The sequence below is a fragment of the Schistocerca americana genome, chromosome 3 (assembly GCF_021461395.2).
Source record: "Schistocerca americana isolate TAMUIC-IGC-003095 chromosome 3, iqSchAmer2.1, whole genome shotgun sequence".
NCBI lineage: Eukaryota > Metazoa > Arthropoda > Insecta > Orthoptera > Acrididae > Schistocerca > Schistocerca americana.
This window is the reverse complement of record NC_060121.1, coordinates 352236458-352308546: the sequence shown is the minus strand read 5'-3', so window position 1 is coordinate 352308546 and position 72089 is coordinate 352236458.

Genomic DNA, 72089 nt, shown 5'->3' with positions numbered 1-72089 from the left:
TGTTACTTAACAGCAGGACTCTTTTTTCCTTCTGCCTGACTTGACCCCCGACCTAGCAATACAATTGTTACTACGAGTATGCTGCACTCTACTTTGCTCAAAAACTGTAGCTTCAGGTAACAAATCAAGCTGATTGCTCACTGGAATCTGAAAAGTGATTTCTGAGGTTTTCTCCTTCAGACTACCGACTTGTTACCTGTTCCCAGCTCACATCGTCTCTCTTTCCCTTCAACCTGTTTAATTCAAAGTGCACCGTTTCTAGTTCAGCCTGAAAGGCACAAATCTTTTTCCCCTGTTCCACGATTTTCTTGTCACGGCTACATAATCTATAACTCCATTGGCGAGCCTCATCTGGCACTGTTACAGCTCCCCGCTACAATCTCCCCAGTGAAACGCCAACCCACACACCTGACATTTCACACCCGTGCTCACTAACCTACGACAACATCCACAGTTGTCACACATGACGGCAGATCAAACAATACAAATTACACTACAAACAATTCCCCTACACCAATTAATAACTAACAGAAAGTAACTTAGCTTGCGGTGAGATGAGCAGACAACTTCTGGATGTCGGGCGAGTGTAGCAGCAGGCGAATGTAAACAGCGCGAGGTGAATTGCTGGCGTAGGTTATAGTGGCGGAAATCACGAAACGAGTAAGAAACTGAAGAGTCTCAATATTTTCTAACAACAAATTTGAACAGGTGCTATCACTGAATTATGTATAAATACTCTAATGGAAACAGAAACACCACTTAACGACTTTACTGCACAATATGGAAAATTAACTGTACGGAAGTACAGAAACACAGAAAACACGAACCGAATGCAAACTATACACTTAGGATACTCTTCAAAATAAAGCCACACAGACACTACCCGGTAATTATTGAACAATCACATAACTTACTGACGTCAATAACGAAAACAAACCCACGCCAAAGGCTTGCTCTTTAGAACAGTTATCTTTTCATGAAAACTACACAAGTAAAAGCGAAACTTCAATATATAGATCACATTAGATTTTTATTAACTTATTTAAGCTATAATATTGCCTTAATAAACTGTTTTTCTACGAGAAAACACCTATATCTACAAGCGCACTGAGTAAACACACACGCCTGCTTCAAAGAGCTTAGTTCTCCGATAGAAAGAAGGATCCTTTATTGTATGATTATATGATAGCGGAACAAACACTGGTAGCAGTTACTTCTGTAAAATATCTGGGAGTATGCGTACGGAACGATTTGAAGTGGAATGATCATATAAAACTAATTGTTGGTAAGGCGGGTACCAGGTTGAGATTCATTGGGAGAGTGCTTAGAAAATGTAGTCCATCAACAAAGGAGGTGGCTTACAAAACACTCGTTCGACCTATACTTGAGTATTGCTCATCAGTGTGGGATCCGTACCAGGTCGGGTTGACGGAGGAGATAGAGAAGATCCAAAGAAGAGCGGCGCGTTTCGTCACTGGGTTATTTGGTAACCGTGATAGCGTTACGGAGATGTTTAATAAACTCAAGTGGCAGACTCTGCAAGAGAGGCGCTCTGCATCGCGGTGTAGCTTGCTCGCCAGGTTTCGAGAGGATGCGTTTCTGGATGAGGTATCGAATATATTGCTTCCCCCTACTTATACTTCCCGAGGAGATCACGAATGTAAAATTAGAGAGATTAGAGCGCGCACGGGGGCTTTCAGACAGTCGTTCTTCCCGCGAACCATACGCGACTGGAACAGGAAAGGGAGGTAATGACAGTGGCACGTAAGGTGCCCTCCGCCATACACCGTTGGGTGGCTTGCGGAGTATCAATGTAGATGTAGATGTAGATGTAGTGCATAGCCACATGTTGTCTGTGCTTTCCTGGCATCCATCAGTACAGAGGATATTGCGCCGGCCAGCATGATCTCCAGATCTGACACCCACTGACCACCTGGTTATGGGTTGTCCAGACAGAGTTACACTATCCATCGCTAGCTACTACACTTGGTGTACTCTCTCAAAGACGTAATGACGTACACATATGTCATCCATGCACTGTTGGGCTGGATGACCAGACCGGTTAAAGCTATTACACTGGTTACCAGTGGTTTTGTAACATCAAACAAAATACCACTATTACAATTATACTGGTTATAATAAAACATAAATTACATAAAAAGTCATACCAAGTCAGTTTTTTTCTATTAACAGATCCATTGGTTTTAAACTACAGCGTGGGGTAAATAAAAATGCCCAGTAGAACAGAGTTCCATGGTGCAAAGAAACACAGCAGAGGAAAGAAAATACAGTACTAACCTGACTGTAGCAGATGTTGAAAATGATCTCAATTCATATCTTGGCACTTTTTAGTGCTGGTCCGCGAGTTGCTGAAAGCAAATATAAGCTGGACTGCTGTTCCGCTGCTGTTCTTGAAGACTATGAGGCCTGTTGCGATACACCTCAGCTTTGAGGCTCCTCATACAGAGTAATGGCACACTGAGAGATCAGGTCACCTGGGTAGCCAGCCAGGGAGGCGACCGGATTGATCTCTGATAAGAACCGTGTCAGATGGGAGAATGTGTTAGTGTGTTCCAAGGTTTGGCCGGCTGTATTGAGCAGTTCCTCCATCCTGTAGGGGTGTGAGTATATGCAAACGTTCACGTCCAATCGCATCCACTTGCCCGCGTCACTTTTATTTGGCTCACTCCGTACAATTCAGAATGGAAATTTTTATGTATGCAGTTAACAACACTGAGAGTAGTTCTAGATGGAAGTTAAAGTAGTTTTTACAGCTGTAGGTACAGCTAAATTTGGGTACTCAAACTTATGGTAGATGGAAGATGTGTCTGCTCTCATAAATAGTTTGGTTCTTAATATCTACATTTATTAGACTACTGCGTAAAAAACTCTCCGAATAAGTTGTATTTGTGGACGTTCTGTATTGAAATGACGAGATAGGCCATTTACAAAAGATGTAAGAAAGGGTATTTCATGCAAATGATTCAAATGACTCCGAGCACTATGCGACTTAACTTCTGAGGTCATCAGTTGCCTAGAACTTAGAACTAATTAAACCTAACTAACATAAGGACATCACACACATCAATGCCGGAGGCAGGATTCGAACCTGCGACCGTAGCGGTCGCTCGGTTCCAGACTGCAGCGCCTAGAACCGCACGGCCACTCCGGTCGGCGGTATTTCTTACATTTTGTGTGAGGAATACATGAGCAAAGGCAGTGGGCTCGCAAGTTTGTTGTGTAAGTTGCGACGTTAATGTGATACAGTGCGAAGGTAAGAGATGTTCAGTGCCAATTGCTGTGCCTATGTTTTGGTGAGTGCCAACTAACTATTTCGTTGACTGTTATTTTTACATGACGAACGCTGAAACACTGTTCTAGAAGAAAGGAATAAAAAGAGTGGTCCACTCTAATGTACCACATGCCGTTATAGCAGATCCGCAGCGAGAGGGCGTACCAAAACCAGTACCTCCATCATCACCCCAGGATGTAGCGGCGACAGTGATACAGTCGAGGATGTTCCTTCGATCTCACTTACGAACCTGAAAACTCCAAACATCCCCATTTAATCTAGCACCAGGAACTCCGCCGGTTAGTGTGTGACTATCGTCATTCTAAGCAGCAAGCTGAACGTACGAAATCACAAGAATGGAATCTGTTATATGACAACACTAACACAACTTCCAATTAAAAATAAAAAACTTTTCTGCATACTATAGGCAAGAAGGTAATTTCTGCTTATATTTTGATATTAAAGGGTTAATTAATGGGCCTGAAAAAGGTCATGGCCTTAGAGAGCGTTTCTTCATTGATTTACCAAAATATAACCTATAAGCAGTTTCACTTCACAATGGAAACCGAAAGTCATCCACCCCAGTTGCTCACTAAGTTTTAATGAGAGAGACATACGATAACCTACTGAAAATACTAAGTGGAATAAAGTATAATGAATTTCGTCGCAAATACGTGGGGACTGGAAATTTAATACTATATTAAGTGTAATGCAAAATGGTTACAGAAAGCAATGTTTTTTTTTATCAGACACTAGAGCAACAGAGCAACATTTTGGTAAGGAAGGCTGATGAAAGAGAATATATTATGCTCTGTTAGTTGAATCCAAGAATGTACATCTCCCTCCACTTTATATCAAACTCGGATCGATGATAACATCGTGAGACCTATGGGTAACAAAGATGAAGGTTTTCGTTATTTGGAAGAATTTCTTCCTAAAATGAGATAAGGTAAATTGAAGGAAAGTGATAAACTATTTCAATTTGAGAGTAAGGTGTACAAATTGGAAAAGGTGCATGGAGGGCAATTGTGAATGTAGTGAAAAACGTTTCTTAACAGAAACAAGAAGAAAAATTATAAACGTGTTGTTAAAAACCTTCTGGGGACATATAACGCCGTGGGATGTCCAATGTCTTTAAAACTACATTTCCGTCTTTCGCACTCGGACCATTTCAAGGAATGGCTAGCTAACGAAGAAGGTGAAAGGTTTTAGTAAGAAATTACAACAACTGGAACCAGATACCAGGGTCAATGGAATCTACCCATGATGGACAATTGCCACTAGTTTGCGAAGAAAGAAATTTCAACGTCATGTAAGAGAGAAGGAAAACTATTTAGTGCAACAAATATTTTTGTAGTATTTAAGTTGCTGTATTTAGTCACACACAAAAAAATTTTGTCTTGGAGTGGGTAAAACAGTTTCCTCTTTTGTGTTTGTAATAAGTTCAGGATGTTCATGTTTTCAGTTATGCTCGCAAGATGAAAGAAAACAAAATGAGGTGAAACTGGAACGGAAGAAGGCTTTAATGCCTCCCTATTACTGGATGACAGCATGAAACATCTGTACCATAACAGTCTGAATCTTTGCCTAAACCTGACAGATACAAGTGTCAGATAGATACAGGAAAAAAGAATAAGAAAGGAAGTAAGAAGAGACTTAGAGTACGGAACTAAGATATCGCAGTTGAGGAAAAGACACGAGTACATCAGATATATATTTATGGGGGGAAAGAATCTGCGAAACAAGAATACGAAAAGAGAATAAAAAGAGAGAAGAAATAAAATACAAACCATTGTCAGGAAGACAAATGAAGAGTTGTGGAATAATTTCGTGAGCAGAGCTGAACACAATATCCTTAGAAGACAATCTACAGCTCATAAAATGATAAAATATTTAAATACACCTGGAAAAGGGACAAAAAACCTAAATGTAATACCAGAATATGAATGGATTGCGCATTATAAGCCGCTCTGGTATAAAGAAAACCAAGCATTGGAGGAGAACCCATCCAAAATAGGTAGATCATAACGATCCTAGAGCTGAACGAGGCCCTGAATAATACGAAAAACAAGAAATCAACGGGACCTAACGGTATGAATACAGCGTCACTTAAACTTGACAGGTTAGTTCTAAAGATTAGAGATCATCATTTATACACAATATTCGTAGGAAAAGACGCCAATTCCCGAAACCATGGAAAGTTACAAGTGTCATATCAGTGTTTAAAAACGCTAAACGACATTAATTCAATAATTACCTTGGTAGAACATTAGCAGTCACAGCGTATGAGAATTAGCCAAAGTAATAAATCAACGTCTGCAAACCATTGTCGGAAATGTGTTTTCTGAAGAACAAAGTGGTTGCAGAATAGCGACATCCCGTATTGATAACGTTTTTATACTTCAGTAACTTGTAGAGAAACAAAGAGCGTTCAACAGAGAAACACATACCGATGAATGGGCTTAGAGAAGGCTTTCGACCATATAGATAGGGAAGTTTAATGGAACATAATACACAAGAAAGTATATCCTCATTAAATAATTAAGGTGACGCACATCCTATGTAGAAGTACAAAAATAAGAATAGAGACTAACCATGCTATATCAGAAGATATGCCAACAACCCAATGTGTCCGACAAGGGTGTAGCTTATCACCCACACTTTCTAATATGTACATTGACAATATGACTGAAACCTGGAAACAGCAAATTGATACAGGCTTAAGGTTATAACATAACATATTTTTAGATACAATGCTTTCTGCGGACGACCTTGTAGTTGTACAGGAGAGCGGAACTTCGCTTGGAGACGTATCTATAAACTGAACCAAATTCCTAAAGAATATAATATGAAAGTATCCATTCCAAATGGGAAAGTAACGGCTTTTAAAGGAACTAAACCGGTCAAGAGTGGGACCATAATGGGAACCAATACAACTGAACACGTCAGCCATTTAAGTTACCGGGAAAAATTATAAGCCAAGTGAATGATCTCGACATTGACAACAAACTACAAAAATATTAAATTATATGCGGAACAATCAATATACCATAGATAAATAAAATGAGAAAACACACACAAATGTAATTTTATATGGTAATGGCCGCTCCCATATTGCTATTTTGAAGTGAAACTTGGACAACTATTAAAAAGCGACAAAGTACAATCCAAGCAGCAGAAACGTAAGTTCTAAGAGGGCTGAAGGACTGTACAGGATTAGATAGACTAAGAAACGAAGACATAATAGCATAGCTTGGGCTATATGCTATAAATGAGAAGATCAACTCTAACTGTAAAAGCTGTCTAGAACCTCTAGAACACAATAACCACTTGTTATACAAAATCACGTCGTGATCCGAAGCAGATGTGGCCGTCGAAGCTAATAAAGGCCGCACAGAATAAGTTTTGACTCGACAGCTATAAAATGTGGCTCGACATTATTGCATCACTGTACCAGCAAGTGATACGTGCGACTGAAATCAAAGAGTGCAGAAGCAATTTTGTTTGAGCACTGTGCTTTGTAAAGACTTACATATCGCAATGAAACATGGCATTCCCGACCTGTGTTCATTACTGCGGATTAACTCTTCACTTTTCAACAATTTTAACTTAACAGCACTACAGAATCTCAGCGCGGCCATGTCTACACGCTGTCATTTGCTACGAGAGGGTTATCTTTAGAAGATACTAGGTAGCAGTCCTCAAGAGAACTTTCGCAAGGTGTGACAGATCTGCATAGCTCCAACGACAACCCTCGTGTTTATGGAACGTCTATTACAACCATGTATCTGGCCACACGGCTTGTTAACAGAAGAGGACTGTTGTAATATATGTTGCAGTCCTTTTTTTTTGCCGTTGTTATTGCTGCGTAGTAAGTGAGATTTCATTATTTGCTATCGGTTTCTTATGTTGCAGTCTTAATGGTAATAGTGTACCCGTCGAAAGTATAAGTGTTTTATAATTTTTTAGTATACATATGGTATCCATTCTATCAGAACGACTATTTCGAGTTGTCAAAATCATTCGACATACACTGGGTGGTCATAAACGTCCAGGAAAGCTTGTAAAGATGTTGCACGGTAGAAACAATCGTGAAAAAAATTTGATACGTAGCACCGTCTCCAATTTAATTAGCATTGACGTAAGGCAGTCAGATAGTTGCGCACGCAAATTCAAGTGGGGTACCAGTGACAGCGTTGTCAAAGGCCTTCTTCCTTCGGTTTCCTGAAACCGAGAAGACCGTATAGCAAAAGCTGGCGGTTAGGCGGTAGTAAGGATCAAGCCAACGGTTGAGCAGTCTCAAGCATTACCACCTACGGTATGAAATCAACCGACACTAATTGTATCATATTGCAGCGCCTGTGTTGTTCAGAAGTAGGATGTAGTGTTCCTTCCGACGTACATGCGCGCATGACCAAAGGAACTTTGCAGTGTACTTCTGAAGAATATAGTATTTATTCACCGGCCCTGGGTTTTCCATTAAAATGTCTCTCCTGTAAGGGAATATAAATAATGAATGTATGATTTCAGTCTGTAGAGACGTCGTTGACGACTTATGGAAGTTTGGATCTGACCTGAAGACGTGGTCGGATAGTCTAAGGGTTCGCGATAAGCGGGAAATCCGGGTTGGAGTCCTGGTCCGGCACAAATTTTCACTGTCGTCATTCCATCATACAGGTTATGGTTGTCCATACTAGCCAACTGATCTGTGGGCTGCTTGAATTTGCGTGCGTGACGATCTAATTGAATAGCTTCAATCGAAATTAAATCGGAAACGGCGCAACGTATCGGATGTTTTTCTTAACAGTTACAAGGGGCGTTCAGTAAGTAATGCAACACAATATTTCTCAGCCAATTTACGTTGGAAAATGAGGATTTTCATATTGGACAGTGTGGAAATTTCCGCTTCAGTCTCTATAGTTTCATAAAGTTCCGATAGGTTGGGTGTTTTAAGTACCCTTGAAAATGACGTCTGTTACTAAGGTGCGTTCGAATGAGAGAGCTAACTTTTAGTTTCTTTTGTTGGAAAACCAGAGCATCGTAGATATTCATAGGCGTTGGCAGAGTGTCTACGGAGACATGGCAGTGAACAAAACCACCGTGAGTTGTTGGTCGAGGTGCTTGTCATCAACGCAATTAGGTTGCGTAGGGTAAGAGGGTGTAAATCCAACCTAGAAATTTCTTGTGGCTCTAAAACGCTTATCCGAGGTCGGATCTTAACGTTATATACATTAAATTATAGATAATATAAAGGAGCAACTGTTTGCAAAATATTTTTGTTATACCACCAATACTTTTTGAGGTGTCCGTATTTTAAGAAACGTCTCTTTTTGCCATTTGCAAAAATGGTGGGGTAAATCCGACCTATTTGATTTTGCACGTTAATAGTTCTAAATGAACGGTTTTTTTTTGGAAGTACTTATAAGCAATTATGTTTTTTACATAAATGAACAAAATATATTAAAAAACAGTGTTTCGGGTATTAGAGTACTAAATGTACTGAAAGTTAAATGAATGTAAATTTTAATTAAAAAAGATTGCACGGCGGTGTAATAGCCATGTCGATCTCGGAATGTTAAAATCACGAGTGACAGCTCGTAAAGACATCCCCATTTGCATTGCAGCAACTGCTCAGCGAATATCGTTTTTATTGCGTTTTGTCGTTTTAGTTTGTAATTTCGTACAATTTTCCTAAAAATAAACAAAAATTCACTTTATTTCCATAAATAAATAATTTCATACATGCAAACGATAAAAATATGCGGTCGAATTTACCCCACCATTTAGCGGTCGGATTTACCCCACCATGTCATTTTTCGTTTAACACAAAGAGAAACCATTTGAACGAAATTTCCAACATAAACGATACATACACTGAACAGGTCACCAAATGCACTGCAGAATTACTTACTGTTTGTTTTGCGATCGTTTTATTTAATTAGGTAAATCTTGTGATACAATTTGCACAAAAATTAAATTGAAACAATCGAAAGCACACTTGTTGTCTTTTGAGTGTCGAAATGTCAAATGCGGCAAAGCTGTCAAGGTGACATTTTCGTTATTTTTAATGCTCTATTTGATAACACTAATGCGAAATTGCTCAGCTTTGCCGTTTCTCACAAATAGAGGGCGGTCTGGTTTACCCACCCTGTCGGATTTACCCACCTTACCCTATACCTGTCCGATATCCCGCGTGCCGACAAAACTTGAAGAACCTTCAGCGTGTTCATTGCCATAAAAATCCAAACGAACTTCCCTTTCTCCATGACAAGGCAAGGCTTCACATAAGTCCACGATCCCAAGAGGAGCTCACAAAACATTGGACGGTTCTTCCTCATCTATCTACAGTCTGGATCTCGCACTTCCCGACTTCTATCTGATTGGTCCAATGATGGACGCGCTCTGCGGGAAACAGTACTTGGCTGATGGAGAGGTTACTGATGCAGGAAGATTTTCGCTCCGACGTCGACCAGCAGAGTGGTTCCATGCGGGTACGGAGGTAGCCTAAGGTTGTCAAAATAAACACAGAATATGTTCGTTGAAAAATAGGATTTTGTCGGCGTAAGAATGGGGAATAACATGCTATATTGGAGTCAACATAAACAACCTGCTTTCGGAAAAAAATGTGTTGCATTATTTACTGACGACCCCCCGTATTTTTCAACACAACCTACTATACTACACCCTCAAGAGCTTTTCAGGCTGTTTCTGACCATCCTGTAGGTGACCAATGGCCGTAGGCAGTGCCTTTCACACACTCTCTCTTTTTCTGGCTATTTGTTTGTATTCGTATTTGATCTAATGTTACTTAATGGTGGAAATGACGTGAGTTACATGGGGGTGGGGGGGGGGGGGGGGGGGAGGGTGAGGGAGCTGGTTAAGTGAGCGTCTAAGTGTGTGTATGTACGTGTGGGTGGCTACATGAACGCCCATCAGAGATGGGCGAATGCTCTTGTAGAGAGAAAGTGGAAGCGAATGGCGTGCTACTGAAGGAGAAAGTAGCGAGATGGGGAGAGGCCGGACTGATGCAGTGGGAGAGTGAGAGGGGCGCCCCTTCGTCTGGAGCCGCCCTCACCTCCCCCAACCGCTCCCACCCGCCCCCACCACCTCCTGTCCTGAGTCCAGGTCGGCCAGCTAATGCCTGGTGCTCGTTCAAAGGGTCTGCGCCTCCATTTGCGAAATGGCTCACCCTTTGAGCATCTCACACGAATTTTGGCGCTTACGGAGCCTGAGAGGCAGACAGCACGCTCGAGACGATGTCGGCACAACACCTGGCTTACAGAAATCCTCCGTCAGATATAAGCCACGCAGGTATTCTCTCATGCTGCTTAATGCACAGATGCCAGTGAGATATTCCTTCTAGAAAAAGGAATGGGTAAAGAATGTTTTTCGCTTTCAGTGTTTTCCCTTTCAGATACCTCATTCCACGTTATGACCATCGCTGAAACGCCATATATATATATATATATATATATATATATATATATATATATATATATATATATATATATATATATATTCTCAAAAACATAAACTGACGAGAAACACTATCACAAAATATGTAATGAATCAGCCAGAATGACATCAGCCGAAAAGAGAAATAAAGTATCAAGAGTTTTTTCTTTGACAAAAATGGAGCAGCTACATAGTCGGCGTCGCTGGATTTACATCTCAGAAGCTGAAAGAAGCTGTGAAGGGCTGTTTATTGACTAGTTACTGACCTCTAGATCACCTACAACGCGGTCGGCCGCTGCCGATAGTAGTTGGTGGCAATATGAATTACAAAGAATAGTTACAAAACCAAACTCGTAAGTAAACATGTACTGTGCAGAAGAGTGTGGGTAATTTGGTAACCTAGCTGCTTTCACACCTCATATTCATGGGCTCAAGTGCCTTCTTCTCCCTCAACCATTTTTAATACCGCACTTCACTTTATTACCAAACCGTCGACTCCCTTCTACCTCAGGATACGGCCTATTAATCGATTCATTCTTTTAGCCAAGTATTACCATAAATTACCTTCTTCTCAATAGTTATACGATATAAACGCCCAGTCTTTTACATTCTTCTGTAGCGTCACCATTCCAATGCTTCTGTTCTCTTCTTCCCTCAACTTTTTGTCATGCACGTTTCACTTCCATACAAAACTAAACTCCAGAGAAATATCTTCAGAAAAGCCTTCCTAAAATTATCTTTATATTCGACGTTTTTAAACTCATTGTTCCGTAACATTCTCACCTGGTTCCATGTGCCATCTTTAGAACTGCAGTTTTTACGCTCTTCTTCACATTTGAGCGTATATCGCCAATATCAAGTATCTCATACAGCTGGAAAATTCTGTGTGTGCTTCAAACAGACTACTCTGACACAGAAAATTAATGAAGAACTGGACACATCTTTAAACCCATGAAGAATTAATGTGCTTGAACGAAATGACTTACATGCAGGTTTTATGGAACTTGCTGTGTATCCTGAAGTAGAGAACTGCATAATATTAAAAATGAGATTAATTGAAGGTATTAACAGAAACACGTTTAAAATGACGACATTAAGTCATTCAATTTAAACACAAATATGAAACGCATCTAACAAGCTGAGTTACTACGTATTACAAAGCCATTCTGCATGGATGCTACCAAGTAAACATGCTGGTTCTCAGAGTTACTTGAAAGTCTTGAGAACGTGTCCATTAGAAACTGACCAACGAGCTTCTAACTAAATGAACGCAGGGACTCTCATTCTGACAGACTGAGAAATGTATGCATCTACAGAAGTGTTGCTGGACGTGAGACAGAAAACTGCAATGATGTGACTGAATTCCGACCAAGAGTTGTCCTAAGCTGCCGGTGCCGCTAATAATTCTCGTTGTAAATTATCAGCGTAAGATAACTGCAGATTGTTACTGTCATGACTGTCTCTCTGAAGTACAGGCCGAAGGCCATTTGTCCGCCAGTACGAACTCTGGCCCCAATCAGTTGCCCGAGTGTATACATCAGCTCAAGGAGATTCGTTCCGTGCCAAGACCTGTGTCCAACTCTTTGATGCACACTGTACTCCATACCTGCATGAACTCTCAAATTTATACATGACTCCAACCCTGAATAAATTAGTTGCTTTTCTAGCCGAATCGTACAGCCCTCTCTTTCCCTTCTGTGGTATCGATAGCAACGATGGCATGGCATAGGTATAAGTTCGAAGGTTGACAACTACGGCAGACACCGACGACAGCGCACTCTAGCCGGAGCGGGAGAGCTCTACGAGCTCCGCTCCAGATTCTGCCCATTTGATCAAGAGCAGACGGCCTGGAAACATCGCTTCAACCTCAGCTTGCTATTGAGACTATGTACTACTTACGATGGGAATACAGTTTTGCACCTACGGGCTCACCAGTTGTAAAGTTACGTTTGTCATTGACTAATAATTAAATGTACTTTCACGTAAAAAGCTGTGCTGAGAATCTTACCTCCCCTGCTTCTGCTTTCTTCCTAAATTCGGCCTACCCGTTCAGTTTACAGGAGCAGACCCACGCGACGCCTTCCAGGCAGGGTACAAAACCTTCCGTCAAACAAGATATGATCGCCAATTTCTTTATAAGAGCACACAGCCTACCAATGGCGTGACTGATTCTTATGCAAATATCCCACCCACAAAAACATGTCTCGTTAAAACTCCAATCACTTTTCGATCCACCTCTCTTTTTCAAAAACGTTCTCTCAATGATTTACTGACAACAAGGCAAGTGTACCATCTTCGCTTATTTGCGCACAGTAGCTAGTCTGTATCAGAGTTCCTCAGAAAATAAAAGACTGTGCTTGAGGTTAGGCTCTCGTTTTGCGGCATACCGTGTTTCTTTAGGAATGTGCTACATTACTATCTGCTGGAAGCGCTTCAGCACATGGCAGGATGCTTCTTTCTGGCTGACAGAAGTTCCTACTCTCAGCACTGCTCAGCCTTTAAGCTGAAGATGAGTCAGAAAGGAACAACAGCACTGGTGCCCCGGGGTTCACCCAGCAATGCAACCTTCTTGGAGACAATACCTTACGCTACCTTCTTTGTGCGAATTCCAGAGCATCTGTTGGCTGCTTGGACCACTTTCCCGTTGGACATTGCCTTGCCTGTCCCAAAATCAGTGTGCACAAGCTAGACGTCAGTACATACAGTCACTGAAGTCAAATTAACTTTTATAAGCCGTTTTTCAAATGTTCTGTCTCCTCGTTATCGTCGTAGTAGAGCGTAATTTTCCTATTAAGTGAACAGGGACGTGCCAAATGGTTTGATGCTTTCCCCAAAAAGTGGAATTGTTTTGTCAGGACTGGTTCTCCCAACGCTTTCAACAGTTGTGGAATAATATCGTCTCCCCCAGGGTACTTGTTATTGACTTAGGTTTTTCACAGCACTTCAGATTATTTTCGTAAAATTAAATCTTCATCCTCATCTTCATGTACTACTTCTTCCCATTCTATAATACTGTCTTTTAGTTCGTTCCCGTTGCATTACCCTTCTACACCTCTGTCCGCCTCTCAGGTTTCCCGTTTTCCCTGTAGACTAGTGTCTCCAAAAGTCTCTTTAATTATCCTATAGGCGCTGTTGACAGTTTCCCCAGTCAGTGGTCCTTCTACAGCCTCCAATTTTTTCTCTAAACACTCCTGTTTAAAAATGTTGGTTTCAGTCAGTCTGATATTTTAGAGACATGTTTTCCCTTTTGCATGCTCATTTTCTACAGACTTAAATTTGTCCAACTGAATACAATGTATCCTGTGTTATCCAAGACGTGTTACTAGGCTTTGTCTTCTTCTTTATTTAATTTTCTGCTCCTTTTACTATTCCCTCTGTCAAAACTACCCGTTCGTCTTCTGTTATAATTCTTTCCCCGCTTTCTATCAATCGTTGCCTAATATTTCCTTTCATAGTGTCAACAACATTCATTCTTTCAGTTTATTCGGGCTCCAACTCCTTCACTTACTATCTTCCTCCAGTTTCTTCAATTTGATTTGGTTGGGTTGGATTGATTTGGGGGATGGAATCAAACAACTAGGTCATCGAACCCATCGGATTAGGGAAGGATGAGGATGGAAGTTGGTCGTGTCCTTTTTAAGGAACAATCTCGGCATTTGCCTAAAGCGATTTAGGGAAACCACGAAAAGCCTAAACCAGGATGGCCGAACGCAGGTTTGAACTGTCTTCCTTCCGAATGCGTATCCAGCGTCTAACCACTGCACCACCTTGCCGCTGACAACCAATAATTTATGGTTCCCTGGAAATGTATTACCCATTGAAATGTCTGTCTTACCAATATGTAATCTACTGAAAGCCTCCAGGTGTCTCCAGGACTCTACCACTTACACGAACTATTCGTGATCCGCAAACCAGGTATTAGGATATATTAAATCATGTTCTTTGCTCACTTCTAGCAGGTGGCTCCCCCTTTCATTCCTTTCCACCTGTTCATGTCTCATAGTTTTTCCAACCTTTCCTCTTTCTACTATCTAATCTTAATCCCTCATCACATTTTTCCGTTTTCCTTAACTACTTTAATTATTGATTTTATCTTGTCATACATTCTTCCAGTCTATTTACCACCTGCGTATCTAGGAGGCAGCTTTGTATGGAATTGAAACGTTGGTCATAAAAACTTGACAAGGAGAGAATGGAAGCATTTTAGCAAGGAGTGCCACGGTATAATACTGTTAGACAGATAGATTATATATAAGGTACCGAATGGAAGAGGGGGAAAGGAAATCTATGATACACCTTGACACATCTTACAACATCAAAGAATCGTCCGATCTGTAATTAAAAAAATGGCTGTGGGGCATGGGAGTTCGGGGGGCGAGGGGGAGGGGGGGCAGGGGTTCGTGAAATTTGTACAGAAAGTCCGGTTCCAATGGAAGTCAGTTGCAGTAGTTGCGAAGATATTAAGAGGCCTTCACAGGATAGGTGAAAGTGAACAGTAGCAAATGAATTTCCGAACTGAAGACCACAACAGGAACAGGTAGCTGTTGTCTAATGATTATCTTGTAATCCGAAAACTAATACACGAAATAAATTAGCTGGTGAGAATAATCAGTTTTTCACTGACGAAATATTTTATAATTCCAATGCCGCTCTGTCGCATAGTTAGGGGAAGTCGAATTTAGCAGCCGTAGCACCACATTTTTCGCTAGTGTTGGAACTCCTTTGCGAATGGAACTCAACCCGTCATTCTTAACGGGGCAAAATCGATAGATGTAAAGATAATTTTAGGAGAAACCCAGCAAAATGGGAAAGACCTGCAGTGAGACTGACTATTGTTGCTGGGAGGGGCAGCTGATCTTGAACATGAATAAATTTAAGTTGTTGTAAGTAGACAGGCGAAGAGACCCACTGAAATTCGATTACACTTTTGGAAATAGTGACCAAGACAAGAAAACTAGAGAGATTAGGCCTCGCTTGGAAGTTCACCGGGCATTTGTCTTTACACGAAACATTTGTGAATGGAATTGCGAAAGGAGAGAGGGAGGGTGGATCTGTGAGTGTGACTAGGGTAACTGGCGCCCGGGGTAAACTTTGACCTTGCGCTACATCACACCTCTCCTACCAAATTCCGAACTGCCTGTTAGTTTCTACGTGTGTCAGTAAAGCAAACTGACAATGTAAATGCATTTCATTAATTGTACAGTAGTTTGGGTGTGTGTAATTTTAAGCGTTGAACTTCGCATTCCAAACTCCGGACAAAACCAATCATGAAACCATACGTATATCAATAGTAACAAATATTGTTATGACTTGGTTACTACAAACAGTTAATTAGTTGCTGTCATCTCTGGTAATAGAAAGCCACGTTTGTTCAGATAGAAAACAAGGTGAAATCGATACATATAACCTTTGACGATAAGTAGCAAACAAAGAAAACTCGGAATTTGAAAATTAACATTTCTTTCTCGTTGGTTAGTAACTGTGTCGTTTTTAACATAAAAAATTGCGAAATCTTGCTGCAACTAAATTTTATTTTTACGTTATACTGCAACAAAAGGTAAACTGTAGTCAAGAATAAGGCTCGTTTAATTTTGACTTTTCAGATTAATGAAAAATATTCATCTTATTTTCAGCATCTGAAAATCTCTCCAAATCTTTATTTTGACATAATAAACCTGTAAATGGACGAAATTTACGTATTGGTTTCAACAAGAAACAAGGAACATTGTTCAAACCTCCACAGTATTTCTGGTCGGAGATGACCAACTGAAATAAAATAAAAGGAAATAAAAATTTCTCCTTTGCTGCTCCAAATCACTCAGTTAAAATTATACTAGTTCGGTTAGTCTCTTTCTAAATTAAGCTAAACGTGGTTACAGTGAGAACATTGTTTGATAAAGGGTCTGCATCTAATTTTCCGCAGATACTTTCGTCATCGTAGGCATTAATGATCTGCAAAAACTCTTCAAGTTTTCATAGTTAGACAGAATTGCGGCTTGATAACAATGTGCGCCACTCTTAAACCTCTGCATGCAGCTTTTCACTAGAGTAATAACACTTGCAGATTTGCTTAAATTGTTGCAGTTACTTCTCATGTCCTCATTGAAACAAATCCTCGTTCTTCTTTCGTCGGCTCAGCTGGCATATTCATCTAGTATCTGAAAACCAGAAACAACTGCCTCTGTACCTGCGAGACGTGAGTGAACCGAACTGTTTTTCAGCACAGTCCAGTCCGAAAACTCTGTTGATTTCCTGTGATACATCTTCGCTTCGTTCAGATTCTGGCGTCTTCCGGTATTCTCCCTCATTTCCTTCTTCTGTAAACCATCTCTTTCTCCTCCTCCGCTTCTCCTTCTTCACCGAGAAGCCTTCCCTTTTATTTTGCCCTTCCACATTCTTTCACCTGTCACAGCATTCCCACTCCACAGCAACGGCGCACAGGGTACGTGTCTCAGTTGCCATACCCTGGTTACGCCACTGAGAGAAAATAGTGGTAGTATGAGAAACCGAAGGAGAAGGGGATCCTCTCCAAGCCCGCACTAAAATGGTCACCAACATAAAAAAAATTGCTACTGTAACATCTGCGAAAAACTTTAATGTGCTTATCGAGGAGTTACAGGTTGCAGATCTGTGATGTGTCCGTATGTCTGGGTGAAATCATCCACTGATAGGTCCCATCCAACAGATAGTAAACTGAAAACGATTGAAGGATAGCGGTTTTGAGAACAGAGGAGGGGAAAAAGTGTCACAGCAAGCGTTATAGGAAAAAACGTTTGCAGCAGTCTGTGCGAGTACTAGGACTACTAGAATGTATGTTCCAGTATCCTAACTTCACGCCTGGGAGTTGTTGAATGTTAGTAGGGAAGTGTTAATATTGTCCTGGACCAGCGCACATGTAACATTCCCAAGTCGTAATCAGAGAGGGATATTCAATATATTCAATCATAAAATGGACCTCTCGCTTCTGTTTTCGCTGGTTAGTAGGCCGTGTGAGCTGGCGGTGCCAGTCAGGTTTACTGTGATGCAAGTGGTCCATGCCACTGATTTAATTGTTTGTTTAGTTTGAAAGTACGCTAAGTGTTTTGTTGAAAATAAAACGGTCACGGTTGCAAAGCTATTTTTACTTAAAAATGTTCCGCCATGGTTAGGCCCATCAGATTATGTAATAAGGAAAAAGGAGACTAATTAAATAACTATCTGGATAGGATAGTTATTTTTAAGTTAATTACAAGGCACGGTTCTAAGCTGCGCCAATAATTTAATTAAAACTGTAAACAACTGTCTAAGTTGACCGCCCGGCTACCAAAACTTTGTGTCAGCCACACACATAAAACCGCATGGGTGAAAATCCGGTCGTCAGATAAACTGAAACAAAGAGTGGGGACCTACACGGAAAAATTTCGGAAATCAACCCACAGCCACAACGGAAACGAGGTCTGACCAACTGATAAAGGAAACCAACGAAGAACTACGAATACCTCTGAACTGTTACAGCAAGTAGAGCACAGCACAGAGCCAGGCGTACGTCATATTGGCCTGCATGGCAAACAGGTGGGCAATCTAACCGGCAGCAGCACTAGACTTACTAAACGGTGGATAGTCGCATATAGCCACGCTAACACAACGAAAGCTCAACAAAAGGCGCTAGTCTCTTAATTGGAGACTAGGCTAATATGGAACTCATGAACCTATACTTGATAATAAGTATTAAATTAGATCGAAATTAAAAGTAATATGCGGTGAAAATTAAAATTGTTGAACAGGTAATATGGCCCATCCATATCACGTGCATTAATGTTATGCTTACTACGTCAAAAGTATTATAGTATTCGACGGTAAAGTCAAAGATTAGCAGTACGATACGAATAAACCATATGAAAGCAGTGTACATGAGTAATTAAATAAATAAGCCAAACGTAAAACTTCTACAAATCTGTAGAGGGGCAGAATGCTATGGCACTGCACTATTAAATGCACGCTCAAAAAACCACACAGTTAAATAGAATGTTCATATAGGTCTACATAAAACCTTAACATTTGAGTACCTAAGAAGTGGTCATGGGATTAAAATGCGTTGTACACCATACGAAAGGAAGATAAATGGAAGATCCAGAACCAACGGATCACACTAAACCACTTACGTAGGTGGTTCACTTTCTATAAGGAAAAGTGTTACTGATGACATTACTCCAGATTTAGGATGAAGGGGTCGTTCGCGGGCCTTGAATCCTAGTATAGTGTGTGGCGAGGTTTCTGAGTACCTCCACGAGAGTATTCTGAAGTATGTCTGCGATTTGTATGTGGGTGTGTATCCGGGAGCTTTGCTTAGAATTTGTAATACCCTTTTCTGTAGACCTGTGATCAGCAAGCGACGCCGACGTGTCGGAGCTGCTTTACGTTGGACCGAAGCTTCGCATGTCATCAGTGGTGTAATTAGTGCCATATCCATCGATCTCGACGTCATGCTGTCCAGTGTGCTTCATCTATTAGGATACTGTTGTTCACCCTCTCGTATGTTTTCTTGGTGACGTCTCGTATGTGGTTTCCCAAGGAGTGTTCCCGATCCAACCAAACACTTAGGTATCTGACTTTCTCATGGAAACGTATTGGGTGTGCGTGTAGAGTATTTTGTCTACAGTGTTGGTGTTTGTGCTGTTGTTTCGGTTTGCATGTAAAGATAATTGCCTCCAACTTGTCAACGTTCACTTTGATACGCCATCTCTCCAACCACGGTCGACAGTCTTCAGTGCTGTCTGTAATCTTGAATTAATATTTGATGATCTTTCATTCTAGGGGGATCACAGTCACGTAAATGTTTTTAAAAGAAATGTCCATCTTTCGACTGTTAATTGTTCATTTATTTCACACTATCATAGTTTCGGCTTCATAGCTTTTCTCAAGTGCATGTGAACTGTAAATTAATAAAGCGGACATGCCATACAAAGCAAGGCATAAGAACAAGAAGTTATTACGTATGTGAAAACATTACTTACATCTTACAATATGTCTAAGCTGTCTGTCACAAGTCATTGCCGAATTTTTTTCCCCTTTATTGTATTTCAACTACCCATCTGGGGCGGGCTGGCAGCAGCATATACGCTGCTCTTCAGCCAAAAGACATTAATTATGCAGTAGAAGACATTTAAAATTACAAAGGAGAAGATATGGCGTACATAAATATAAAAATGGGGAACATAATGGAAGAAAACAAAGAAAAAGGGGGCGACTGTAAAACAGAGATAAAAACCTTAAAAAGTATTGTGCACAGAAAACCTCACACTGCGACAATTAAAAGAACACAAGGCGAACTATAGCTGGAGCATAAAAGTAGTGATGGACAGGGTAGCACATAACGATCACTGACAATAACACTATGTATAAATCCAGCACACAATTAAAATCACAACTCTGGATGCACAGGAGAACAGCACCAAATACGACACTGATCTTGTACACTGATAACGATGAGCAAACACATGATCTGCCAGAGACATGGAGATGAGGGAGAAGGGAAAAAGAGAGGGAGGGGTAGAGAGGGAGGGAGATGAGCGGGGGTGCATTGAAGAGGGCTGGGGAGGGAAGGACGTGGGAGGGACACAGTTGTGGAGTGGGTGCAGGGACTCATGGGTGGAATGGAGGAAATCTAAGGAAGGGTATATGTCACAGTGAAGTTCAACAGAATCCTGCCTTGGGCATGGGTGTGTGTGATGTCCTTAGGTTACTTAGGTTTAAGTAGTTCTAAGTTCTAGGGGACTGATGACCTCAGAAGTTAAGTCTCATAGTGCTCAGAGCCATTTTTTGAAGTTCAACATCTGGGAGGGAAAGGTGCTGGAAATTGGCCTGATGAAGGAGATGGAGGGCATCGAGGTGGAGACGGAGGTATACAGTGATAGAGGCGCGGAAACAGGCGGGGAGTGGGGGTGGAGAAGAAGGAGGAAACCAGGAGGTGGGGGGATCAAGCCTGTGGACAGTGTAAAGGATATTGAGATGTTGAAGCAAAAGGTGGAGGTGGGGGAAGGGGATGAGGTATACAGGAGCTGTGAGGGGGAAGGAAGGTGGATATGGAAGGCAAGGCGGAGCACAAGCTGTTTGAGGATTTGGAGGCCTTGTAAAAGCAGAGGGTGAAGGGGAGGTGGAGATCCAGGCTATGCTGGCATAACACAAGACAGGAGAGGGCTTTGTGGATGTGGAGGATGGGGGAAGGATGCAATCCTCCTGTCTGGCCAGACAGGTGTTTCAGGAGGTGGAGGTGGGACTGGGCTTTCTGCTGGAGGGTCAGGAGGTGAGAGGTCCAAGTGAGGTGACGATCAACGGTGAGGCCAAGATATTGCATGGTGGGGGCCAGCTGGATGGGACATCCATAAATGGTGAGGTAGGAATCTTGGAGACGGAAGGAGTGGGTGGTGTGGCCTACAATGATTGCCTGGGTTTTGGAGGGGTTGAGACAAATGAACCACTGTAGCATAGAGAGCCACAAAGGCAGTGTCATCAGCATATTGGGTTGGTTTGGGCATATCAGTGGTGTACAGGAGATGGCAGAGAGGGGAGGGGACAGAGCTCTGGGGGAAGCCAGCAGTGGGATAAAAGATACAGGAATTGAATTGGTTTTGTAGATGGTGACATAGGAAAGACAGCATGAGAGGAAGGAAGCGACCAGATGGACAAAATTGATAAGAAGGGTGTAGGTTTGGAGTTTAAAGAGTAGACCAGGATGCATTACACGGTGAAAGACATTTGGGAGGTCAAGGGAAACAAAAATGGCAGAGTGACGGGAGTTAAGCTGGAGGGACAGAAAGTGGCTTAGGCAAGGTAGCTGGTCTTTGGCAGAAGAGGTCAGTCGGAAGCCACACTGGGTGAGGGGGAGAAGGTGGTTTGAGTAAGGTTTAAATGGCTCTGAGCACTATGAGACTTAACTTCTGAGGTCATCAGTCGCCTAGAACTTAGAACTAATTGAACCTAACTAACATAAGGACATCACACACATCCATGCCCGAGGCAGGATTCGAACCTGTGACTGTAGTGGTCGATCGGTTCCAGACTATAGCGCCTAGAACAACACGGCCACTCCAGCCAGTGTTTGAGTAAGGTGCTGATGGATACGATGGGAGAGGACTGATTTGAAGACCTTACTGAAGATGGAGGTGCGGCAGATGGGCAATAGGAAGAGGTGATGGAAGGGCATTTGTTGGGTTTGAGGAATAAGAGAACACGGGATGTCGTCCACAGGTCAGGGTAGAAGCTGGTAGAGAGGTTGACGTTAAAGAGATTGGCAAGGACAGTTAGGAAGGAGAGGGGGCTTTCTCTAAGGTGGTGGTAGGGGAAACAGTCGTCACCAGGGACAGTGTTGTGTTTGGACTGGAGGGTAAGTTTAATGTCTTTTGCTGTGATTGGAGTGTTGATGTCTGAGGGTGGCAACTGCCCTAAATGCTGGAGACTAGGAGCAAGTGGACCTACCAAGATATTGGCGCATTCTGTGACAGTAGGGAAAACAAAATAATCGAAGTGGGGATCATTAGGGATGGAGAAGACCTCGGAAAGGTGGGAAGCAAAATGGTTGGCCTTACTGAAGTTGTCACTGAGGGGGGTGGGGGGGTTGTGGCCAAATGGGAATATGCTTAAGGTGGCCAATGGTGACACCACCCTGTGCTCGAGGACCAGTTGCATCAGTGAGATGGAGGATATAGGGAGAGGTGCAGAGAGTATGGTGGGGCTGGAGAAAGGTTTAGTTCAGGAGGAAGGTGTCGACCCGGTGGTGGGAGAGGGTGTTCATGAATTGGTATTTGCTGGTGCTGAAGGAAGGATGTTTTGGAATAGGATGCGACTTTTGTGCCATGCCATGATGGGAAGAAGGGGGGTGAAGAGAGGGAAGAGGCTTAAACTAGAGGCGGGTGAAGGTCAGGTGGGCTTGGTTGTGGGAATAAGTGGCGAAGGTGTTCAGGTGAAAGATAGAGCAGGTGGCAAGGAAAATCTGTTAGAGGGTGTGGGGGCACTGACAAGGGTGAATGATTTGAAGGATTATGGTGAGGAATCGGATGATGTCTTGAGTGATGGGGGGTGGACAGAGGGAATAGTTCGGGCCTACAGGGGAATCAATGGGACAGACGGGGACAGTAAGCTCAAGGGCAGCAAGATGCGGTTTAGCTTTAAATTTGTGGGACTACATGGGTTTGGGACCACTGCAGGTGTTACAGGAAGGAGGGGCAGCGAGGGTGGGGCAGCTTTTAAGAAAATGGGAGGCTTTGCAATGGAGAGAAGTGGGAGGATTTTTGCAGTTATGGGTCAGGTGAGTGTTGTACATGAGGCATCACTGGCAGCAGTAGGGTTGTGGAGAGGATTTGGAGGCTTCAAAAGGGTGGCGATAGTGGAAAATCAGGACACTGTGGGTGAGAGGGTGGTCAATGGACGGGGAAGACTCCAAAAAGACTCGCATGAGATAGGTGGGATCGGAGGCATTGTGGACACAGTGGGCAGAGCGGATTTCCAGGTCTGAGTGTGAGTTCAGTTCCACCAATAACTCGCCCTCCATGAACACAGGGCTGAGCTTGGTAATCACGGCAGCATAGGTGGGGTGACAACAGGGAGGCTGGAGTTGATGCAGAGAGGAAGAGGAAAGGAAGGGTGTTAGGGATGCATGGAGGCCAAAGATAATGTGCAGGAGTTTGCGGAGGAGATCCACGTGAAAGGAGGGGGAGAGGGAGTTGATGAGGACTGAGTCCCTCTAAGGAATTAGCTGGGAGATGGGAGCACCAAGTAGATACTTTCGTATCTCCATGTTGAGGGTATGGGCATCAAGGAACTTAGGGTTTGGGGTGGACAGGACAAAAGGTGTGGAGGGTGGGGGCTGGGGTATGGGTGTCAGGAGGAGGGGTGTTGTCCATGGAGAGAACAGAAGGAGTACGAGGAAGTGGTGCCTTTTTCTTGGAAGTGGCGAGAGCAGAGGCGGGAATGATGGGTTTCTGGGGTCATTTGGAGACTGTAGGCTGGGAGGTGGAGAGAGGGATGGGGAGGAGAGGGAGGTGGAAGGCGGCAGATCCTGTAGGCATGATGGAGGTGCCAGATGAAGTGACGGGGGGGGGGGGGGGTTGGTTTGAGAGAGGGGAAACCAACCACCTGAGGGTGGCAGTGGAGGGGTATATACGTGAGGTTGGGTGCAGGAGCGAGAGCTGTTGTGGGTGGGGACGCCAGGGGAAGGGTGTAGATGTGGGGTTACACAGCAGGGGACGAGATGAGGGAATGGGTGAGTAAGGGGATGGGAGGCAATGTACACTACTGGCCATTAAAATGGCTACACCACGAAGGTGACGTGCTACAGACGTGAAATTTAACAGACAGGAAGAATATGCTGTGATATGCAAATGATTAGCTTTTCAAAGCATTCACACAAGGTTGGCGCCAGTGGAGACACCTACAACGTGCTGATAGGAGGAAAGTTTCCAACCGACTTCTCAGACACAAATAGCAGTTGACCGGCGTTGCCTGGTGAAACCTTGCTGTGATGCCTTGTGTAAGGAGGAGAAATGCGTACCATCACGTTTCCGACTTTTATAAAGGTCGGATTATGGCCTATCGCGATTGTGGTTTGTCGTATCGTGACACTGCTGCTTGCGTTGGTCGAGATCCAATGACTGTTAGCACAATATGGAATCGATGGGTTCAGGAGGGTAATACGGAACGTCGTGCTGGATCCCAACAGCCTCGTATCACTAGCAATCAAGACTACAGGCATCTTATCTGCATTACAGTGTGGGACTTGTTCAAAGTATTTTCATTGGGGGGGAATGCAGTGGGGAAGCCAGTGGTCATTTTAGGGAGATCCTCTCCTGGGAATGTAGAATCTGTAGTAGAAACAAGTTAATAGAGGAGCAGGAGTGTAAGATCTTTGCCCTTCAGGTGCAGTTACAATGCGCAAAGGAGGAAGTAGATAGGTTGAGGAGGGTGAAGGGTGGTGGGGAATGAGAACTGGCAGTTGGCAAGAAGGTAGCTAGGAAGAGGAGGTACTCAGACAGTATTACTTTGCATACATGCAATAGATACGACCAACTGTCAGAGTTGAGTGGAGAAGAGCCACGTGTAGCTGTAGATGTAGGTAACTTGCAGCAGTCCTCAGCAATTAGGAGGCCTAGGTTAGTTGCAAAGTCTAGCAGAAAGAAGGTTCTGCTGCTAGCTAGTTCCCACGGTAGAGGTGTGGGCCAGCAGTTAGTGTTGGGGAGTGAGTACCAGGTCACCAGCATTGTGAAGCCTAGTGCAGGGTTGGCTCAGGTGACTGAAAGCATGGGGGAGCTATGTAAGAATTTTACGAAAGAGAATCAGGTAGTGATAGTGGGTGGAGCAGGGAACAGTCTCGATATGGACGGGGAATATGATGTCAGTGGTGACTTGGTTAAGATAGCTACTCAAACTGGTGGTACCAATGTGCATTTCGTGCAACTGTTTCAGCGTCATAATCGGTCTCACCTTAATGCGGCTGTTAGGCGCGTTAATGTGGGGCTGTGGAGGGCACTGATGGCGGAGGGCATGGATCACATCTCGGTGGTGCCCGTTGGGCCTATCAGTAGATTGGGTTTCACTAGGCGTGGCCTGCACCTCAATAGGTATGGGAAGGGGAGGCTGGCTAAGCTTATAGGTGACAGTGTAGTGGGTGGTGGTGGTGGTAGTAGTATCGCTTATGGAAAAATTCCTACAGTAGTTGGTGTTAGAGCTGCACCTTTTTTAGACTGAAGTCAGCTGATAGGTATACCTGCTTAACGGAAGTGCCTCTAACTAAGGGCTCACCTCCAGAGGATGTAATGTTTCCAAGTAGAGAAGGAATTAGCATATTTCATCAAAATATAAGAGGTATTAGAGATAAAGTTAGTGAACTGCTAATAGATGTTAACTCTGAAATTATTGGTATTTCAGAGCACCACTTAAATAATTTGATAATTCAGAGGCTTCCTTTACCAGGCTACAGATTAGCTGGCTATTTCTCAAGGAGTTCCTTGTGGGGTGGGGGAGTCGCTCTGTACGTAAAAAACAGAATTTCATTTGAGTCCATAGACGTATTTAATTACAAACTACGTAGGAAAGTTAATCCAACAGCAATAGAGAGTTTTTCAAAACTTGTCAAGGAACAAGAGTGGCAAGATGTTTATAGTGCCGATAATATAGATGAGAAATACAATGCTTTCCATAACACATTTCTCATGCTCTTTGAGAGTTGTTTTCCATTAGAACATTCTAAACGGGATACTAGCAGTAATGGACAGCCCAGTTGGCTGACTAGTAGGATAAGGATATCGTGTAGAACAAAGCGGGAATTATATCAAAATGTTAGAAGTAGTCACAATCAAGCTACAGTAGCCCATTACAAACAGTATTGTAACGCGCTTAAAATGCTATTAGCAAGGCAAAAAGTATGTGGTATGCAAATACACTCCAGGAAATTGAAATAAGAACACCGTGAATTCATTGTCCCAGGAAGGGGAAACTTTATTGACACATTCCTGGGGTCAGATACATCACATGATCACACTGACAGAACCACAGGCACGTAGACACAGGCAACAGAGCATGCACAATGTCGGCACTAGTAAAGTGTATATCCACCTTTCGCAGCAATGCAGGCTGCTATTCTCCCATGGAGACGATCGTAGAGATGCTGGATGTAGTCCTGTGGAACGGCTTGCCATGCCATTTCCACCTGGCGCCTCAGTTGGACCAGCGTTCGTGCTCGACGTGCAGACCGTGTGAGACGACGCTTCATCCAGTCCCAAACATGCTCAATGGGGGACAGATCCGGCGATCTTGCTGGCCAGGGTAGTTGACTTACACCTTCTAGAGCACGTTGGGTGGCACGGGATACATGCGGACGTGCATTGTCCTGTTGGAACAGCAAGTTCCCTTGCCGGTCTAGGAATGGTAGAACGATGGGTTCGATGACGGTTTGGATGTACCGTGCACTATTCAGTGTTCCCTCGACGATCACCAGTGGTGTACGGCTAGTGTAGGAGATCGCTCCCCACACCATGATGCCGGGTGTTGGCCCTGTGTGCCTCGGTCGTATGCAGTCCTGATTGTGGCGCTCACCTGCACGGCGCCAAACACGCATACGACCACCATTGGCACCAAGGCAGAAGCGACCCTCATCGGTGAAGACGACACGTCTCCATTCGTCCCTCCATTCACGCCTGTCGCGACACCACTGGAGGCGGGCTGCACGATGTTGGGGCGTGAGCGGAAGACGGCCTAACGGTGTGCGGGACCGTAGCCCAGCTTCATGGAGACGGTTGCGAATGGTCCTCGCCGATACCCCAGGAGCAACAGTGTCCCTAATTTGCTGGGAAGTGGCGGTGCGGTCCCCTACGGCACTGCGTAGGATCCTACGATCTTGGCGTGCATCCGTGCGTCGCTGCGGTCCGGTCACAGGTTGACGGGCACGTGCACCTTCCGCCGACCACTGGCGACAACATCGATGTACTGTGGAGACCTCACGCCCCACGTGTTGAGCAATTCGGTGGTACGTCCACCCGGCCTCCCGCATGCCCACTATACGCCCTCGCTCAAAGTCCGTCAACTGCACATACGGTTCACGCCCACGCTGTCGCGGCATGCTACCAGTGTTAAAGACTGCGATGGAGTTCCGTATGCCACGGCAAACTGGCTGACACTGACGGCGGCGGTGCACAAATGCTGCGCAGCTAGCGCCATTCGACGGCCAACACCGCGGTTCCTGGTGTGTCCGCTGTGCCGTGCGTGTGATCATTGCTTGTACAGCCCTCTCGCAGTGTCCGGAGAAAGTATGGTGGGTCTGACACACCGGTGTCAATGTGTTCTTTTTTCCATTTCCAGGAGTGTAGAATAGCTAATTCACAAGATAAAATTAAAGCCATATGGTCAGTTGTGAAGGTAGTGTCTGGTCAGCAGCACAAGTTTGACGATATAAAGTCAGTTTGCTAATAATATTTCTGTTACATGTACATGTACAGTGTTAAACAACCATTTTCTGAGCATTGCTGGTGAATTAAATAAAAATTTAGTATCTACAGGAAATCATATAAATTTCTTAGCAACTGCCTTTCCGAGACTGACGTCTGAAATACTCCTCTGTGATACAGACAAGAGGGAGATTGAGACAATAATCAAATCACTGAAGACTAAGGACTCTCATGGTTATGATGGAGTGTATAGTAGAATATTAAAGTACTGTGCTGCACATGTTAGCCCTGTATTTAGCCATATTTGTAATTTTTCCTTTATGAATGGTCAGTTTCCTGAGCGATTAAAGTACTCACTAGTAAAGCCGCTTTATAAAAAGGGGAAAGGGATAATGTAGATGATTTTAGACCTATTTCTATGCCATCAGTATTTGCAAAAATTATCGAAAAGGCTGTGTATGTAAGGTTAATGGATCATTTTATATCATACGATTTGCTATCAAATGTACAGTTCGGCTTTAGAAGTCGTTTGACAACTGAAAATGCTATATTCTGTTTTCTCTGTGAGGTACTGTATGGGCTAAACAAAAAGTTTCTAACGCTTGGAGTATTTTTTGATTTAACTAAGGCATTTGACTCTGTTGATCACACAATATTGCTCCAGAAGTTGGACCATTACGGAATAAGGGGAGTAGCTCACAATTGGTTCACCTCTTACTTTAGCAACAGGCAGCAAAAGGTCATTATTAACAATGTTGATAACGGCTGTGATGTGGGATCTGAGTGGGGTACTGTCAAGTGGGGGGTCCCCCAGGGATCAGTGTTGGGGCTGCTCCTGTTCCTTATTTATATAAATGATATGCCCTCTAGTATTATGGGTAACTCTAAAATATATCTGTTTGCTGATGACACTAGCTTGCTAGTAAAGGATGTTGTGTGCAACATTGACTCGGTTTCAAGTAGAGCAGTACATGACCTCAGTTCATGGCTTGTAGAAAATAAACTAACGTTAAATCACAGTAAGACTCAGTTTTTACAGTTCCTAACACACAATTCTACAAAATCTGACGTTTTAATCTCACAGAACAGACATATGATTCGTGAAACTGAACAGTTCAAATTCCTAGGTGTTCAGATAGATAGTAAGCTGTCGTGGAAAGCCCACGTTCAGGATCTTGTTCAAAGACTTAATACTGCCATTTTCACTATTCGAACGGTATCGAAAGTGAGTGATATTTCGACACTTAAATTAGTCTACTTTGCTTATTTTCATTCACTTATGTCGTATGGTGTTATGTTTTGGGGTAATTCTTCCCAGTCTAGAAGGATATTTTTGGCTCAGAAACAGGCGGTTATGCCAATAAGTGGTGTGAGTTCACGAACCTCTTGTCGACCTCTATTCACGAGTCTGGGTATTTTAACATTTGCCTCTCAATATGTATATTCCTTATTGTCGTTTCTTGTTACCAATATTAGTTTATTTCCAACAATAAGCAGGTTTCACTCGGTTATTACCCGGCAGAAATCAAACCTCCATTTGGATCGGACTTCCTTAACTCTTGTGCAAGAAGGTGTGCAGTATACTGCTGCATTCATTTTCAATAAGCTGCCACTCGAATTAAAAAATCTCAGCAGTAATCCACGCGCTTTCAAATCGAAACTGAAGAGTTTCCTCATGGGTCACTACTTCTATTCTGTCAAGTAGTTCCTTGAAAAATTAAGATGGTTCTCATTGTATTGCTGATAGCGTTTGCTTAAACTTATGGACTGTTTTTCTGGCCGGCCGAAGTGGCCGTGTGGTTAAAGGCGCTGCAGTCTGGAACCGCAAGACCGCTACGGTCGCAGGTTCGAATTCTGCCTCGGGCATGGATGTTTGTGATGTCCTTAGGTTAGTTAGGGTTAACTAGTTCTAAGTTCTAGGCGACTAATGACCTCAGCAGTTGAGTCCCATAGTGCTCAGAGCCATTTGAACCATTTGAACTGTTTTTCTTTCAGGTTCATGAACATTTATTTTTTTCTGTTTTTACTTTTTATGTTGTAAGTTCATGTACTGACGCGTTCCATGACCTAGGAGATTTGCTCCTCAATTTGGTCCTATTGAACTTGACATTTAAATAAATAAATAAATAAATGGCTGTAACGGATCGTGCAGCCGCGTCTCGATCCCTGAGTCAACAGATGGGGACATTTGCAAGACAACAACCATCTGCGACGACGTTTGCAGCAGCATGGACTATCAGCTAGGAGACCATGGCTGCGGTTACTTACAGACAGGAGTGCCTGCGATGGTGTACTCAACGACGAACATGGGTGCATGAATGGCAAAAAGTCATTTTTTCGGATGAATCCAGGTTCTGTTTACAGCATCATGATGGTCGCATCCGTGTTTAGCGACATCTCGGTGAACGCACATTGGAAGCGTGTGTTCGTCATAGCCATACTGACGTATCACCCGGCGTGGTGGTATGGGGTGCCATTGGTTACACGTCTCGGTCACCTCTTGTTCACATTGACGTCACTTTGAACAGTAGACGTTACATTTCAGATGTTTTACGACCCGTGGCTCTACGCTTCATTTGATCCTTACGAAACCCTACATTTCAGCAGGATAATGCACGACCGCATGTTGTAGGTCGTGTACGGGCATTTCTGGATACAGAAAATGTTCATCTACTGCCCTGGCTAGCACATTCTCCATATCTCTCACCAATTGGAAACGTCTGGTCAATGGTGGCCGAGCAACTGGCTCGTTGGTTAGAGTACAAAAACCTTTTAGTGTTAAAATTTGTGCATCATGGTCTGAAAGGCCATTCACCCCTTTACTAACAGAATGCCCATCTAGTAATGAAGAATGAATAAAAATATTGTCTATGACTGTGCTACTGTTCCCCTGCACCCTAGTTGGAAAAAACACAGTTTGCATCAGATCATATGAATTTAGGAGATCTACCAACATCCTTTTTCTTGCACAAGCATGTACAAAATTAATATTGAAGTCACCACATAGAACTACTTTCTGGTACTTCCTACAAATTGAATCAAGAACCCTGTCTAGCTTAAGCAAAAATCCTCTGAAGTCGGAGTTAGGGGACCTATAAACAACAGCAATTAGAAGTTTAGTTTCACTAAATTCAACTAATGCTGCACAACTTTCAAGTATGTGTTCAGTGCAGTGTCGTGATACGTCTATGGACTCAAATGAAATTCTGTTTTTTACGTACAGAGCCACTCCCCCACCCCACAAGGAACTCCTTGAGAAACAGCCAGCTAATCTGTAGCCTGGTAAAGGAAGCCTCTGAAAATGTTCAACTACTGCCCTGGCTAGCACATTCTCCATATCTCTCACCAATTGGAAACGTCTGGTCAATGGTGGCCGAGCAACTGGCTCGTCACAATAGGCCAATCATTACTCTTGATGAACTGTGGTATCGTGTTGAAACTGCATGGGCAGCTATACCTGTACACGCCATCCAAGCTCTGTTTGACTCAATGCCCAGACGTAACAAGGCCGTTATTTCGGCCAGAGGCGGTTGTTCTGGGTACTGATTTCCCAGGACCTACGCACCCAAATTGCTTGAAAATCTAATCACATGTCAGTTCTAGTATAATATATTTGTCCAATGAATACTCATTTATCATCTGCATTTCTTCTTGGTGTAGCAATTTTAATGGCCAGTAGTGAATAAGGAGGGAGGCCATGGGCGGCACTCCAGGAAACGGCAGTGGAAGAGGGTGATGGGGAGATGTAGATGTAGATGACAGTGGAGGTGGGTAGGCTCATGATGGACGGACAGCGACGGACGGACGGACAGACGGACAGCAGGCCGCGGCGACGATGGACGGACGGACGGCTGCGGTAAGCACCAGGCGGCATCGGCGTTATCGGCGAGCCCCAGACGGCGGCGAACAGAGAGGCAGCCGAAAAACTTATTTCTGCTCTTATAGCCCGGGTGTTGTATTACAGGATATGAGTACACATCGGAAATACATAATGTCGTTGACATTGTGCATAGGGCAAAACAGTTAACAAACAGCATGGCGTATTTAAGATCCAATATACCCCTGTGACCTGCATTCGTCGCTTTTGTTCATCAGCTGACGTTAATATACGTCAAAACAGAGATCTTAATAAAGCAGCACACTGTGTGAGTCACATGATGTTTGCATTACCAGACCTACTACCCGGAAAGGGAAAGTGGATATTTATTTAGCTAAATCAGTGTTCCCAATCCTTCTTAGACCATTGCCCCGAGCGCAATCAGACATTAGCTAGTAGCCCCGCCCTTCCCCCCCCCCCCCCCCCCTACACCATGCCATCTGTTGCCCACCCTTCCCCACATTATCACCAACTTTAGTGCCAAAGTAAACTGTGGGACACTTTTTTAAAAAAAATTTGTAAGCTGAATGACATTTGTGTGTGTGTGTGTGTGTGTGTGTGTTATAATGAATGGCAAAGGAATTCGCAGTTCATCGCAAGTGCTACGCACAAATCCTTCTCGGAAATGAAAGCTAACTATCCATAGTGAGGGTATACAAGCTGTAAAAAATGGTTCCCCATTATTATTTCTCCCCATTGCAGCACTTGCTTCACCTGCACACTGCAACCCTAGGTAAAATCAAGTATGTTCAGATGTGTCCACTACGCTTATTGCTCCTTAATTACTTCATTGCTGCACTCCTTACTTCTGAACTGGAGAAATTGGACGGCTTAAGATTGTTAATGCCTTGTGTCTAACAGCTCGAATAATAATAATAATAATACTTTGTAGAGCGCTATAGTAGCTCAAATGTAGTTACTGCTGCGTCGTTCTACCAATTAATCCATTATCTGTTTCGAAGCGAGTAATGAAACAATTTCTGGGCTGCTACGTGTTCTATCTACAACTTGGAGAAGACATTTTCGTTAGATATTTAGCGTTTGTTACGTATATGGCTCACTTATAATCAAAGATGTAAGGTACAAAGCACAACATATGTGCGTAGTGGGTGGACTGTGTGAGGAACCTGTAACCTTCATAGAATTAAAGTTACTAACTGAGAAAAAGTACTGACAACTCATACAGTCAATATTAGAATCTTATAAAATTGTGATATTAGTAATCGTCTCTTGAAAATAATTTAATTTCGTGACTGAAATAGAATCTAATCTTTTAGTTTCCATCCCTCAGAAAATTTCTTAGGAAGCGCTGAGCTAGGAGCTTTACATATCCTTGCAATACACGTTCGTAACAGCTTATTACAGGGCTACGTTGTGATACTCGATACTCAGAAAGTAAACATAACTATTTTACATGTACAATGATATTTTGAACTCAAAACGATCGCTTGTCTGTAGTATTATAAAATCATAATTTACTTATTCACGGAAAGTCGCATAAATTGTTTCACAACTGTGCGGAAAATTGCACGACCCCCGTGAACTGGGATGACTGTTAAAAAATGAAAGATCCTGAGCCAGATCTGCTGAAAGTCATTCACTACATATTTCTGAAATACGACAGTCCGCACAGTAGAACACGACCGTTCAGTAGCCAGCCATATGATGTATCGTCGATACGTTCTCATATCCTGTAATATGACAAGTGGTCTATAACAACAGAATTATGTTTCGTGGACGATGACGTGCCACAGACAGGTCGCATACATTTTAACGCATAAGTATTGTTTTCAAATACGTAATAACTTGTTGTTCCTATGCCCTGCGTCGTATGATATGTGCGCTTTATTAACTTCCGTTTCAAGATGCACGTACGAATAGCTAAAAAGCCGAAATCATGTTTGTACAAAATTAATGAACAATTAACAGTCAAATGGCTGAAATTTCTTTTAAAAAATAGTGTTTGGTGATTTCTAGCCATGCGCTGGAACGGCAGTGTGATCTTCAAACACTGTTCAACAAAAGTTTGGAATACTATCGTAAAATGTAGTCTATGATAGTAGATGTCTCATTGACCTCGGCTCTTTATGCACTGTCCAGTTAAAGCCCATATGCTAGACGTTGTTTACTACTGGCGTGCTTTGTGGCCGTTTCCCACCTATGTAAACCTAGCGTCGCCGCAGCAGTATACCACGAGCACTCCAGAATCGACAACAGCTTCATCCAGTTTGCCTTCAGCACTGCAGTAACATGCAACGTAGGTGCACACTTTGATAGAGTCAGGATAGTGGCTGTACTTTCAGCAGGTCATAAACAGCAAGTTGTTGACGATCGGTTTCATGTCACTCAAAGTGGTGTTTATAAGGTGTGGAGAAAGTACAGAGAGAGACGGGAAATGTGAACAATGGTCGTCCTCGTATGGCAACATAATTGCAGGAGCGTTTGCTCCATCTGTCTGTCACCTCACAAACGCCGGATATCCTCCGCCACAAATATTGGAAATGACTTCTCCAGGGCAACAGGGATTCGTTTCTCAGACCAAATCGTGCGATGAAGATTGCATCAGGGTAGTCTTTACTCGGTGGTCTTCATTCCAGAAGACCAATGAGAAGTTTTGCACTGAACCAACGGAACGAACACAGCCCAATAACCTGGCTCTTGCACATGAGCATCGGACCGTTACAGACGAGACTGAGATTAATTTCTGACCGGGCACTAGGCGTTTTAAGGTTTCGTGAAACAATAGACTACACCAGGAACGCCGATACCTTCAGGAAGTCAGTCCGTTTGCAGGTGCAAGTGTAGTGTTCTGGCCGGAAATAATGATGGGACGGCGGACACCCATCTACGACAACTTGACTGGTCCCCAATACCTCCAAGAGGTGCTACAAACGAGTTTAAGGCCCTACAGACTAGAAGTCGGTGACAACTTCATCCTAGCCGGTGACATTTCAATAGTCTATGACAACGCTAGATCGCACCGCACTCAGTCAGTGTCTCGGTAACTTCAGAGATGCTGCATCAACCGAAAGCATTGGCCAGCACAGTCCCCAGACATGAATGCAACTGAGGGTCCACGGAAACTGCTGAAGGTAGCCACCTGACAGCCTTCAGAATCTCACTGAGGCTGCCATTGTGGAGGGAGACTTCATATTCCTAGAGTTTATAGTCTCATCCAGAGCGTGCCTCGCAGAGTGGAAGAACCCATCCGTCTGAGGGGAGGACATACTCACTAGTAAAGATTGATTAATCATCATCGCGATGTAAAGATTTTCACTGTTTTTGTTTACAGTATGTACACTTAGGACACAGTCTGATTTGTTTTGTAACGATTTTTTGTAACTAACCAAAATCGTCTTTCTTTTCAGGAGAAATTGTGTTTATTTTTTTAATAAGGTTTTGCACAAGCCTCAATCGGTGTACTATGTCATTGTAGTAAACAAACTGCCTATTGGCTTCTGTCTCGGGTTCTTCGGCCAACGTTCATCTAATGATTTTTCTGACGTTTCGCCAGCACGAGTGGCTGGCATTGTCAAAGCTTCACTCTCCGTTGCCGGCGGTGAACTGGAGCCGAGCTCGCGGCCGCAGACCGTATGTACCTGGCGCGCAAGCGTCCGAGGGCTTCTCCGCGGTCATTTCCGGTGCGGTTCTCCTCTTGCTACCTGCGACGGTCGTTCGCTGTAGTACGGGAAGCCAGGATCCGTTTACCTTAAGGCTTTCCTCTTTGTTGTTGAACCTGTTTCCGTGTTTTTGTATTTCTACAGCTTCTCTGAACAAGCGCGTGTGCTAGTGCTTCTCTACAGCCAGAACTTACGTATCGGCGAATTTTATTACGTGGTCGGTCTCATTCAGTGCGTGCTCTGTCACGGCCGATTTCTCCGCCTGCCCCAACCTGCAATGTCGCCTATGCTCTTTGATCCTGGTGTTAATTGATCGTCCAGTAATTCCGACACAAAGTTTTCCGCATGTGCATGGTATACGGTATATTCCCGACGCACTGAATGAGACCGAGCACGTAATAAAATTCGCCGACACGGAAGTTCTGGCTATAGAGAAGCACTATCACACGCGCTTGTTCATAGAAACTGCAGAAATACAAAAACACACGAACAGTTTCAACAACAAAGAGGAAAGCCTTAAGGTAAACGGATCCTGGCTTCCCGTACTACAGCGAACGACCGTCGCAGGTAGCAAGAGGAGAACCGCACCGGAAATGACCGCGGAGAAGCCCTCGGACGCTGGCGCGCCAGGTACATATAGTCTGCGGCCGCGATCTCGGCTCCAGTTCACCACCGGCAATGGAGGGTGAAGCTTTGACAGTGCCAGCCACTCGTGCTGGCGAAACGTCAGAAAAATCATTAGATGAACGTCGGCCGAAGAACCCGAGACAGAAACCAATGGCAGTTTGTCGACAAGTGACCACGAAAGCCTTAACAATTTTGCATTGTAGTAAACTTTTGTTGAAATGTGTAGATGGTAACCATCTTGTAACGAGAAGAATCGTCAGCCACACAGGGTAAGGGGACTTGAGGAATGCATCTGTCTACTGAGGTACTTCCCCAAATCAATTATGTATCCCACCCTATCTTTATCTATCAAAGCCGACTGTAATGACCTTGGTGAAGATGGGACCAGAACGCTCTTGTGCCCTTTTCATGGGCGCTGCGCCTTCTGGGCCCTGCGGTAGCGGGGCCCCGCTGAAGGCGAGGCGGATCGATGGAGGGACCCAAACAACGGAGCCAGCGGGGCCCAGGACCAGCCGCGGATCGCGCTGCAGCCGGCAGCCGGGGCCCGTAAACCCAGTGGCAGTCTTCACTACGAGCCTTCTGAGCAAGGTTAAGAGGAAATCGAAACGCGTTTACAAGATTCGTTGCGATAAAAAAGCGTTCGACAATGTAAAATGGTGTCAAATGGCACAAATGTTCAGGAATATGGTGTAAGCTATAGACAAAAACGGCTAATATACGGTGGAGTAAGTTGGGGGTAGTTGAATCATGCAAATTTTTGGGCCCCAAATGGGTACTTGTTATTTTATTACACAAATTAGGCAGCGTTGCAGAACAGGTCATAGCTATAAGCATTGACTAATGCAGGCAAATTGCTTCAAAAACTACACTTTTTCATTGTAGATAACAAAATCTAAAATGTTGAAATATAGGGAAAATAAAAAAAGTTGTGGGGCTATTTGAACCGTAAATGGGACTATTTGAATCGTTGTCATCGGTCATACAGATGCACAGAATATGGGAGACTACATTTCAGTTACACTTCTTACATGTTACAGTGGTTATTACACGCATTTCCCACAGTGGAATTGCTTACGACCAGCAGCCCCCACACAAATTTCGTGAAACCACACCTGGCACTTATAACCCCTGACCCTTCACAGGTTTAGGGTCGTAATATTTGAGGCTGCAGTAGGTTTTCTTCCTCGGACTGAGCTTCCGGTGATGATGAAGATGAATCATCTTCTTCATTTGAAGATTTCTCTTTAACATCCAGAGCATTCCTGCAACGCTTGACCTTCTTCCTTTGAAAGTTTTCAAAATTTCCTCTTCCCTCACATAAAACTGAGATGAACTGATGAAATCAGATGGCAATCTGAATTTTTCTCTCTTCTCGCACGTGTAGTGCCGGTAGTTTCCTTTGGAGTTGAAAATACGGAAGAAAATGATGAAGTTGATGATAATGAGTTCTGACTTTCCAAATGAGTTGGAGGATTAGAAGGAGTTGCACGGCACGAGTTTACTTCAGATTCCACGGTAACAGAACTGGATACAACGTACAGGAATGTAGACGAAGGAAGGAAATTTTGTTGGAACTGAAGGGGAAAATTTCTGTACGCTCAAATCCCTTCACAGCACTTCCCACAGTAGTTCCACGCCCCCAGGCGACGTGGAATATTTTACCAAAAACGAATTTTGTAATGGAGGCTGACTGATTATTGTGTATAAAAGAGTTATTTATTGGTGGTAGTACGCGTTTATTGGCTTGGAAACAGCTCCGTCCAGCGGCTGCAGAGCGTGCGTAGTATGTGGTGGCAGACACATCAATTGAATGTGATTCGTCACACAATATTCCAGGCCTTCCAAAAGTAAAAGATATCTGCCTTTTCAACGGTGCTTGTTGAAGTGTAGGAGCCAACACAAAAACCAAACTTTTATGTAGCCCGAATGTGACATAGACACTTGAGTACCTGGATGGTTTCCCAGCATGTATTCTCGCATTCGCACGTTTGTTCCCTTTCAAAACTTGTCAGCGCAAAAGCTTCTCCTTTTACTATTTCCCCATAACTTTATCAGGCCTACTTTCATCGAAATTCCGCTTACTTCCACACTATATATGTTTTGTGATTTAATTTCCAAATCAAATTAATCTAAAACAGATTTCAAAACGTTGTAAAAATTTTTTACTGCTTCCCCATTTAATCCCATGGATCGAGCTTTAGAAAGTGCTTCAAGTTTCCTTAGAGAAATATTTTCATGAAAGAAGGGACCCAATCCTTACTAGTGTCTCTTGCTAATTACTGTAGCCAAAATCAGTACATGATTGAATTATCATTGTAAGTTATAATAATTAGGCTACACGAGTACTTGAATAAAGAAGAAATAATAAATGTTATACTCCGATCCAGAAAGCCCCCGAAAACTGATTCACATAGGCCCATTGCCTTATTACCTTTAAAATGTACAATTTGCTCAAATTTGCAACAGATGTTGCTAGTTGCTCTGTTGACCGACCTGATAGATACTATACAACTGGAAGCGGAATAATTTGTAGCTAACATTCATGTATCCTAACACTACAGCTTACTTCAAACTGACTTAATGTTGCATGGCGGATTTTTGTAAGCGGTACTGTCTTACCTCTTCTATTTCCTTCCGAAAGATTGCTGTCTGGGTTAAATATATTTGGAAAACGCTTTTCGCAGCTTGCGCAAGACTTGCCTAGCAAAGATTCTGTAACATTATGGCGTCCGAGCTTCGCACACGGGCTGAGTAGTAGAATATTTTCTTATTTCTATCCACACAGCCCCATTATTCAGAAAGCCTCACCTTATCCTAGGTATAAAAACCAAGATGGAAAAAGTAATACTGGAAATTCAAGAATGAGTTGCTTTGATTACAAAAGCTATAAGGCAGTTGTGTAGCCTTTGCCCCAACTGTCCAATCTATACCTCGATAAAACAATAACGGAAATAAAAGAAACGTTCAGCAATAGGACTAAATTTCGATCTTAAATTCAAAGTGAAGAAGAGCTGCAGGTCCTGTTCAGTGGAATGAAAAGACCCTGAGCATACACTATGAGTTCAGAGCAAGCAAAAAAATTGGCCAGGTGCGAGTTGGTCTCTCACTCTGACGGTTGCGTACTAACTTAAAGATGTGCATAGACTTCATCCACTCCGGGAATCGAGAATCTCGACGATTTTTGCCTCTTATCGTCATTGATAATGGCAAGACCTCGGCCCCGGGGATTCCAAAACTTTCGCGAATGTTTTAAATCGGTAAACAAATGACAAAGAAAATGTTTTTATTCATGTAATTGTAAATTAACAATTTTCTGATTTTTCCTTTTACTTGTACAGTGAAACGTTGTTTCTTGCAAAATTTCATGCTTGTAGGACAAAGGGAAGTACTCTACAGGTTTGGTGAAGAAGTTTGTGAGAATATGACATGGCATGTATGTACATATGTAGATGACGAAGTACGTCAAAAGAAGTACGTCAAAAGAAGTACGTCAAAAGAAGTACGTCAAAAGATGTACGTCAAAAGAAGTATGTCAAAAGCTGTACGTCCAAAGAAGTATGTCAAAAAAAGCGAGTATATGACATAAACTGTCGTATCTTTTGATTGTAACTTCATGATTCATGATTCTAGGTCAACGAGAAATATGGTGTAGATTTTGTGAGGGACTTTGCGAGTATCAAAAAATGTGACATAAATGGCTGCATCTTTTGATTGCACTGACTTAGAAGCTCCAATTTTCTGCACCAAGAGGACACCGATATAGTAGTATGAGACATAGAATTCAACGTGATACATCAATCCGTTCCTGAGAGAAAGGTGTTTTAACAGTCTGATAGACAGTCGCACAAGAATGTCATACTTGGCTTCTGTTTTTACCGACTGAGGTAGGAACCCTAAAAAGTCTGTAGTAATAAAGAATAGAAGAAAGGAGATTAGAGATAACTTAATATCATTAGGGACCACGAAATAAACGAAGTGACGGAATTCATCTACTTTGGTACGAAAATAACATACGATGGACGAATAATATTAGCATAAGCAAAGAGGGGATTCCTTATGAAAAGGAATCTGACTAGTATCGAACATCGGCCCCAGTTTGGGGAAGAAATTCCTGAGACTGTACGTTTCGATCATGGCACTGTATCAACGAGACTCATGTAGTATGGGAAATTAGGAAAAGAATATCGAAGTTTTTGAGTTGTGTTGAAAATTTTATGACTGACAAGATAATAAATGAGAAGGTTCTTCACACAATCGGCGAGAGGCAGAATATGTAGAAAACATTTACGAGAAGAAGGGATAGGATGATAGGACGTGTTATGGCTTTGAGGAATAACTTTCATTGTCCTGGAAGGAACTGCCGACAATAAGACCTGTAGGGACAAAATGGCTCTGAGCACTATGGGACTCAACTGCTGAGGTCATTAGTCCCCTAGAACTTAGAACTAGTTAAACCTAACGACATCACAAACATCCATGCCCGAGGCAGGATTCGAACCTGCGACCGTAGCGGTCTTGCGGTTCCAGACTGCAGCGCCTTTAACCGCACGGCCACTTTGGCCGGCCCTGTAGGGACAGATAGAGATTGGAATGTAGACAACAAGTAAGTGTTAACGTTGACCGCAGTCGGTATTCTGGGATAAAGAGATTGACACAGGACAGGGACTTGCGGCGGGCCGTATCAGAGGAGTCAGACTGATGGCACAAGAGATGAGTCCAAGGACATCTACATTCAGAACGTCGAGAACTTTTTTCACATAAATATTTTTAAAAAATTATGAAATCCGAAGAATTTATCTTGCATGGAACACAGTTTCTTCAAAACCACAATATTTCCCTCAATAATATTTCACACCTTCACAGTGCTGTGTATAACATTCGACAACATACGAGTAATTGTTGCTGAATGCAGGAATAATCTAACTCAATACTTACATGAGATATCCTTGCATTTTTTTTTTTATTAATTGTCCTGACAATGAGGGGCGTCCAACACGTAAGGCAACAACTTTTCTTCTCGGTCAATTTCGATTGAAAAAATGCAGGATTTGTCGTTGGACATCTTGGAACATTCCCGCTTCAGTCCAGATAGTTTCATGAAATTCCGATAGGTACGCCACACGTAGCCTCCAAAATGGCGTCTGTAATGAAGGTTCGTTCCAGCCAGAGAGCTGTCACTGAGTTTCTTTTGACGGAAAACCAGACCGTCGGAGATACTCATAGGCGCTTGCAGAATGTCTACGAAGACATGGAAATGAACAAAAGCATGATGAGTCTTGGGCGAGGCGTCTCTCATCATCGCAACAAAGTCGAGCAAACCTGTCAGATCTCCCGCGTATCGGCCGGCCGCACACAGCAGCGACGCCTACAGTATTGGAACATGCGGACACTCTCATTCGGGCTGATCGACGGATCGCAATGAAACACCTCGTTGCACAACTAGACGTCTCTGTTGGCAGTGCTGACACACTCGTCAACCAATTTCGGATCTCAAAGAAGTGTGCCCGATGGGTTCCTTGCACCTGACAGCAGGCCATAAAAAGCAACCAAAGACGGTCTGTGCAGAACTGTTTGGGTGTTACAAGGCCGATTGCGAAAATTGTTCGTCGAACATCGTCACAGGCGATGCAACATGAGTTCACCATTTCTAACCGGAAAAATACAATCCATGAAGTGGTGCCGCACCATCTCTCCTCCGAAGAAAAAGTTCGAAACCGCGCGCTCAGCCGGTAAAGTCACTTCGATCATCTTTTTGGAGGAGCTATTCTGTTTGATGCCATCCCTTATGGTGCAAAGATCAACTCTGAAGTGTATGGTGGAGCGTGTTCGTCGCCACAGAAAAGCATACGAATTTTTCCTTGTCCACAACAGCTCAAGGCTTCGCACTGTCTGCGCACCTGAGATGATATAACAGCACTTCACTGGACTGTTCTTCCGCATCTGATCTACAGCCCCGGTAGGCCCAACAAAGGATGTACTCAGCGGGAAGCAGTACGTGGTTGATGCTGCAAGATGTTGGCTCCGTCGTCGAGTAGTATAGTGGTACCATGAGGGCACGCAGGCCCTCCCAGTAAGGTGACGTAAGGCCCTCGCGTTGAACGGGCATTATGTTTGGTTTTGTAGCGAAAAGAATGGGGAATAATATGGTGTATTGGAATCCTGAATGAAAGCAACGACTTTCGGAGAAAAGACCCGTGTATTGTATTAGCTATTGGACGCCCATCGTACTTCTTGTACTCCTCGTCTTTCTTCTCCTTTTCAAGTCTCTTTGTAGACGAAGTTCTTCTAAACCTTCTATCCTGTAGTACCATAACTATCTACCGGGTTAAAGTCTGACGAATGATGTCGGAACAAGTTTGGGACGTGTTTAGTGAAGTCATATTCTTACAAGAAAGAAAATGTTATCCGTGTTATCATCTTGAAAATACTTGAAAGAAAATCTATTCCCCAACTTCTCTGAATACCTGTGCAAGATTTTCTTCGTAATCTTGGGTCCCCCACTTATTTTAATTCGTGGTCGATGAATGAAAGCCGGCAGTGGTGGCCGAGCGGTTCTAGGTGCTCCAGTCCGGAACCGCGCTGCTGCTACGATCGCAGGTTCGAATCCTGCCTCGGACATGGTTGTTTGTGATGCCCTTAGATTTAAGTAGTTCTAAGTCTAGGGGACTGATGACCTCAGAAGTTGAGTCCCATAGTGCTCAGAGCCATTTGAACCATTTTTTGATGAATGAAATGTCGCCCACTGACACCGTGCGGTTGTAGGCGCTTCAGTCCGGAATCGCGATGCTGCTACGGTCGCAGGTTCGAATCCTGCCTCGGGCATGGATGTGTGTGATGTCCTTAGGTTAGCCGGCAGCGGTGGTCTAGCAGATCTAGGCGCTCAGTCCGGAACCGCGGGACTACTACGGTCGCAGGTTCGAATCCTGCCTCGGGCATGGATGTGTGTGATGTTCTTAGGTTAGTTAGGTTTAAGTAGTTCTAAGTTCTAGGGGACTGATGACCTCAGATGTTAAGTCCCATAGTGCTTAGAGCCATTTGAACCATTTTTGAACCTTATGTTAGTTAGGTTTAAGTAGTTATAAGTTCTAGGGGACTGGTGACCTTAGATGTTAAGTCCCGTAGTATTTAGAGCCATTTGAACCATTTGAACTTACTATCAATTATGTTTCACTTTCATTTAGCTTATTTCACTGCCCTCTTTGAAGGTCAGATTTTATGCAGTGTTCCTGCTGAAGTCGTCGTGTAGTATCACCAACCGTAACTTTAGGTGTATTTAGCCAACAGGCAATATCGCTGTTAATACAACCCTTCGCATGACATATTGCCAGCGTTCAAACGTGGTGTTACGTCCTTTATGTCCCATTACGTCCCTGTAGACGTAGCAGCAGGGTGGAACAAGAAAACGGCCGTATGAGCCACGCACAGAACGCGTTTACACATTAATTGATGGAGCATACACGGCTCCTGTTAATAGACAGTGAAATGGGGCGTATCCGTCCTTCGCTTTTATGACGTTATGAATTCTGTTGGAAACACTTTCCACGAGAAGCCTGAATGTGTGCGCAGCAATGACAGGTTATTGTTCCTCAAGAACCAAAACCAGAGGAAATACTGATGTTCGAATCACTATTTCAGAGATATTAGTGTCTATAAACCATGCTGAAGATTAGATGGGTAGATCACATAAGAGGAGGTGTTGAATAGGATTGGGGAGAAGAGAAGTTTGTGGCACAACTTGACTAGAAGAAGGGATCGGTTGGTAGGACATGTTTTGAGGCATCAAGGGATCACAAATTTAGCATTGGAGGGCAGCGTGGAGGGTAAAAATCGTAGAGGGAGACCAAGAGAGGAATACACTAAGCAGATTCAGAAGGATGTAGGTTGCAGTAGGTACTGGGAGATGAAGAAGCTTGCACAGGATAGAGTAGCATGGAGAGCTGCATCAAACCAGTCTCAGGACTGAAGACCACAACAACAACAACAAACCATTATCTCATGATGCTGCTTCTTGCCTGGGTGCGCTGTCACGCTGATGCAATCGATGTCTCCGAACTGTTGCTCTGCATTACGTCGTGCACGACGCTACAAAACATGTTCATATCACTACGCATTACCTTTTTTCTTAAGAGCGGGAACTACACTCCAATCACGAAAACACCCGCGTACCGTAACACCACCTCCTTCGTAGTTCAGTGATATCGGCACTACAGGTGATGGCTCGAAGCGGTCTCCAGGCTTTCGCCAAACCCAAACTCTTCCATCGGACTGCCATAGAGCATACCATAATTCATCACCCCAGATCGTTCGTTTCTAGTCATTCACTGCCCAGTGACGTAGCATTTTTACATCACCTCAAGCGTCGCTTAATACTGACTGCAGAAATCTTTGGCTTATGAGGAGCTGCTGGACCATTATACTGAATTCCTTTTAACTCTCTACACCCAGTCGTAGTGCTAGCTGGACTGCTGGTAGCTTCTTGAAACCCACGATTGATTCCTTCCACTGACTTCTTTAGAACCATCCTCCGCAACGTCCGGTGGTCCGTACCCGTCACTATATGAGAGCTGCCTATTTTATGGTTTAGCTGTGGTTTTTAGCTGTGGTTCTTTCTTCGCGTTTCCCCTCGACAATCAAGTCAGCCACAGTTCACTTGGGTAGCCCTAGAAGCGTTAAAATGTCCTTAGAGGATTTGTTACTCGGTGACTGTTATAGGGTAAAGTCAAGCGCCGGCATGCCAGTCGGGAACAATAGACCAGACAGGGCACTGAGAGACGTCAACCAATTGTACGCTGATCGACCCCTTTCCAGGATGACAACGCGACAGCACAGGCCCCTATGCGGAGAAGACATAAGCACCGCGCCCGACTGGTCGCGGCCCAGTTGAAGAGTAGCTTGAGTAGCTAGTAAGGTCATCCAAAGACCAGTATCAGTTGCAATGCGATTTAGAAAAGATTGCTGTATGGTGTGGCAGGTGGCATTTGACGCTAAATAACGAAAAGTGTGAGGTGATCCACATGAGTTCCAAAAGAAATCCGTTAGAATTCGATTACTCGATAAATAGTACAATTCTCAAGGCTGTCAATACAACTAGGTACCTGGGAGTGAAAATTACTAACAACTTCAGTTGGAAAGACCACATAGATAATATTGTGGGGAAGGCGAGCCAAAAGTTGCGTTTCATTGGCAGGACACTTATAAAATGCCACAAGTCCGCTAAAGAGACAGCTTACACTACACTCGTTCGTCCTCTGTTAGAATATTGCTGCGCGGTGTGGGATCCTTACCATTTGGGATTGACGGAGGACATCGAAAGGGTGCCAAAAATGGCAACTCGTTTTGTATTATCGCATAATAGGGGAGAGAGTGTGGCAGATATGATACGCGAGTTTTTCGTCGCGGCGAGATCTATTTACGAAATTTCAGTCACCAACTTTCTCTTCCGAATGCGAAAATATTTTGTTTAGCCCAACCTACACGGGTAGGAATGATCATCAAAATAAAATAAGAGAAATCAGAGCTCGAACAGAAAGGTTTAGGTGTTCGTTATTCCCGCGCGCTGTTCGGGAGTGGAATGATAGAGAGATAGTATGATTGTGGTTCGATGAGCCCTCTGCCAAGCACTTAAATGTGAATTGCAGAGTAATCATGCAGATGTAGATGTAGAGTAGCATCAAGACTAGCGACTTGGATATAAGCTTCAACGCTCGTTACTTCGCTTGCATTTGTCTATACTGAAGACGATTGTTTATTTCGTATGTCGCCCTTTGCTTGCGACACTTCTGTGTATGAATTGTTTGTCTAGCGAAACGATAAGGCAGGGTACCTTGACCCCATATTTGACGATTAGGCTGAATTTAACAGTGACATAAAATGACTAGCCCACATTCGAAATCACTGAACTCTGACAGACCCATTCTGCATTTACTGCTTCTCTACGGACAACTAAGTGCTCTCCACAACCTTCTATATTGTTAGTTAACCTCTCGTGACACCTCGTTGTCAATTTGGCCTTACGTTTGGGTATCCGGATACTTTTGGCTTGATGGCGTAGTCATGATCTCACGCAACTGAATATTAATGAATCATTTCTTTACGACTGTTCTCTTTCAAATTAACCGCTTTCAGAATGGATTTATTAACATTTTGAAGTTGTTTAATAAAGCTTTGTTATACGTGTATAACGTCTATCTCTCTGCTCATTCGGATCATTTTTGTGAAGATGTTGGAAAAAAATGCGATCACTCAATTGGCACGGGAAATAATTGAAAACTACACCTGGCTGAATATTGGTGGCATCCTCTGTGTTGAGATATTTCGGCAAGACCGCGGGGGAAGGAGAACCCTTGTCGATGTCCTGGACGATAATGACCATCCACGTGTTGCGTGAGGAGCCCGCGGAAAGACTTAAAGACTCACGCTACTCGCGCACTCAGGTTCCCAGAAGCACTCCGGGGCTTTTAGATCTCAGGAGTGGTTTCCGAGGACGCTATCTTTGATATGTTCGCTGAATATACATTTTACACCAATAATAAAGGGTTCCCAGTAAATGCGTAGGTAATACCAATAGTAACCTGTTTCCTGTAAATGAGTAGGCAATTAAATAACTTTGGCCAGCAGAAGCTACACTGCATATATTTCACGGCGTCTCTGATTAACTTTAGTGATTGGATATCACTTGTGTCATTGTCTGTCCACGAGACTTCCACACTGCTAAACATCTCTAGGTCCACTGTTTCCGATGTGATAGTGAAGTGGAAACCATCCTGCACCTGATTGAATGTATGCCTGCGAAGTGGAAGCTGTCGTCAAGTCTAAGGGTGGTCCAGCACCATATTGAATTCCAGCATTACCGATCGAAGGCGTGTGTCCAGGTGTCCCGATACTTTTGATCACATAATGTAGGTCTACGACTTTGATTCCGCCTGTTTTGCAATAGATGGCAGCAGCGTCAAGTGGTGGTGCAGGTGATAGGCTTCCAGTGTCGTACAATTAGTTTATTTTATTTTATTTATTTTATTTATTGATTTATTGAACCTGGCAAGATTAGGGCCATCAGGCCCTCTCTTACATCTAACCAGGCATTCTACTTATTTTACATTCATATGTTTTAGTAGGCATGTTAAACTACATCTAGTACAAAAAGTGAAATAAACAATTTGAAAGGTACACCTGGAAAAATACATACATATAGAGTTTATATTCTTAGGTCACAAGTACTGTTATAATTAGATATTATTGAAGAGACAGATTTTAGATAGGAGTGCCGGCAGCAGGGAGTATGAGGGAGACTCATGGTGAAGGGAGGAGAAGAATAGAGACATGATGCAACATAATTAAGGAAGTATAAAGGAAAAGAAGATTGCGTGGCTAATAGAGAAAGATGAAGAGGAAGGCATCTCAGGAGCAAGATAGGAGACGCTAGCTTTGCTATTTGACAGATGAGGGGATTGTCGTTGTACATTAATTTTGTGGAGAACTTTGTGAGGATGATAGTAGGAAATGCTTCAACTTCTTCTTAAAAGCAGCAGGAGATCGAATTTTGCGCAAGGTAAGGGGCAGTTTGTTCCAGAGGCGGACAGCGGCAACTGAGAAGGAGTTTGCAAAAGTTTTTGTTTTGTGAGTGGGCACAGTTAGGATACCAAATACGAGTGACCTCGTGTTTCGATTATGATGACATGACAGGTTTTTAATCTCTGAAGCAAGGTACTGGGGTGCTTGCGCGATGAGGAGTCGGTGGAGTAGACATAGAGTGTGGTAGTCACGCAATTTGTCCAGCCGCAGCCACCCTAGCTCGGAGTATGAAGCACTAACATGATCATATCGGCGAATGTTGCAGGTGTAACGCACACAGGCATTCATGGTTAGCTCTAGCCGTCTTTTGTTTTCACTACTCATGCCTTGTGGAATCACATCACAATAGTTGCATTCGCTAACATAACGCCCTCAGAATATTAGTCGATTGGTGATTACATCATAAAATTATTGTCAACAAAATATGTCAGCTTACGCGCCCAGTTCGCGTTATTTCTGGAAAGTTTTAATTTTCCACTTTGAAAAAATCTGCAACTGCCGGTCATGAAATGGCCTATGGTGAGACACCTGCTAGTGAAAGAACGTGCATAAAATGGTTTCAGCGCTTCAAGAACTATGATTTTGGCACCGAAGGCCCTCATGACAGTGGAGGGGAGAAGGTTTTCGAAGCTACCGAAACCGACGGAAACAAACACAGGAGATCATTATCGAAAGCATTTGATGCGTCTGAGCCAAGCACTGAAATACAAATGTCCACAATATATTGTTAGATATGAAAAGGTGTTTTTGGAGCGTGATGGTGCTTAACCCCATGTCGCAAAACCAGTCAGAATATAGTTGGAAATATTGAAATGGGAAGTCCTACACCACCCGTCATATTCTCCAGACCTTGCTCCCTCTACCACCTTTTTCGTCCCATGGCACACGGTCTGGCTGACCAACACCTCCGGTCGTAATAACAAGTGCTAAATTGGATCGATTGAGAGATCACTCGAAAAGACACCCAGGTCTTCCTCCGCGGGAGTCGTATGCCATCCGAAATATGGGAGAAAGTAGTGGCCAACGATGGCCAGTATTTAGAATCGTAATTTTTTTGGAAATTTTTCACAATAAAGCCCCGGACGTCACAAAAAAAACTGAGGAAGCGAATCTCTAGACTTAACGCCATGTTTTTTTTTTTAGTAATTTAGTCTTGCTGGTAACGCCGAAGGTAAGCAACAATACAAACATGTGAAAATATGATCAAACTGCTAGGTGTTAAACAGTGTTGCACACGAACTGTGTGTGTCCCCGTACTCCAGATTTAGACTGATGTGCCTTACGTTAAAAAGTATGATCAAAAACTTAAAAAAAACAGATGGAATAAATTATTTTACGAAAACTAGCAGGTTGCTTACAACCTTGCGATGTACCGGTTCACCTCACAGCTTGTTGTTCCATTTAGTCGTATACATCCTTACAGCAGAGGCCCACTAAAATCGACATATGCAGTTTAATGTGGAAGATGCCGTTTTCGGTTCCCATGGTTCACATTCCTGTCTGCATCAGAGGACCAAATTTGCACAACGAAGTACTAAGGATAACGGTTGAGAAAAGAATTTTGTGGAGTGTTTGTGGCACATCTGCTAAGAAATCTATGAATGGTTATCCTAGCGCTGGAAAGAGCAATATAAGGGAAAAATACTCAGACAAAATAACAGTAGGCTATGTAAAACTCTAGAGGATATTAGGACGAGTAATTATGTAGGTATGAAAAGATTAACAGGTGAAAACAGAGAACAGCATCAAACAAGTCTCATGATTTAAAAAAATACGATGTGAGCTAGAAAGAAACCATTAATGAGCTCTAAACACGACTTACGTCTCTTCATCTATGTACATACGCCGTAAGCCACCGTACAGTGCATGTCGGAGGCTACCTGCTGGTCACACCCTTTCCTTTTACATACGCAGAAGCTGTGCCTATATACATCCGTACCAGCTCTGGTTTGTCTTATCTCCGCAATTCCTTATGCCGTCCGTCACAAATTCCAGTTCATTAAACTTTCTGAATAGTTTTTCGCGAAAGAACTTCTTCCTCCCTCCAGGAATTGCCGCTTGAGTTGACGGAGCATACCCCTAATACTCGCCTCATGATCTAACCTTCCATGACAAATCTAACATAAAGGATGTTGCCATGCTTCTGCCTCTACCTGGGATTCGAAAGTAAAATAACATAAAATAATGTTTTTAATGGCGACGATGTCAGGCCGGCAACGGAACGCTACACACAGGTAGCACTCAACATTTTACGTTTCACCTGTGTCGGAGACGTTTCCGTGCACGTCGCACTCTGTCCCTGAAAATATTGTTCGTCGAAAACACCTGTAAATGTCCCCCAATTAATTATGATGTAGGGCTTATTTCAAATTACGTTAATTGACACACGTAGGAATTAATGTATAATTAACAGTTATCATCCGACGTATGTACAGAGTGGTGATTCACAGGACTAATCGGGCTTCACTGATACATCAAAATTAAAATTGTCCAAGCTTCATCGAAGAAACTGAAGCACCGACTAATTATACTAACTCCCAGCAACTTTTAATGAAGCCCAGCATTACTCTCAGAGCTGTCCCTTCGAAAGTTGGAGTATCGCGAGTTGCTTATCTCGCACCAAAATACGGAGTTCCTCTGAAAGCTCAAGTGCTGAATTTAGCACGTCTCACAACACACACCCCAGCATCGCAACTAAACTGCTACCGAAACTGCCACCGAAACTGCCACGGGTGCCTTGCACAAACACATTTCGTACTGTTCTTTGTACCACATTCGCGGCTCTAAATTTATAACCTTTATTCCAACCTCTGGTCTCCGACAGTCACTGTCCTTATTCACCAAACTAGAAAAGTTCATATTAATTGAAAAACAAATGATAGCTACAAAATAAACTGTAAAATGACATACGCTCAAGTTTTGAACAAAATGAAGCCGAATAAGATATTTCTAACGTAAATATTCCATGAGCTACCACAGTTTGTAGCACTTCCATATAGTACGAATATTTAAAAAGTTAAAACACATCTTAATTTAGTCCTAACACAACAAGCAGGGCGTCCTCCCTGTGAGGAAAACCCCCTTCTTTCAAATTATGGGCTAAGAATTGTTGTTGTTCTTTTGAGTCTTGTAATTCATGATATTAATGATACACAATAGGCGTTTTGATGTTAATTTACACAAAAGCTTACACTTTTATATTTATTCTCGTAGCTGGGTCCAAATACTGGTGTACGCTGCTGTGTATCGTAATCTGTTAACAATGAAGCGCTTGAAAGGTGATTGATCAAAGAAGGTTCTTATTGACAAACTCCCCAGCTAAACAATATGTGAACAATGTCAGTGAATATATTTGTACTCCTAGATAACTCTCACTGAGGATTCCTCGCTGAGTGCCATATCAATTTGATTAACAGAGTTAATTCATTTGTAAGTATGGAAGCTATTGATGGTCTCCAAGCACTGAAAAAAAAACGCGAATAATCTTAGTGATAGCTATATGTTGACACTTTGCTTAGTGTGGCACGAGCTTTATTAAGAGAGTTCATTAATTTCTAATCTTGGTATTGAAGTTTGTGGTTTCTTCAGCTATATAACTGGAATTGTTGTTCGTGCTAGAGAGCTCCGATAACCAGTATTTCATCTCAACAACTTTACTTCTATTTGCCGCTTTTAGGTATTGAATATCTTTATTTTTGTGTAACATCATGTCTAGTGTTGATAAACATACAATGCAACTATACCATTTTTACAGTCTGTCCGAGGTCAGCACTGTCTTAAAGTTTGTCTAGCTCTCATTGTTCCCAACGACTGAGGTTTCCCATCCCCTAGCCAATGTGAGGCCATGTCCTGCGGCGACCCATCACCAAGCACGTGTACCAGTCTGTCTGCCGTCGCCATGCGGCACGCACCAACTCTCTTGTCTTAAATAAACAAATCACCACGTAACCGCCAGCTGTTATTCTGCTATCATGATTCTCGTACACGTCTATGTGTCGTCATTACACGGATCTCATCTTGCTTCATTACAATATCGACACGGGAAGTATACATAGACAAGAAGCTGTTTAGCAGATCATGTCACTGTCAATATGAGAGGGAATTATTTTACGAGGCATCAAACATAACATACGCCACATATAAATATACTGGAGGATTCTTAACATGAGCAACGTTTTACGATCGAATAAATTATAACAGATAAGTTCTCACTACTAATTAATGCTGATGAGATATTTAATTACTGTGATTCCAGTACAGAATTCTCTAGAACAATCTCAAAAATAAAAGAAACAAAGTTTTGTCTGGGCCACCAGAAGCCAATATACAGGATCTCGACGAAACTTGTTCATTGCTTGCTAAAATTCTCACGACACTTCTAGTTACTTGATGAAAATGTTAAGACACACCTTCAAATATAAATTATATACCTCATCTAACAGCAAATGGGATTTTCTTAACTAGCAGTTTTATTGCGCAATTATTTCGAAATATAATCGGACAACATTCTGCAAATAAAATGTAACAGAATAGACTATCTCATATTTACAGATAATAAAAGGGCGATATAAGAAATGAGGGAATTTTTAATTAGTGTAAACTTTTCGGTCCCTTAAATGATAAAATCGTTCATATGGAATCACTACTGACAAAACACAGCTGAACTGTTCACATAAGGTATATGGAATTACAATTTATTTGGCGGCGGAAGTTTTGAATGTGGAAGGTTCGAGGTATGTAAATGTCAGAAGCCAATTTTTTGGTGTTCAGACATAAAGATACTTAAAAATATAATAACACAAACAATTAATTATTGAATAGTAATCACTGATCAAAAGTCTATATTTGATAGTAATGTTACGCGTCAAAGGAAATTGTATTTTGGGTCAAAACACATCTCATTATTATTTATTCTCATTTAGTTCGTTTGGCCTACTAAGGACCACATGAAATAACTTATGTATTCTATCTTTCCTCGTTTCTTCCTTTCTAACATTTTTTTTCATTCTTTCTCTGTGATGTTCTCTTCTTTCAAATGGTTCAAATAGCTCGGAGCACTATGGCGCTTAACATCTGAGGTCATCAGTCCCCTAGACTTACAACTACTTAAACCTAACTAACATAAGGACAGCACACACGTTCATGCCCAAGGCAGGATTCGAACCTGCGACCGTAGCAGCAGCGCGGTTTCTCTTCTTTCTTCTGTCCATATTGTAACTGCACCTGTCTTTATCTTTGTTTTCTGCTGGAAGACCTTGAAATCCTTTATTTTGCTCTGAACCTTTCTCTTTCTCCTACTTCTTCCTGAAAGATTTCCATTTCTCTTTTGTCTGTTTGAACTTTCTTTATCCATGTCATTGATGTTTTGACATTTCTGTCAAAGAACTTAAAAATTCTTCCTATTATTCTGTTTTCAACTAGCCTTGAAGGAGTCAATAGAATACACCTTTTCTCTTCCTCTTCGTGTCTGATAATCGCTCTATTTTTTCGTGAGCTTCTTTGTCACTTCTTAATTTCCAGTTCCCATTCTCATATTTTGGTCCGAAAATTTTCCTGATTATTTTCCTTTTTTTCTTTTCTGTTTCACCTGATTGTTTGTCTGTATTTAACGAAAGGCATTCTGACGCATAAGGTAATTCTGATTTAATAAGAGTATTGTAGTGCTGAAGTTTTGCATTTACGTGACTAGATTTCTTGTTACACAAGTTTTTTGTTAGTTGAAGGCCACCTCTATTTTCCATTCTCTTGTTATGTTAGCTTCTTCGCCTAAAACATTTGGTTGTATTATTTCAACTAGATATTTACATTTTAGCCTTTTTTATTCCAACATAATCAGTTTCCATATATTTTACTGCCTTCTTCACATCTGTCATGTACTCTGTTTTTTCGAGAGATGTGTGTAGGCTTGCTATTGAAGCATTCTCTTGTCGGAGATTTAACTGCGCTATTGCATCTAGTACAGATTCTGCAAGAAGAACAAGGTCATCTGTAAAAGCAGGACATAGATTGTCCCCTTTTGTCCCAGTTGTGATTCTTCTGATTCGTTCTTCTTCTGTTACTTTTCCTCAATTCGCTGTTACCTTTCCTAGCACATACGTGAAAAGCTTTGGCAATAGTCTATCTCCCTGCTTTGCACCAGTTTCGATCTCAAAATCCTTGGAGGTTTCGCCCAAAAATTTATATTTTGCATTTTGTATTTGGTAGTGTGTCTTTTATGATTGCCATTGATTCGTTGTTATCTCCAAACTATTTTAAGGTGGTGAATAATGTTTTCCTGTCAATTGAATCATATGCTTTTTTGAACTCTACAACTGTTACATAAATTTAAGAATTTTTCGCATATTGTAGCCCCGTCAGCAACTGTGATATACTAATATATTGAAAGACCCGCCTCAGTTGCGAGAATTTTCTGCCCATTACCCAGGTTTCGGCTAGAATAATCTAGCCTTCTTCTGAAGCATAAAATTACTATAACATGCCAGAGTAAGGCACAATCAACATTAAAAATTAAAACCTATTGTAACGTGGTACTATGCGACATGGTACCACGGTACTATAGGTTTTAATTTTTAATGTTGACCGTGCCTTACTCTGGCATGTTATAGTGATTTTATGCTTGTGAAGAAGGCTAGGTTATTCTATCCGAAACGTGGGTAAAGATCAGAGACTTCTCGCAACACAGGCGGATCTTTCAATATATTACGTTATATAAATGGTTTCACACATCATTCTACTACACCTGATTATTAATTACAGATTTAAAATTTGTTGCATACGAGATCGTCCCTTTCTATAAGGCCTCGTTGATACCCTCCTAACTGCTGTTCCACGTTTTTGAAAGAATTTTCTAAGTCACTGGGAGGACTCTTCTATAGTTGTTGGGGTCAGTTTTCTCTCTTTTTTTGTGAATTTGGTAAATTAACGCTGTTTTCCAATCTTACAGTAGAGCTTCTGTTTCCCAAATTTCTTGAAAGACTGCAGTAGATTCTTGACAGATTCTGCACCAGCAGTTTTCCACATTTCAGCATTTACTGAATCTATCTGGGGGGTGGGGGCGAGTATTTTCATTCTTCAGATCTTTAACGATATTTTGGATTTCATCCATGCTGAGTGATTGTGAGTTTTTGTGAGTATAGCCTGGATTTGGTTCTGGAAAGTTTGCTCTAGGTTCCTCACAATTTAATAACCTATTGAAATGGGTTGGTAATATTTCAGAGTTTTTTGTCGTTTAGGGCTGATTTTCAGTCTTAATTCTTGTAAGGCAAGGTATGTGATAGGTACGTTTGGAGGCTTTCTTCAAAAGTTTTGTAGAAGTTCTGAGTTTTGTTCCTTTGGAAGACTTCTGCAGTTACTTGTAACTGGTCCTTTTCAAACTTCCTTTTGACCACCCTTACCGTTTCTGATGATATAGCGACGTGGTCAATCTTAAATTCTTGTAGGTTTGTATTAGGTGATTTCCAAGTTTTCTGTTTCCTTGGCAGTTTCTTAAAATTTGTGGACATTAGTTGGAGGTTGATGCCACTGCGAGCTCTACTTGTCTTTCCCCATTTTTATTTGTTCATTTGTGTGCTGAATAGTGTCCAGCAGCTTTCCTTAACTTTATTTCTTTTCAAATCTGCGTATTGAAGTCCCCTTACAAAATTTAACGTTCTTCAATGGAACCTTTGATAGTACGTGTTCCAGTGACTCTCAGAAGCTTTCAACTTTACCTGTATTGCTTTTATTATCCACATTTATTGGATCACGACAGTTTGTTAAGGTGCAAGCCTTATTTCGACATCGCAGAGTAAGAATTGAGAGCTTTTCACTCGGAAAATAAATATTCGTGACATTGTTCTGTTTACAATGAACCCTGTTCCTAGATGTGGAATGACTTCACACATCAGATTCCAGCCTTTCTTTCTTTTTAGAATCCTATATCCATCTGATTCCGTTATGGTTTCATCAATGAAACTAGTTTTCTGAAGATCGAAGAGTTCTATATGATATTCATCTAATACGCTAATTAGTTCTTTCAGTTTTCCTATTTTCAAAACTGAATTTATGTTTAGGGTGCCAAATAAGTACTTCCTGTATGTTCTTAATTTACATTTAGGGCTTCCAGAGCATTGTGATTCCTTCACTTTGCATGCTGTTGCAGCCTCCCCAGAATCTGTTGGCCTGGTTGCGCTACTTTTGGCGACTGGGGATTTCCTTTTGAGGTTGCCCACTGGGGTAGTTCCACTTGGGGAAATTTCCATCATGTTCACGGTACTTGATGTTCTTGTTGGGAAATTGGTGGGTGCCAGTCCTAGAATTTATCTTTACAGGCGTCTGTCATGTGGGGTGCAGGCACTGACGAAACAGTGCCCAATACGGAAATTTGCAACTATTGACATTACATAAATATCAAACGTCCGAGACTACAGAAGAACGTCAGTAGACTCCAACAACTGGAGTGCATCGTTGGATGCTTCGCGTGGTCTGTTGATGGTCTGAGGAAAACGTCTGTTAGGACACTCATTTACAATGTGGCTCATTGTCTGAAAATCGTCACAGCCACACGTACTGTGAGCGGAGAAGTCCCCACAAGTGCACGTTGCATTTGCACATACCTTCTTGAGGCTGATATTTACTAAGCACTTGTAGTCTAAGGATAGCGTCTTTGATCAGTAATCAAAGGAGCGGCCAGAGGTTCAATATACTCGTTTGCAATTGGGGTGGGAAGTTGGCCCTGAAGGTCCAAGAATCAGAAATGATCAGCGGCATGAAGATGGAGAAGGCAATGGAAACTACTCCATTAAAAACACATAATGTGTATCCACAGGACATGTGGCCGTCAGTTGATAAGTGCCACTACCATCTCTCCATTGTCAGAGATTCCGGAATAGTATCCCATTTGGATCTCCAGCAAGGGTATTGCCAAGGTGGAGGTGACCATGAGAAAAAGATTGAATGTCCAACAAAAGGATAACGTTCTACGAGTCGGGGCGTGGAATTTCAGAAGTTTTAGAAGTAGTAAAGAATCTAGAAAATCTGAAATGGGCATGCAATGGCTCAGCCTCTCTAAAAAGGGCAGACACAGAAGATCGACAGGGAAGCATCGGTTAAAAGAAGGTAACTGTTATGAAACCATGGGTAACAGAAGAAATAGTTCAGTTGAACGACGAAAATTGGAAGTACAAAACCGCTCTGGGAAATTCAGGAATACAGAAAAACAAGTTGCTTAGGAATGAAATAAATAGAAAGTGCGGGGAAGCTAAGGCGAAATGTCTGCATGAAAAATTTTAAGATATCGAAAAACAAATGATTGTTGGAAGGGCTGTCTCAGCACACGAAAAATCGAAACATCCTTGATGAAATTAAAAGCAAGATTGGTAACACTAACAGTGCAATTTAGAATCCCATTGTTAAATTCAGAGGAGAGGGTGAATAGTTGGGAAGAGTACATTGGAAGCCTCTGTGAGGGGGAAAACTTGTCTGATGTGATAGAAAAAGAAATAGAACTCGATAGCCGGCCGCTGGTGGCCGAGCGGTTCTGGCGCTACAGTCTGGAACCGCGCGACCGCTACGGTCGCAGGTTCGAATCCTGCCTCGGGCATGGATGTGTGTGTTGTCCTTAGGTTAGTTAGGTTTAAGTAGTTCTAAGTTCTAGGGGACTTATGACCTCAGCAGTTGAGTCCCATAGTGCTCAGAGCCATTTGATCCATTTTTTAGAACTCGATAGGGAAGAGATAGGGGATCCCATATTAGAATTAGGATTGAAAAGAGCTTTTGAAAGCTTAAGATCAAATAACGCAGAAAGGATAGATAACATTCCAGGTTCGTGTGTAGTCTGACGATATTCCGTTCGACTTTCGGAAAAATGTCATCCACAGAGTTCCAAAGACTGCAATAGACGGAAAGTGCGGTAATTACCCCACAATCAGCTTAACAACTCATCCGTTCAAGTTGCTGACAAGAATAAGGTACAGAAGGATGGGAAAGAAAACTGAGGATGTGTTAGTTAATGATCAGATAAGTTTTACGAAAGGTAAAGGCACCAGAGAGGTAATTGATAATGGAAGCAAGACTGAAGATAAATCAAAACTCCTTCACAGGATTTGTCGACCTGGAAAAAGCGTTCGACAATGTAAAATGGTGTAAGGTGTTCAAAAGTCTGAGAAAAACAGGAGTAAGCTACAGCGAGAGACGGGTAATATACGTATGTACAAAAGCTAAGAGGGAATAACAAGAGTAGACGACCACGAACAAAGCACTCGGATTGAAAAGAGAGTAATACAGGGATGTAGTCTTTCGGCCCTACCTATTGTTCAATCTGTACGTCGGAGAAACAGTGATGTAAATAAAAGGAAGGTTGTGGGCTTTCGAATACAAAATGAAATTGTGATGTGGTGGTGGCCCTCACCTACATACCCACAGACTCAGGGAGGAAAAATTACAAGTTTTGGCTGGTTTTGTTGTCTAGGGTATGGGATACATAGTTGCCGCATTACAAGCCAAACAATGCTGAGTGTACAATATACAATATGAACATACACATGAATCGTATGGTCGAGGTCCTTGTCACCAGGCAAATGCGAATTTTGAACCTAATATAGACTTTTATAAATGAAAGACAGGAATTAAATAAATTCTGCAGGTACTACTTCAGCGACCTTAAATGATGGCTACGATACCAGAAGTACCTTCAAGAATGCCCTTTATTCTGCAGACACTTATTGGTGTCGATGGTCCTTCAATTAAATAAAGTATAAATTGCATAACGGGGAAACAATAGATTCCTACTTCACGTAATTAGTTACGAACAACAACATAGCTCGCGAGATATTCACTTCTAAACACTTAGTACGTCTCACTGCAGAAGCCATGGAAATATTGCAAGTGCACAAGTCGGCACTACGAAATATTTCTATCTACCGCGAACCACGGGCAAACTGCTCCACTCTCCAAGCCTTTCCCTCGACTGTGCGTCCATCGCGCCGCACTGTCCATCACTCCCCGTGTCCTGTGCGACTGTCCCTTGCACTGCACTCTTCAGAACTCCCCTGTCCTCTCTCGAAACGATGCTCCTCCCCAACCTCCATACAGTCTCTCCACATGTCCTTTTCGGAACGTGCGCTGTGATTGGGTAGGGCACTCACGACCTGTCTCCAAGCCAACGTATACTCACAAACATAATGGAACATTCGAGCCGGCCGAAGCGGCCGTGCGGTTAAAGGCGCTGCAGTCTGGAACCGCAAGACCGCTACGGTCGCAGGTTCGAATCCTGCCTCGGGCATGGATGTTTGTGATGTCCTTAGGTTAGTTAGGTTTAACTAGTTCTAAGTTCTAGGGGACTAATGACCTCAGCAGTTGAGTCCCATAGTGCTCAGAGCCATTTGAACCATTTGGAACATTCGAAATACTGGATTTACATCTAAATAACTCGAAATTAAATAAATATTCCTATAGCTGGGCTATAAACACGCTCTAACACACATTATCAAATACAGAGACAAATTAAATAAACGTATATGAAAGGAATAGAACAGAAGTAAGCCAGTAGCCTAATGTCCCTATGCTTTCTAAAACACAGTAAATAATTGACCAATTTCTTCATGAATAGTATATAACAGATATAAACAAAGACATAGATGAAGAAATATATTTATAAGGATGCTGCTACCGTTTTTTCGTGTAACTGTGGAGTGCTTATGACCTGACACCATCGATAGTAATCGGCCACCTTGACCACCAGTAATTCATGTACTATTCAAGTTACATGCCTGTAATTCATGCCAATTTAGGTTTACACTTTCTAAAGAATTCTCGATCGACGCAATCCGATGAATCGTTTAGATTTTGGAAATTCGTTATTGCGTGTTGATTGTATAATTTACAGGCACATACTATACTTTAAACTAATAAAGATATTGAAAATCTGATTATACCATCAGAATCGTCATGCAAGTAATGGTAATGTACGTGTTCCTTTATGAGGTATCATGGCATCATGAGGCATCAGAAGTACCATTATACGAAGATGAGCTGGAATGATGTTCGATAGTAGCCTATTGGCAGCCAGTACGTAGCTGTAGTTCTGGCTGTGCCACTAACGGTTTTCATCTCTGGGTTAAAATAAACGTCAAGTTTCTTCAAATCAGCGCTGAGGAGCCAAACTGGTGCACATTAGTCTGCTCCACAGTATACAACAAAAGGGTTGCTCCACACAGAACTGTTACGTTTTCTCCCAATACGGTACCTGACGCGTTTCTCAACAATTTCTCTCGAGTTCGTACCATTTTAACTGTGTACGAGAGAAGTTTATGATATGTCAGCGTTGTGTCTACTGTGACACCAAGGTACAAAAAAATGGTTCAAGTGGCTCTGAGCACTATGGGACTTAATTTCTGTGGTCATCAGTCCCCTAGAACTTAGAACTACTTAAACCTAACTAACCTAAGGACATCACACACATCCATGCCCGAGGCAGGATTCGAACCTGCGACCGTATCGGTCGCGCGGTTCCAGACTGTAGCGCCTAGAACCGCTCGGCCACTCTGGCCGGCACAAAGGTACACTACTGGCCACTAAAATTGCTACACCACGAAGATGACGTGCTACAGACGCTAAATTTTACCGACAGGAAGAAGATGCTGTGATATGCAAATGATTAACTTTTCAGAGCATTCACAAAAGGTTGGCGACGGTGGGGACACCTACAACGTGCTGAATGGTTCAAATGGCTCTGAGCATTATGGGACTTAATTCCTAAGGTCATCAGTCCCCTAGAACTTAGAACTACTTAAACCTATCCAACCTAAGGACGTCACACACATCCATGCCCGAGGCAGGATTCGAACCTGCGACCGTAGCGGTCGCGCGGCTCCAGACTGTAGCGCCTAGAAACACTCGGCCACCCCGGCCGGCCAACGTGCTGAGATGAGGAAAGTTTCCAGCCGATTTCTCATACACAAACAGCAGTTGATCGGCGTTGCTTGGTGAAACGTTGTTGTGATGCCTCGTGTAAGAGGAGCAATGCGTACCATCACGTTTCTGACTTTGATAAAGGTCGGATTGTATCCCATAGCGATTGCGGTTTATCGTATCGCCACATTGCTGCTCGCGTTGGTCGAGATCCAATGACTGTTAGCTGAATATGGAATTGATGGGTTCAGGAGGGTAATACAGAACGCAGTGCTGGATCCTAACAGCCTCGTATCACTAGCAGTCGAGATGACAAGCATCTTATCCGCACGGCTGTAACGGATCGTGCAGCCACGTCTAGATCACTGAGTCAACAGACGGGGACGTTTGCAAGGCAACAACCATCTGCACGAACAGTTCGACGACGTTTGCAGCAGCATGGCCTACCAGCTCGGAGACCGTGGCTGCGGTTACCCTTGACGCTGCATCACAGACAGGAGCGCCTGCGATGGTGTACTCAACGACGAACCTGGGTGCACGAGTGTCAAAACGTCATTTTTTCGGATGAATCCAGGTTCTGTTTACAGCGTCATGACGGTCGCCTCCGAGTTTGGCGTCATCGCGGTAAACACTCATTGGAAGTGCGTATTCGTCATCGTCATACTGGCGTATCACCCGGCGTGATGGTATAGGGTGCCATTCGTTACACGTCTCGGTCACCTCTTGTTCGCATTGACGGCACTTTGAACAGTGGACGTTACATTTCAGATATGTTACAACCCGTGGCTCTACCCTTCATTCGATGCCTGCGGATCCCTACATTTCAGCAGGATAATGCACGACCACATGCTGCAGGTCCTGTACAGGCCTTTCTGGATACAGAAAATGTTCGACTGCTGCCCTGGCCAGCACATTCTCCAGATCTCTCCCCAATTGAAAACGTCTTGTCAGTGGTGGCCGAGCAATTGGATCGTCACAATACGCCAGTCACTACTCTTGATGTACTGTGGTATCGTGTTGAAGTTGCATGTGCAGCTGTACCTATACACGCCATCCAAGCTCTGTTTGACTCAATGCCCAGGCGTATCAAGGCCGTTATTACGGCCTTAGGTGGTTGTTCTGGGTACTGATTTCTCAGGATCTATGCACCCAAATTGCGTGAAAATGTAATCACATGTCAGTTCTAGTATAATATATTTGTCCAATGAATACCCGTTTATCATCTGCATTTCTTCTTCGTGTAGCAATTTTAATGGCCACAAGTGTATTTTGGCTTGTCGTTGTATTCCACTGTGAGAAAAGTATCATTCTGTAGGGTGATCTTTGGTGATCAGAGACGATTAGAGAGATATAATATACACACTTCTGTTTTAGAAGCATTTCATCTTAGTCGCTATGTCTGAAGATGTTCATAGAGTTTATATAGGGTGTTTGTTAACTGTACGTGACACTCAGAAAGATTTTCGCTCTGATATGAAATTACAAGGCAGCGTGTTTATTGGAAATTCAGGTAGATCAAGTTCAGCAGGTTTGCAGTGTAGAGACTGAATAATACTGAAGCAAGAACGACGTCTTGAGACAATGCGTCAGTGCATACATGCCTCCTCTTTACCTTATCGCTAGCTCAACATGTTGCTTAAGAGGTTACAAGATATTGGTTTCAGAAATTTCAGTATCAGACATTGGTACCAGATTGTGTCATAATCTGCTGACAAGTCAACGATAGCTACCCTAGTCTTGAGTTTCTGCTGGTAGCGAGTTTTTGTGTGGGTAGTCAAGAAAAGCACTTTTTCACAGTAGCTTCTAAAAGGTTTAAATCCAGATTGTTCATATGGTACCTCAGAATTAATTTGGTATTCTATTGGGTTAAGTATCTTTCTTTCTCTTAGTTTGTAAGCGCAAGTAAGTACAGATACTGGACGAAAGTGTACTGCAGCTGTTTCTTCTTTCCCTGTCTTTTTGATAGCAATGATTTTAGCTTTCTTACCGTTTGCTGGTTATATCCCCGTATGAAGAATTTTGTTAATAAGGCAAATTCCCCATAGTAAGTCCAGTGTGCTCCAAAAATTCAAGGTAGGGCTGTGAGGTAAAGGGCGAGTTGTGGCACCTTGAAAATGTTCTAAGTTCGGAGCCGCAGAGGCCGCTCGGTGGGCCGCAGCCTGTCAGCGACCGTGTGGTGCCGGACATTGGCCAGAGCAAGAGGCGTAGCCCCAGCACCTGGTCAGGACGACCGCGTGGTTGGGAATTCCATGTTGATGCTGTGTCACAGATTGGGCTTTGTGTCGATGAAGGAGATTTGTATGCCGCGGAGTGCCAAAGATGGTGGACTTTGTGAAACCATAATGGCAGATATTTCATAGATCCTGTAGAAATTAAAAATAGCCAGAGGAGTCATGTTACCTTAAAAAGAAACAAGTGCATTACCGCTGTTTGCAGGACGATTCTGATGGTGTAATCAGATCTTCAATATCTTTATTAGTTTAAAGTGTAGTATCTGCCTGTAAATTATACAAGTAACACCCAGTACCGAATTTCCAAAATCTAAATGGTTCATCCGATTTCGTCGATCGATGTGTTTAGAAAGCTATTAGTGTACACTTAAATTGGTATTAATTGCAGGCATGTAACTTGAATAGTACATGAGTTACTGGAGGTCAAAGTGGCGGATTACTCTCGATTGCGTCAGACCGTAAGCATCCACAGTTACACGACAACACGGTAGCAGCATGCTTAAAAATATAGTTATTCGTGTATGTCTTTGTTTATGTCCGATATCTACTATTCATGAAGAAATTGGTCAAATATTTACTCTGTTTTAGAAGGCACAGAGACATTAGGCTACTGGCCTGATTTTATTGCTATTCCTTTTATATATATTTATTTGATATGTTTATGGATTTAATAATATGTGTTAGAGCGTGTTTAAGATCCAGCTGTAGGAATATTTATTTAATTTCAACTTATTTAAATGCAAATCCAGTATTTCGTATGTGTTTCAGTATGTTTGTGAGTGTTTGTTGACTTGGCGAAATGACGTGAGCGCTGTAGCCAATCACAGCGCTCGTCAATGGGGTACTGGATGGAAGTGGGGGAGGAGTGCTAAAGAGGACACGGGGAGTGCTGGACGGGGAGGCGTGACGGAGAGTTGTAGGAAAGACTTGGAGAGTGGAGCAGTTTGCCCGTGGTCGTGGGAGATAGAAATGTTTCGTAGTGCCGACTTGAGCACTTGTGAGATGTCAGTGGCTTCTGCAGTGAAGACGTAGTATGCGTTTCGAAGTGAATATCTCGCGAGCTATTTTGTTGTTCATAACTAATTATATGAAGTAGGAAGCTATTCTTTCCCTGTTAATCAACTTATATTTTATTTAACTGCTGGACCGTCGACGCCAATAAGTGTTTGAAGTAATAAACGGCATTCTTAACGGTACTTCTGCTATCGTACTCATCATTTAAAGTCGTTAAAAATAGTACCAACAGATTTTATTTAATTGCAATTTTTCATTTATAAATTTGTATGTTACATTCAAAATTCGCAATTGCCGAGTGATAGGAACCTTCAACCGTTCGAGTCCTGTGTATATTCATATTGAATGCTGTAGACTCAGCAGTATTTGGCCTGTAATGAGGCAGCTACGTACCCAGAACCTAGACAACGAAACCAGCCAAAACTTTTAATATTTCAACTCTGAGTCATAGGGTACATAGTTGAGAGCCACCATCTCATTATTTTTGAAAGCCCTTAGGACCAATCTGCCCCTGCAGCTTTTCTGCATTTCGTGTGGTTAAGGTCTGTCTCCCGTACAGTGATAGTAAATGGAGAGGAACATTCTGGGTTATGTTTTAGAGATTTCTTGATATCAAGAAGGTCTTTCTTTACTTGACGAATACTTGCTTTATCCAATGGAATCTTGAAAACCCTCAGTAAATGACTGGTGACAGGTTTCTTTATGGCCATTTTCCTCCTCTCTGTTCATTCATGGAATTTTTGGTTCCAGGCAGAAATGTACTCTTTGCGACATTCTCTGAGTATACTTTTCTTGACAGTAAATATACCAGCCTTCAGAAATTTTGTATATGAGTCCGGTAGGGCCGGAATCTCTCCTATCGTCTCATTCCATAATTTTGAGACAGATTGCACGGTAGGAATATGCAGACCGTAGGAGATGAGAAAGGGGCGCAGTTGGTTTCTGGAAAAGTCATGAAGGCCCATCCTGGTGATAGTTCCATTACTGCTCCCAGAGGTGTCCACTGTTGACAGGCAGCTCTGTTTGCTTCCATCCAAATGCGAGAATCTTCCACTCCCATCCTCTTCAGTATAGCCCAATTCATGGCTTTGGCTCTGAAAGTAGCCTACAAGTATTACAGCGTCTTGTAGTACTGAAAGTTGTTTGGGCCAAGTGACTTATAGATATCGCTACCTTCACGTTTCCAGTTTGTGATCACTACGATCACGTTTCCTTCATCCGATCTCTCTTCGAGAATAACTGAGACATCCTTCAATTATTTGCAAACAAAGATGGCAATCCCACATCGAGGGTGGTTACCCTCAACATTCAGGCGGGAAGCTTTGAGCACGCTTTCGGATTGAAACACGCAAGGTGGATGATTACTGACACAATTGTACAGCATTACGGACTAAATGCTGCGAGAGACTGTAATGCTCAGTATTTATCAGTGTTTAAGCAACTGTTTTCAATATACTGGGATGGTGGACCGAGAGGACTTGCATCAATCTGACGTAAGGGACCGTGGTCCGGAAATTACCGACTCGAGTTACGAGCAAAAATCGTACTGATACTTCTGACATTGGACCTCTTCCAATGCATGCTCTTTGGTTTCCGTATCTTAGGAGAAGGCAGTATGGATCAAAACCAAATTAAATATCCATTAAACATGGGCTCGAAAGTGAATACCTCAAGAGCTATGAGCACTTGGTCATCCTCGCTATGAAACACATCTCTTCTACTGAACAGAGAAAAGTACGTAGTCCTACGTATTAAAAATCGTGTGCAAATATTCTAAAGAAAAGTGTATCTGAATAAATATATACTGCAATTACACGGCTAACATGAATGTGAGCCATCTTGAATGATTTAAAGTATATATTATGTTAAGTTTATATAAATGTTCTTATGTAGTAACAGCCAATGAGATACGATGTACAGCGAAGCGTGAAGAAAATATCCTTCTTTTTCGCGCTTCTCTGTATATTGTGCCTCATTGGCGTCAGGCGGAAGACGAGAGGTGGAGCCTCCTCTGATTAACCCGTAGCTTCCTTACGCTAATCAGCAGTCGACATCCGTGCCTCGCACATAGTGCTCCTACCCCGTGTCACCGTCTCCGCCTACCGCGTTTGGGTGTATATTACCCTCGCTATTTTTAGATTTAAGTTGCAATTCTTGTTTGGACTCCCCTCTAAATCTGTAAATTTACTCTCATTGTTAAGTACGGTCTGATTTTGGTCTAAAACACGTTGAAACCAGTCAACATTTTTAAATAATTGTATATATTTGATGAAGACCGTCTTTTAATTGTTATTAAACATATGTTAAGAATTTAGGCACTAAGCTCAACACTTCCTCCCCATCGGTAAAGTGTTCCATGTTAATGAGTATAATAATCTTTGACTGCAGTATGTACAGACGTATCGGGATTGGTACCGTAGCTGTATAAATTACTGTACAGCGTTATAGCATGCACTCTCGAGATTCCAATTATCGTGTGGAGGCTGAGTGTATTACAATGAGAGTATAATACGGTTTGGCTGTAGCACGTGCCCAATGTACCGAACGACTAAACTACATAGACGTCAGAACTCTAGAAAATAGTGGTTCACGGTAAGTGTATAGAAGCTCCCAAGCAGGGAAAAATGCGCGATAACCAATCAGTATTTAACCGAGGGTCACTGGAAGAAGTATGAGACCACACAGATAGTTGCTGGCACGTATTGGGGCTACGGAAGCGCGAAGGAATGAAGAGACACGCCTGATGTTCTCTAACGCTGCTGGTACCGGGATACTGAATAGCTCAACAGGCATTTAAGTGGAAGAAAAATGGACATCTCTAAAAAGGGCAGTCACAGAAGTTGGAGAGAAAAACGTGGATATAGGAACGGTAACATGCGAAGAGGAGGAGGAGGAGGAGGCGATTAATGTTCAACGTCCCGTCGACAACGAGGTTATTAGAGACGGAGCATACTCTCGGATTAGGGAAGGATGGGGAAGAGACCAGCTGTACCCTTTCAAAGGAACCTCCCGGGACTGAGGGAAATCACGGGAAACCATTATCAGGACGGCCGGAGACGGGTCTGAACCGTCGTCTTCCGAATGCGAGTCCAGTGTGTTAACCACTGCGCCACCTCGCTCGGTGCTTGTGAAGAAATCATGGGTAACAGAAGAAATACTTCAGTTGGTCGACGAAAGAAGGAAGTACAAAAATGTTCAGGTTAACTCAGGAATATAGAAATACAAGTGACTCACGAACGAAATAAATAGGGAGTGCAGGGAAGCTAAGGTGAAATGGCTACATGAAAAAAGTGAAAAAATCTCAAAATAAATAGTTGTCGGGCCGGCCGCGGTGGTAGGCGTTGCAGTCCGGAACCGCGTGACTGCTACAGTCGCAGATTCGAGTCCTGCCTCGGGCACGGATGTGTGTGATGTCCTTAGGTTAGTTAGGTTTAAGTAGTTCTAAGTTCTAGGCGTCTGATGACCTAAGAAGTTAAGTCCCATAGCGCTCAGAGCCATTTGAACCATTTTTTTAATAGTTGTCGGAAGGACTGACTCAGTAAGTATAAAAGCCAAAACACCCTTCGGTAAAATTAAAAGCAAGGACTGTAACATTACGAGCGCAGTGGGAACTCTACTGTTAAATGCAGAGGAGAGATCGGATAGGTGCAAAGAGAACACTGAGGACCTCTATGAGGATGGTATTTATGTGCCCGCCGCGGTGGCAATTGCGGTTCTGGCGCTGCACTCCAGAACCGCGGGACTGCTACGGTCGCAAGTTCGAATCCTGCCTCGGGCATGGGTATGTGTGATGTCTTTAGGTTAGTTAGGTTTAAGTAGTTCTAAGTTCTAGGGCACTTATGACCTAAGATGTTGAGTCCCATAGTGCTCAGAGCCATTTGAACCATTTGGTATTTATGTGATGTGATAGCAGATGGAACACGGGTCGATGGGGATAACATAGGGGACCCACTATTTGAATCAGAATTTACAAGAGCTTTGGAAGGTGTACCGATACACGGTACAAAATATTAAATCATGCGACGACAAGTCAGACACTACATAGAGTAATATGAAAATTGTAAAATCTCTGAAAATGCGCGTGCAATTAGCTGTCATAACGGTAATTTATAATAATCGTGCAAACAGACTATATAAGATAACTGTGTAGGATCTTTGTGGTAGTTAATTGTTCTTTTACTCGCTGTCGAAAGGAACTAGAAAAGACCAGCGTTTTACTCACTCTCTGTTCTAGTCTCGAAGCTAACACACGCTATCGCGGCCATATCGCATTGTAAGTTGTAAATTTTGACTAATATATGGTGATTTATGCTAATCATGCATTTTTTTCCATATGCCAAATCACCTTCATGCACAAGAAAAATAATATTTCTGAGGCTTTCAGTACGCTGGATAATTAACAAGAACGGTCGAACAATCGATAATTCTTGGCAGACATCTTGCGTAGTAATATTTCATTACGTTCCGTCATGAACGGACTCACACCATAATTATTTAGAAAAAGAAAGTGGACGTATTAATCTATGTCGTATTAAGGTAAAAACTAAAAACATTCAGTTGAGTTCAGATAATGGCCGCTTCTCGACAAGAAGATTATTACGTTTAAAAAAGGAGAATACTTTCTTACATTACAAGTGTTCTTTTAATTAAATTTCACTACAGTAAAGATATCCTGCAGCAACATTTTAATGTGAAAACACGAAATACAATCCCTGAGATTACGTTTACGTTTTTTGTCAGTGCAAACGCTCCATCTCTATTACCTATGGTTTCTTTCGGAGAAATGGACTTCCCCCAGATCTCTCCCAATATCCCACGCCTGCAAACACTCCTATATGAAGAAGGCAGCCTACGGACGACAACAAGAATTCTCTTATGTACAATATTTCCCACAAGTGAATCATTTAACAGCACCATCGCATGTGGCAACATACCTTTGCCGGAAGGAAGATACTACATTTGATTTCCGTTTCGATGTCGTGAAACCAATTGGTTAAGACGTCCAGGATGGCCCTTCGCAACCGAGAAAAACACAATCGACATATTTTGACGGTAACATTTTAAAAAAGAAATAGAAAAAACTTGTTTTTGCGTTTCGCGACTAGCGCATGAAACCCATAGAGAAACAACGAAAGCTTGTGGCGATTCTCTTCCGTATAAACAAGTTAATCATTTTTCAAGTTGTCTGACTGCTAAAGTAAACAAAAAATGTTAGTTCCTAAAATTTGGTCCAGTGAACCACTGCATAAGAGGCCCGATTAAAAATTACGTGCGATTACCATAATGAAATCACAACTGGGGCCCTAAACATCTGATTACTATAAAAATATTCCACCTTCTCGGTGCAGCTAATTAAACAGCTCAACCAAAAATGTGAATTCCAAGGTGCTAATGATTGTCATGGCTTAAAGCCGTTTAAGAACTGTACACTATTCTAAACAACTGAAATTAAATGATTGCCCTTTCATATCAATTCACTTCGTGAAATAAACAGTGGAACATCGAATTAAAAATACATTGTATTCCACCAGCATCACTGGAGACATTGTGCTTGGCAGAACTAACTTTCCTAAGAGCCTGAGCAGAACTAACAATGAATGATAAATTCAGTCACACTGGCTTAGAGCAACCATAAATTGTTCATTCCAGAAAGGATAAGATACAAAGAGTGACTCCTTTACAAACAATTAGCAATTGTAGCTACCCAAAAAAATAAACCTTCACTATATCCACGTCACTTTTTCCAGGTACTTCATTCCCCTGAAAGCGACCTTGCGTGGCAGTTCGGAACATTTTTGGCATATACGGCGACGATTTTTTTAAGAACTGTTCCTATTTTCCCTGTCTTCCACTACTCAACAACAGTTAAATATTGATTGTTTTCTCTTTTATATTTGAAAATAATGTTTTAGGAGGAAATAACGAAATACGAATGTAACTGGTACAGCTGCAAGCTGAATGGATTTTAGTTTACGAGTTCCACCCTTCAGATCATCCTTCGATAAAAACAAAAAAACACTGTGTACGTCTGTTTACGTTAAGAGTTTTGCGTAATTTTTGTCTCGTCAAGTATACAAATGAAGCAGGACAGAAATTGGTGTGAATAATCCTCTTTCACAAGATGTGCATTCACCTACGAACTATATGCCCAGAGGAACGAAAACGTTGCTATCACCTGCTTAATAGCAAGTTTGTCCGCTTTTGGAACGCAGTACAGAAGGAATTTTTCTTGATATGGATTCCAGAAGATCTTGGTAGTTTTCCACACGGATGTCGCATCGTGTTTCTACCCATAGATCATGCAACACCCGTAAATCAGAAGTAGGTGGCTTGTGGAAGTGGGGATGGTGCCCGACAATGTCACAGGTGTGTTCCATCGGATTTAGGTGAGGCGAAATCGTGCCCATCAATAAAAGGAATCAACGTGAGTTCACTGTCATAGCACTGAAACTACTGTAGCACGATTTTGGCTTTGTGACGCGGACAGTTATGCCGCTAGACTGTGCCATCGCCGTCAAGTAAGACATCGACCACAAAGAACTGCATGTCGCCTGCAACAATGATCACGTAATCCACAGCTGTCCTTGTGGCTTCGAATACTACCGTAAGTTCCCTGGAAGTCGAGGTGAATGTCCTCTATAGCGTAACAGTCCCTTCGGCACCTCTGCATCTCGATTAATATTTCGAGCAGCCGTACGCCTGTATAACGGCGCATCTGGACACGACTATGGTGGTGCTACAATAAAGTTGATTCGTCCGACCAGGCATCACGTTTCCATTGACCCACAGCCAAATCTCGATGATCGTGTTAATACTGGAGTCCTAACTGACGAAGTCGTTGGATCAGCACACTATCGCATAGGCGATGTGTGCCGCGAAGTCCCATGTTCAACAAAATATGCTGAACAGTGCGCTCCGAAATATTCGTGTGGCACCAGCCTTGTACTCCGTCGTCCCATCTGTCACATATTGCCGGTTATCCTGGTTCGCCGGCCGTAGTGGCCGAACGGTTCTAGGCGCTACAGTCTGGAACCGCGCGACCGCTATGGTCGCAGGTTCGAAACCTGCCGCGGGCATGGATGTGTGTGATGTCCTTAGGTTAGTTAGGTTTAAGTAGTTCTAAGTTGTAGGGGACTGATGACCTCAGAAGTTAAGTCCCATAGTGCTCAGAGCCATTTGAACCATTATCCTGGTTCACAGAGCTGTTATGCTTACGAGCTCAACCTGTGGACGCCCTACATCTCGCCACATGCGATGATTTCATCGTCCTTCAACCGCTTTCCATAGATGCACACAACAGATTTACGCTGACTAGTTTCTCCGTTTCCGAGATGGTCTATCCATGCGACGAGCAATAGAAGAACGTCCGTGGATTTTCCTATTTGCTATCTGTACAATCGCTAGAACATTTCCCCATACGTTTCTGTTCTACTTACATAATTTCCTTATCTCATCACGTACCCGACAGTGGACATAATGTTTTGGCATATCAGTGAATATAAATGTACTAGGCGCTCCAGTTTCAAAGCGCTGCAGAAGAACATGTTAAATTAGAACAGCATATTATTGACACACGTGGAAACGTCATGGAAAAAAGTCCACCAACAGATGGCGCTGTAAATGACAGATAACTCGCAGTACGACGGAGATTGTTTCAGTTGCACATTATACCATCAGCGCCGTTCAGTGTGCCTGATTACACGAGTTCAGCCGTTAACAGTTGTGGCTCTGTTAGTTAGGTATCCCCATCCACCACGTCTATGTCGTATCACATCGGATGGGAAAAATCAGTGTTTCCTTGTCCTGGGGGCCAAAAAACGACACAAAAAGCAACATAGCACCGGTTTCTATTGAGCGTCCAACATGCTGTCCATCGTCTTTGGCAGAGGTTGGTCCATGACCTTTCGCCCTGCGTCAATAACATTCTGTTCAAATTTGACCTCATTCTGAGAAGTGGTTCTCCTTTATAACGTATTGAAACTGAACCTTAATTATGGATACCCTGTACATCAATGAAGTGAGATGATATTGTACACCAGTACGCCTAAAATCGTGAGACTCTTCTACAGCTGGAGCCAAAATGAAACAAATTAAGTCAAAGATGTCAACAACTCCTTGCACCGGCTTCAGGCTAACAAGTGATGAGGCTGGTACCGCGAACTGGTGATGCAACAGACGTAGCCGCGGTGATGGTGATGGACAGCCATATTTGCGGCACAGCCGCCCGCCGGTACAATCAAAGCGGCTGCCAGCGGCTGCTACCTACAGCAAACAGTTTCACAGTGATGAGTGTTTACCTTTAATTTAGGCCGAAATAGGGCAAACACTTCGCTTCGCTTTAGCTCAGAGGCACCGTTGTGTCCACCTCGGCAATTACTTCTATACCCATACCGGTGTCAAGCTGTCTGCCCTCACGAATGTAGCGCCCAGTAGAGTGCGCTTCTTTATAAAAGTGTACTACTTGGAACTGCATATTAATGGTTTCTTTCTACGTGCGGCAAATGTGCACGTCAAGATTCCGCCAGTTATTTTACCTTTTAATTGCTTCTCAGTACAAAAGTTTCAGTACTGGTACAAAATGTGAAAGACACGAGAAGGGTT